The sequence below is a fragment of the Drosophila santomea genome, unplaced genomic scaffold (genome assembly GCF_016746245.2).
Source record: "Drosophila santomea strain STO CAGO 1482 unplaced genomic scaffold, Prin_Dsan_1.1 Segkk69_quiver_pilon_scaf, whole genome shotgun sequence".
NCBI classification, from domain to species: Eukaryota; Metazoa; Arthropoda; class Insecta; order Diptera; family Drosophilidae; genus Drosophila; species Drosophila santomea.
This window is the reverse complement of record NW_025319001.1, coordinates 1531622-1603710: the sequence shown is the minus strand read 5'-3', so window position 1 is coordinate 1603710 and position 72089 is coordinate 1531622. Positions and strand designations below refer to the sequence as shown.

General features: G+C 39.9%; 2 protein-coding genes across 2 annotated transcripts; one reads left to right on the top strand and one right to left on the bottom strand.

Annotated features, from left to right (window-relative positions):
- Nucleotides 1-40264: 40264 nt before the first annotated feature.
- LOC122756615 (mucin-5AC-like) lies at nt 40265-40839 on the bottom strand. The gene has a single exon (XM_044006704.1). The coding sequence runs from the start codon at nt 40745-40747 to the stop codon at nt 40265-40267; it is 483 nt and encodes a 160-aa protein (XP_043862639.1). The 5' UTR covers nt 40748-40839.
- Nucleotides 40840-56851: 16012 nt separating this feature from the next.
- On the top strand, nt 56852-59423 carry LOC122756614. Its single transcript, XM_044006703.1, has 2 exons — nt 56852-57341; nt 59263-59423. The coding sequence occupies exons 1-2, from the start codon at nt 56852-56854 to the stop codon at nt 59421-59423; spliced, it is 651 nt and encodes a 216-aa protein (XP_043862638.1).
- Nucleotides 59424-72089: the final 12666 nt, after the last annotated feature.

The following is a 72089-nucleotide window of genomic DNA, read 5'->3' as shown; positions in this document are numbered from 1 at the left end:
GTTTGGAGAATTGCCGGCATAGGTTGGTGGTGTACGGAGTACCTATTCGTGAAGACTTGGTCATCAATTTCTATTGTTTTGTTGCTGAAATTAATGACAAATGACCCATTAAGCGTTGACGTTGTTCCATTGACTGATATCTCGCCGCTGAATTTATTTAGTAGTATAACTCCGGGTGCAATTTCATCGATGGTAGGGATGTGTTGATTGTTGATTCTAGTGCAGGTGGCAGGGCGACTTTTTAGGAGGTTTGGAAGGCATGAAGAGTTACTAATGTCTATCATATTTTTATGTTTACAAATTGTTATTCCATTGTAGATATTACAATTTGCAATTTTTGCGAATAATTTTTCCTTACACCTAATTACATTTTCGGTTTCTATTTTGTTGACAAATTGACCAATTTTTATTGGTTTAATTAAAATTGTTTTACATAACTTGGTATCGGTTACAGGGATTTTTACAATATAGATTAACATTGTTCCGTTACTTGCTATGTTTACTTCTGCTATGTGCATGGCTTCCTCAAAATTTGTGTAGGGTAATTGGTTCTGTTCTAAAATTTTTTTGACTTAATTGATCCCTTGATCTCCTAGTATTTGGGGATTGCTAATGTCTGCTTTTGCCCACTGTATATCCTGATTAAGATTACGAATTTCCTCTTTTAGCATCTGAATTTGAAACATTAAAGTGGTGCTAGTATCTCTTTGGGCGTCTCCTTCATATTTTAAGCTGTTTATTAGATTTCTATTGGCCAGGGTAATTTTATTTATTTTATCAATGATAAGCCTATTAAGGATAACCTGGTTATTGTTTTCAGTGTTGGAAAAGCTGCAGTCGAATTAGCAGAAGTCGCAATATTTTTGATTTTCACTGCTTCTGCTGCGAGCGATATCAGAAAGCGAACAATTGCTTCTGCTTCTGAAAAATCAGAAGTCGGTGCCTTCGACTGTTTGCTGCTTTTGATTTTCGTTGCTATTGCTGCTGACCAACAGTCGCAGCAGCGTAAGTCGGTGCTTTCGACTGTTTGCTGCTTCTGATTTTTGCTGCCGAGCAGCATAAGGCGACAGACGCATGAGGCGACAAATTCATTCAGTAGCCGCGACTTTTATTTAATTACGAATGACTAAATTTTTTGGAAATTACTTATAGCGTACTTCTTGTACTTTTTTATTTTTTGGACTTTCTTTTTGTATAATGCTTATAAAATAATACAACTAATCAATTTTAAAAAAATTATAGAAACAAAATTAGCAAAAATAAAAACATAATAGTATATGAATTTTGAAAAATGATACATAAATAAATTTTCATTGCTTTCTGTTATAACTATTATTTTACTTATTTTATAAACCACTAAGAGTAAGTTCTTCGTTTTCAAAAAGTGGCAAAGTATCAATGGCCATGTCCAAAAAGGTGGGATTTAATTTGACTAGCAATATGTTCTCAAGAACATCCTGGCTTAATCGATTGTGGTAGCCTCAGAGTGGAGAATGCTCGTTCAATCGCCACCTGTTATAAAATAAGAAACTATCTAAGAAGGTACCTAAATTATTTATGCCATTTTTATTTACCTGAGTTGGCGGTACGGCATAACAAACGTTACTAACTGCGTATAACTCCTGGTCAGTATACTGCTTTCCTTTCCAGTAAGATAGCACGTCTATGTCAAATCTTTGATATGCAAGTTGTAGATTTTCAATTTTTGTGTACACGTCTATTGAACTATTTACTTTTGATTGAACGCCTTGCGATAAATAGGCCTCTAACATTTCGTCTTCCTCGTCATAAAAGAAGTTTTCTATTTGATTGAAGCTTTATTGCGTCGGTTTTTTGTTGCGGAGACAATATATGTTGAAAGCGGGGATCCAAAAACAAGCATGAAACAACAAATTTATTATTTAACAATGTTTTTGTTCGTGTTTCTATTGAATTTAAAATTTTATTTCCAATAGTTTTTGTTAAATTGTGACTTGAATCATTGACTATTTTTTCGGTCAATATTTTTAGTTTAAGCCATTGTGCGTAAAAATTACTATAATGTAGTTGCTCCTCTTGGAATCTTTGTATAGATTTTTGCAAGGGACTAAAAACATTACAATATGTTTCAATAAAATCCCAAAACGAGGCATCTACATCAAAATTCTCTTCATCCGTTCTGTTTTTAAGTGATTCAATTTTACTTAAAATATCTTTCGCTTCCAACAAGTTTTTCAACATTATGTACGTGGATCCCCATCCCCATCTTGTTGGACAGTCTAATTGTGGCACTTTAAATTTTTTAAGCTCAAATATTTCGCGGTATCCATTCGATGGTTTTCTAATATATTTAGTCATATTCCTACAATTAAGTAGGTTGTAGTACTCCAGGTTTTATTTTATAATAATTTAACGTCGGATTGCTTTAATTTTATTTGATTTTTCTTTTCGCTATTTTATTTGCGCGTCGGTCGTTTTTTCTCCAAAATCAAAAGTGACCCTCTTTCTTTATTCTTATAATCTACCTTCATTCTATTTAGATCGATAACACTTTATATCGATATCGTAACATTATACAATTTGGTTACACTAAGGCGCGCGGTTCAAAATGGGATGTTTACATTCGGGCAACCTGACATTTAATCGACCTCGATCATAAACATAATCCTATAGTTTTATTACACACTTGCAACCATGGTTTAAGCCTAGCAGCCTCAAGGATCCCCTTATATGGGAGTTGCGTCAGCTGACAATTGTCTATATCAGTTATTTCATAACGGTCATTAGGAAAAACGCGGTTTACTCTATATGGGCCACGATACTTGGGTGCAAACTTCTTACAATGTCCTGCACTCGCATCAACATTACGAATAGCAACAAAATCATCTAGCTTGTACAACGCCGGTGCCCTATGCTTTAAGCCGTATGCGGTTTCATTTCGGATCTGTGATTGACGAATATTCTCACTTGCTTACCTTACGGTATCTAGACATTGCGGTTTCTCTTGACTAAATTTCTCTTCCAAATACTCGGTAAGCTCATCTACTACTGGACCACGTTGCTCACATCCAAATAACAACATACTAGGGGTCTTTCCGGTACTACACTGCACGGAATTGTTTATAGCGAATTCAACACGGTTAAGCAGCTTATACCAATCGGCTTGATTTAGGGGCTCTGATAGTTTTCCCAACATTGGTGTTAGAACACGGTTCACACGCTCAACTTGCCCATTTGCCTGAGGGGCCGCCGTAGCTACCTTAATATGGTCAATATTTCTGGACTCGAGGAACTCTTGAAACTCAAAGGAAGTGAAACACGTGCCTCTATCGGAAATGATTCTACGAGGCCGACTATAGTATTCGAAATATTTTTCTAATGAACAATTTACCTCCTTAGTACTGGTGGAGTTGACAGGATATAATTTAACAAACTTCGTGAACGCATCAATAATCACCAACAAATGCTTTCTCTTCGAGTTAATAGACGGAGGGGACCTAGGTGGTCAATATGTATCGTATCAAACGGGACCGGAACTTTAGGTATACTATGAAGCGTTCTATTATGAATGCTCTTCGGGACTGAATGTAGAATACACGGTAGACAATTCTTTATAAACAAATCAACCTTACTTCTCATACCGGGAAACCAATATTTTTCTCTCATTTTATTAACACACTTATCTGTCGCAAAATGTCCCAATTTTTCATGAAATTTCCTAATTAAATCTTCCTGCATTCGGCTCGGAACATACATACACATTTTCTCATTATCCTTCGATCTATACACTATTCCATCTATCAACACAAAATTTTCAACTTCACCAATCTCTAACTTCTCTCGCACTCGACGTATTTCGGAATCCCTTATCTGTTCGGTCTGCAACAGTAAATCAATATCATAAGGGGACGCACCTACAATTCCAATAATATTCTCAACTTCCGGGGCAAACCTAACGGATTTAACACGTTTCTTACGATTACAAGGTACATCACATGTCGTAGGTTGAAAAGATCTCTTAGTTCCACGGGGTTCAGAAAGTTCACACGGTTTACAAGGTTCACTAGGTTCACACGGTCTACAAGGTTCGGAATATCCACACGGTTTACAAGGTTCACTAGGCTTACAAGGTTCACTAGGTTCAGAAGATCCATACGGTTTACAAGGTTCAATATCTCTTGACGGAATCGGACACGGATCGGAAATTCCCTCCACCTCTCTTAGCAACTCTGTTTGCCTACTAAGCGCATCTACATGGGCCATGTTTGACCCCGGCCTATGGGCTATAGAATAATTAAAACTTTCCAACTCAAGGGACCAACGGGCGATACGGGGATTTATAGCTTTTTTACTCAAGGTTTGAACTAAGGAACTACAGTCGGTTACTATCAAAAAGGGTTTATGTTCCAGATATATTCGAAAACGGCGCAGGGCATATATGATTGCCAAGGTCTCAAGTTCAAAACTATGATAACGAGATTCGGCTGCAGTGGCCTTTCTTGAGACCTTGGCAATCATATATGCCCTGCGCCGTTTTCGAATATATCTGGAACATAAACCCTTTTTGATAGTAACCGACTGTAGTTCCTTAGTTCAAACCTTGAGTAAAAGAGCTATAAATCCCCGTATCGCCCGTTGGTTCCTTGAGTTGGAAAGTTTTAATTATTCTATAGCCCATAGGCCGGGGTCAAACATGGCCCATGTAGATGCGCTTAGTAGGCAAACAGAGTTGCTAAGAGAGGTGGAGGGAATTTCCGATCCGTGTCCGATTCCGTCAAGAGATATTGAACCTTGTAAACCGTATGGATCTTCTGAACCTAGTGAACCTTGTAAGCCTAGTGAACCTTGTAAACCGTGTGGATATTCCGAACCTTGTAGACCGTGTGAACCTAGTGAACCTTGTAAACCGTGTGAACTTTCTGAACCCCGTGGAACTAAGAGATCTTTTCAACCTACGACATGTGATGTACCTTGTAATCGTAAGAAACGTGTTAAATCCGTTAGGTTTGCCCCGGAAGTTGAGAATATTATTGGAATTGTAGGTGCGTCCCCTTATGATATTGATTTACTGTTGCAGACCGAACAGATAAGGGATTCCGAAATACGTCGAGTGCGAGAGAAGTTAGAGATTGGTGAAGTTGAAAATTTTGTGTTGATAGATGGAATAGTGTATAGATCGAAGGATAATGAGAAAATGTGTATGTATGTTCCGAGCCGAATGCAGGAAGATTTAATTAGGAAATTTCATGAAAAATTGGGACATTTTGCGACAGATAAGTGTGTTAATAAAATGAGAGAAAAATATTGGTTTCCCGGTATGAGAAGTAAGGTTGATTTGTTTATAAAGAATTGTCTACCGTGTATTCTACATTCAGTCCCGAAGAGCATTCATAATAGAACGCTTCATAGTATACCTAAAGTTCCGGTCCCGTTTGATACGATACATATTGACCACCTAGGTCCCCTCCGTCTATTAACTCGAAGAGAAAGCATTTGTTGGTGATTATTGATGCGTTCACGAAGTTTGTTAAATTATATCCTGTCAACTCCACCAGTACTAAGGAGGTAAATTGTTCATTAGAAAAATATTTCGAATACTATAGTCGGCCTCGTAGAATCATTTCCGATAGAGGCACGTGTTTCACTTCCTTTGAGTTTCAAGAGTTCCTCGAGTCCAGAAATATTGACCATATTAAGGTAGCTACGGCGGCCCCTCAGGCAAATGGGCAAGTTGAGCGTGTGAACCGTGTTCTAACACCAATGTTGGGAAAACTATCAGAGCCCCTAAATCAAGCCGATTGGTATAAGCTGCTTAACCGTGTTGAATTCGCTATAAACAATTCCGTGCAGTGTAGTACCGGAAAGACCCCTAGTATGTTGTTATTTGGATGTGAGCAACGTGGTCCAGTAGTAGATGAGCTTACCGAGTATTTGGAAGAGAAATTTAGTCAAGAGAAACCGCAATGTCTAGATACCGTAAGGTAAGCAAGTGAGAATATTCGTCAATCACAGATCCGAAATGAAACCGCATACGGCTTAAAGCATAGGGCACCGGCGTTGTACAAGCTAGATGATTTTGTTGCTATTCGTAATGTTGATGCGAGTGCAGGACATTGTAAGAAGTTTGCACCCAAGTATCGTGGCCCATATAGAGTAAACCGCGTTTTTCCTAATGACCGTTATGAAATAACTGATATAGACAATTGTCAGCTGACGCAACTCCCATATAAGGGGATCCTTGAGGCTGCTAGGCTTAAACCATGGTTGCAAGTGTGTAATAAAACTATAGGATTATGTTTATGATCGAGGTCGATTAAATGTCAGGTTGCCCGAATGTAAACATCCCATTTTGAACCGCGCGCCTTAGTGTAACCAAATTGTATAATGTTACGATATCGATATAAAGTGTTATCGATCTAAATAGAATGAAGGTAGATTATAAGAATAAAGAAAGAGGGTCACTTTTGATTTTGGAGAAAAAACGACCGACGCGCAAATAAAATAGCGAAAAGAAAAATCAAATAAAATAAAAGCAATCCGACGTTAAATTATTATAAAATAAAACCTGGAGTACTACAACCTACTTAATTGTAGGAATATGACTAAATATATTAGAAAACCATCGAATGGATACCGCGAAATATTTGAGCTTAAAAAATTTAAAGTGCCACAATTAGACTGTCCAACAAGATGGGGATGGGGATCCACGTACATAATGTTAAAAAACTTGTTGGAAGCGAAAGATATTTTAAGTAAAATTGAATCACTTAAAAACAGAACGGATGAAGAGAATTTTGATGTAGATGCCTCGTTTTGGGATTTTATTGAAACATATTGTAATGTTTTTAGTCCCTTGCAAAAATCTATACAAAGATTCCAAGAGGAGCAACTACATTATAGTAATTTTTACGCACAATGGCTTAAACTAAAAATATTGACCGAAAAAATAGTCAATGATTCAAGTCACAATTTAACAAAAACTATTGGAAATAAAATTTTAAATTCAATAGAAACACGAACAAAAACATTGTTAAATAATAAATTTGTTGTTTCATGCTTGTTTTTGGATCCCCGCTTTCAACATATATTGTCTCCGCAACAAAAAACCGACGCAATAAAGCTTCAATCAAATAGAAAACTTCTTTTATGACGAGGAAGACGAAATGTTAGAGGCCTATTTATTTAATAGACGTGTACACAAAAATTGAAAATCTACAACTTGCATATCAAAGATTTGACATAGACGTGCTATCTTACTGGAAAGGAAAGCAGTATACTGACCAGGAGTTATACGCAGTTAGTAACGTTTGTTATGCCGTACCGCCAACTCAGGTAAATAAAAATGGCATAAATAATTTAGGTTCCTTCTTAGATAGTTTCTTATTTTATAACAGGTGTCGATTGAACGAGCATTCTCCACTCTGAGGCTGGTGCTTACCGACTACCACAATCGATTAAGCCAGGATGTTCTTGAGAACATATTGCTAGTCAAATTAAATCCCACCTTTTTGGACATGGCCATTGATACTTTGCCACCATCATTTGCAGTATTGTCTTTGGCTTCGGGTTTGCTAGAGTTAAACAAGCCGCTGATTGTAAGGCAAATGTAGTTATTTGTCGTTCACCGAAACAATGAAATAGGAATTGAAAAAATTTAAAATAGGAATTGAAAAATTTAGAATTTGTAAATTTGTGTGTGTGGGTATGATCATGGGGGTTAGTAATGATGTGTCATGACTTCTGGCTTACAGTGGTGGCAATATTCAAGTTTACATTTTTTGACTTAAAATAAGTTTACTTAATTAATTAATTAGTCCGCTTCTTCCTATTCTGACGGAGTAGGGTGTTGATTTCCTTTAGCTGTTGCTCCAGCCGCTCTTGTTGTGGTGCTGGTCTTCCCTCCTTCAGGTCGCAGATGATGACTGCGCGCCTCTACCAGTTATTCCTGAATCCTGTTTAGCTTCTCCTCAAGCACCTTCGGTTAGATGATGAAATCCATTTATTTGTAGGAGTAAAGAAAGAGTTCTTGTTTCCTTTTCGAGAACTGTCGCAATCGACATCCTGTCTAACTGCGGTGTCAGCATTGCACCGAGTTAGACTCGTGTGTGCAATGACTTCTTGGCGGCTTGGCGGGGGGTACCGAATAATATATACCCTGTGTGGTATTTGGTAATTCGCGCCTCTTCTGCCCCTCTGGTTTTTTGGGGGGGCTGTTTGCGGTGTTTGCGTTAACCGCTCGTCCCGGTCCAGGGCTCGCTGACGCTCTCTCGCTGCCTGCCTTGCCATATATTCGGCTGTGGTCAGTGGTGTTGGTCCGTCTTCCGGTCTACCCTCGATGGCCTCCCGCAGACTCGGCTTGTCTGTTTGTGTCGTCGGCTTTGCAGCTTCCCACGTCGAATTATTCATTTGTACTGCGTTTACTCTTCTTTTATATTTTCCTCTGTGTTTTGTTATTGTAATTTATCTAGCGCACATGGTTGTTTGTGCGTACTTGGACGAAGAGCAACTTCGTTCTAAGAGCTGACTACGTTGGTCGCTCATTGTCGAATTTGTGCGGTAATAATTTATATTGTTTTTCTATTACACTTCCACTTTCAATTTCCAATATGTGTTTAGTTTTTGGTCCTAAGGGCTGTGCTCTTTGTCACGGTCGCCATGAGAAGATCGTTTTTAAATAAATCGAATCCGAATAATGATAGCTTTTAAATGAATCAATTCCAACTCTGTTTTAGGTGCAATTGTTATTATATTGGTTTTATAATTGGTTACTTGCGGCTCTTATTATTTTCACCTCCATTTTACACACTCCACTCTACTTACTGTTATTCCTTACATCGCTATTATTAATATTAACTGCATATCCTGGTCGTCACGAAATCCTGTTGCCTCGTTCTTAGGCCTGGAACTACCGACTGCGCCAGTTAACTCCCTTAGTAGGTTCGGGTAGTGGAATGCTGAAGATTTTGCTGTAAGTTGTTTTCCCAAATCAATCGTCCGCTGGAGTTGAGTTCTTAAATTTGAATGAATTCTTTTATTTCTTTCTCGTACTTTAAAATTTGGTTTGATACATTGTGCTTATTCTAATATGCTGATCGGCCGAAAAGTAGAAGTGGAACGGATGCGATTCGGTGTTGCAAGAGGTTCTGTTTGGCCCGATGTTTGTGTTGATTCAGCAATTCCAGTGTTACTCGATACGACGACTCAGTGTTTCAAGTGGGTAGTAACGAAGTATTTCTTGGGCCCTCTAGATCTCCAGTTGTCGAGGCGGCTTTGGCGGGGGACCACCGAGGGTAAATGCTGAGGCGGTAACTCGCGCCTCTTCTAAAATTATTTGGTTTTGGAAGCAGTTCACGGGTTTGTCTGTAGACTCAATCGTGTGTGTAAGCGAAAGTTCACTGTGTACCGTGGCCGCGCACGTCCCTGGTTCCTGGTCTCAAACAACGTTGAGTTGTTGTCTTGAGAGGGCATCTGCAACAAGGTTATTTTTTCCGGGCTTGTAAAAAATTCGTGCGCCGGACTCATCGATGCGCGCTTTCCACCTCTTTATTTTGGCGTTCGGATTGGATTCCGCTACCGCAAATGTTAACGGTTGGTGGTCGGTAAAGATGTTTATCTCATTTACCGCATATAGGTAGTGTCGCAATTTTTGTTTGCGCCGGTATCGATCAAGAATTGTAATTTAGCCCCATCTTTCCACTCGTATTCTAGGTATGGGAAGCTGGAGAGGCCTCGGTCATAAAATTTGGACCCTCAGCTACTATTTCAGCGTTCTCAGTACCGAGCTGATCATAGTAGGGGTCAGTTGGAAGGACCGGGTATGGGCTCCATGTGGTAGAGCTTCGTTGCCCTTTGAAACGGATTCTAATACTCGGACGATATTCTTTTTATGCCAGAATGGTGGGACCGACCGGTTCGTCTCCATTTTAATGGCCGGCCTTGGGCCCTGGAAGCGATTATTGTGTTGTGAGCCTCCATATCCCGAACCTAATGAAGGTCTACCATTTCCCTGATAGGAAGAAGTAAAGCGAGGGCCGCTCGCCCGTCGGTAAAATCGGTTATTCGATGCAAAATTCGCGGGTGGAGGAGACTGGGCAAACGAACGACCCCTCGCAGGAACCGCCTGTAGTTCCTTACAGAAGAAGTAGGCTTCTTGTAAGTCTTTTGGCCTACGCATGATCAACAGTCTGGGGGCGTCGTTACCGACTCCTCGAATGAAGACGTCAAGGGCCTTGTCCCTAGATAACCTCATAGTCATTCAAGATCGCCTGAGTCCGGTTGACACAAGAGCCCTATCTTTCAGGCAGACCCTCGAACGTTTGTAGTTCCTTCACGCAATCGGGAAGCGTGAAAACTTCCCTTAGCTTAGATACGAGCTACATTTTCTGATTCTAAAGTAGTAATCCTATTATTGATCTTTTTCATATTGTCCAAGGTAGGATCCGGAGCTCCGTTTATTTTATTTGTAACTTCTTTGTTTCACTTATCCAACTTGATTGATTCTTTCTGCTAATAACATATTCCACTTAGGCTATGAAGTGCGCCTTCGCTGCCTGGTGAAGCCGGCAGAGAAGCGGCTGTACTATGTATTGCTTATGCTAAGAGAGTTGGAAGAGAATGCTATGTGCGCACATTATGTACACAGCGGCTTTCGGTTAGCGTGGGAATGCTGACCATGCACTTATGCAGTGTGCTCCATAAGTCGGCGATGGGGTAACGACATATGTCCTCGCGACATATCTCATCCGAAATTAAATCGACATACCTCCTAGCGAAGTTTTTTGAGTTCGGAGGAGATATGTCGTTTTCAAAATCTCCGCTAGGAGGTATGTCGTTTTAATTTCGGATGAGATATGTCGCTTTGAAAACGACATATCTCCTCCGATCTCAAAAAACTTCGGGAGGAGATATGTCGTTTTGAAAACGACACAACTCATCCAGCTTTTTATCGGCGGAGATGTGTCGCTTTTGGAGATACATCATCTTAAAAACGACACAGCAGAAAAATTTCAGATAGATTGCGGATGAATAAAACGAATTGCTATTACATTGTTTAAATTTATTTAGTTATATATATACATTTTTATAGCCTCTTCGACTTCCTGTTGGCAGGTCGGGCATTTGGGATTAGTTTCAATTCCATTTTGTTCGTGGTTATCGACAAGTTGGTCCCAGCATGTACTACATATGTTGACATGGTTACAGGGGCGAAGCATTACAGATTTCGGATTCATTAAGCATACATTACAAGGATTTTGTTGTATAAATAACGAATCCGAGAGTTGGCTTAAATTTGATGAACTTGATGACGATGATGTGGAAGAGTTTAGGTCGGAACACATTCCAGAAAAAAGATCTTGTTTTGAAAATGTTTCATTTAGACCGACAGTCCGTGCCAAGAACACCTGAATATCGATTTCGCCTTTCTCGAACATCTCCATACAGTTCATAATTTTTTGAGCACGGTCCTGCATAATAAAAAATTAATGTTATAATATTTTTGTTTAATATTTAATTTATTTCTATATTTACTTACTCGAAGCTGCTTTGGTTGCGTCTGATTGCCTATACCACCGTTTTGAAAAAGCAGAGCGAACTCCCGACTTTTTTCATATTCGGCGTCTATGATGCATTCAACAAATTTAAAAAAGTGCCCTTTTGCTCGTATTTTGTTGCCCAAATTCAAATTGTATGCTTCAACAGAGCCTGTGGTCCGCGTCGAACGTTTAAAAACTGAAATATTTGTAGGTCCTTCCTACAAAAAAAATAAACAAATAATAAATGATGAAAATATATCGAAAAATTAATACAGCAATAATTTTATTGTATGTTAAAATACCTTTATAAGCCACTGTTTTTTATAATATTTTAAAAAGGGCGAAAAGTTCTCCTTGCAGAGCAGCTGCTTGTATTTTGAGAAGATTAAATGCTTCGACAATTTTGGTATCCGCTAATAGCGGCAAGTACAAGAATTTCATAAATAGAAGATAAGCCGGTTTATTGCATTTAAGCATTTTTTCTAGACCATATGTTTTTCTTGCATAAAATAAAAATTCATGGAAGGATGCAAGTTTTTTAAGGCGTTCCGCATCACTGTTTCGTAGTCGGAAATAAATGATGCCCCTTTTAAGCAACAAATATTTGAATCTACATAGGTGAATAAATGCTGATAACAGAGCTCCGTTTTGCGCGTCATTAAGACAAATTAGAATGGGGTGATCTACATAATAATAAAAACAAATTAATTTTGACATTAAATTAAACTGAAGTAAAACACATACCTTCTGCATATGCTTTATGTAAATAATAAGTAGTTGGTTAAAATCTCCAAACGGGCATACTTTGAATGTAGCATCAATTAAAAAATGCCGACTCTGCTCCTCAATATTTGCTTGCATCAAAGTAATGACCTTGCAATATGCAAATGATCCAGACGTGTAAAGTTTTTTAAAATAAACATTCGGAGAACTTCCCTTGGTCATCCCAAAACGACTCATGATGTTTTCATCTTTAAATGCTTCAAGTACGTCCACTGCGGAAGTTGGAGATTTGGGTAGAAAGGGTTGACTCTTTCTTTGCAGAGTGCGTTTGACAGTGTCGTAATTGACTTCGATCTCCGCTTGTCCTTCCGTTTTTCTAATTAGAGAACAAAAAAGGATTTGTATTATGAATGCACTTGTGTATTTCTGTATTGTGTACTTTTCAAGAGTATTTACACACTCAACATAAAAAAATATATATCACAAAAATACCCTCTTGTTCGAAGAACCGTTAAGGCTGTACATGATAACCCAGCAAACAAAGAGCGGAAATAATTCGGATGGATCCGAAAAATGTCCAATAAAGATATTAAAAACGGACGTAGAATCGGAGTTTCCGCCTGATTATCGAAACCTGACCCGAAAACGGGCGCTACCGATCGTCGGCGGAGACTGGTGGCGGTGGCCCGCTTTATATAGGGCTCTGGCTGGCCTAGTGTGCCCGCTTATTTGTCGTTATTTTCGCCGCCTTAGTGTGCCCACTCCCTCGGTGGAACAGTGTGCCCACATCTGCTTGGCTCTGGCGCGCGCGAGTTATGATCCAGGAATGCTTCTCCTGAATACTGTTGGTGGTTCTGCGAGTTAGTTTTAAGGTTCGTCCGAAGTTCCGAGTTTTTGTTTGTTAAGTAAGAAGACGTGTCACTTGTTTGAATGTAAAAATCAATCTGATCTGTATTTGCAGCGGCGGTCACAATGAGACCTCCGCTGAGAAAAGTACATAGGAAATACATAGGGTCTTAAATACTACATGTGTAATGTGTTATAGTTAAATGCTGCGTCGCCCACTCTTAAGTGGGTGAGTCGGGTTGCCGAAAATCTGGAGTGCTGTGTGGCCTATACTTGAGTGGGTCTATTCTTGCTGATGTTGTGCTCCTATTACCCAGTCCGGAGAAGTGGGGGTTTCCTGTGTAAGTGCATTGTAAACATTTCCCCGCTGTTGACGACGGCCGTTAGCTGAACGGTCGTTGGGTGGCCTAATTTAAGCCATTGCTCATACATTGGTTGCTCTGTACCAATTCCAGGGTAAGCCGGGGTGGCTTCGCTGGAGGGTTTGTGTGCCGGTTGGAACCGGTAACTCCTCCCCTCCCGGATTGAAGTGACGGCCACAGCGAAGGAGTTGTCGTCACGAAACTTGGCTCTGGTATTGTAGTAAACTCCACCCTCCTTCTCGCGTAGATAAGGCATGTTGTCGTCGCTGCTCCAACTATTAATAATAATATATATAACGCTCCCAGATTTGTTGTTGTAAAGTTCTTTCAATAAATAATTGAGTTCGAAGCGTGGATAGATCTAAAATTTAACTTTTGCAAATTAATGTCTTCTGTATTCTCGGTGAAATTTATATTCTTTATAATTGGGATATGGACGTCTAACTTCTCCTCATATGATGATAGTTCCTTGTCATAAGGAATCTGGTTTATCAAAACCTTGCAGTTTTCGAACGTTACTAGAGCGGAACCTTTTATGGAAATTCTTGTGGTACAATTAGATTCAATAACTGTGTTTTGTGTATTTAATATTAAAATGTGTGCTGGTTCTATTTCAGTTATTATTTCTTGGCTACTTATATCTTTTGTTTTACAATTTGCCGTCTCCATAGTGAGTATGCCACTGAGGCATTCGGCTTTGACATTATCTTTGATAGACATTGAGTTTTCGCAAATATAATATTTATATATCTTGTTACATACTTCGGAAAAATAATAGACCTCCTTAGCATTAAAGTAAGCCATATAATTGGGTACAACCAAAAACTTGGATTCATTGATGGGTAGTGGAATAATGTGTGTGAACTTATAAAAGTGTTGCTTAAAAGTAGGTATTCTTATCCTAAAGTGAATCTTAATTCCAATCATGAAAGTGTCTAATTCTAACATTTGAAATATATATTCATCAGATAATTCCCGCAACTCCGGGTCGTTTAATTCTTTTCGGATTATTTCTACTTCCTCCGCAGATACAATAAAAGTGGGTACGATTTTTAGTTTGGCTAATAATAAGCTGTCTTCAATATTCTTTAAATGGTCTGATAAAATCTCCAAATTCATATTTATTCTAGAGGCATATTGCATTGTATGTAAAAGATGGTGTTCAGCGTTAACAGTTTTAAACATGTTATCTTTATAGGAATTCAAAAAATTATTAATTATCTGTTGCTCCCTATTGATGTGTTCCGTTATGTTGTCGAATCTATTCAGAATGTCGTTGTTGATCACCTCCTGTCTGTTTACGTTTACTGTGAGGTCTTTCTGATTCTCCGAGATTGTCTTTAAACTATCTTGAATTCTGCGTCCATCTGAGTCATCTAGATTCCCTGTTACGATCTTAATCACATTTCCCAAACCATTAATTAATCCCCTCTTCTGTCTCCGATTCGGTAGCAATTTTTCCACCCTAGCCTGCAATTGTCCCACTTTTGTTGACAAACTTTCAATTGCATACTCTGATTGTATGTTAATAGCACGCTGGAAGTTGACCGTACCATCGATAAATTCCTGGAGATTAATTTTATGGATAAGGAATTTATGGGACTGAACGACTCTTGCTTGTCCCAGGTTAATTTTTAGTAGGGGTGTATCATTCCCTAAATTCTGTCCCTACAGTGTCTAATTAGGGCCTCTTTAATATCGTCCCAAATTAGACTTGCTCCCGCTGCGATCACTGCCTCATTAGCCTTGCCTTCGATCTTCTGTCTAATTGCTCTTAGTAACATTTGGCCATAAGGGGTTTGGTCGGTACCTCTAATCATCAAGATTACCTCCTCCACATTGTTGATGAACTCATTCAATGTCAACGGATCCCCGGAATAAGTCGGTAAGAACCGGATTATATCCGGAATCCTCATTGAAGCCACCAATTCAACAGGATTTATGGCCATATTGGCGGTCAGGGGCGGCGATGAGGTAGTACTCGAATCCATATTTGAACTAGCGGACGGAACTCTAGGTCTTAAGGCCAATGAACTAGCCTGTACTTCCTTCTCGCTAACAACCTTCTTTTTACTGACTGCTCTAGTGGTAATTTGGGTGGGCTTAATTAGATCTTTAACTTTACTTATGTTAGGCATTAAGTCAACTTTTATTATATCTTTAAAGAAGGTCACGCTCAATTGTGAATAACTCTGAATAACTTTCTCAATTGTGAATAATTTTTAACAAGTGTACTTATTATACTTAGGTACTATGATGTGTAGAATTTGTATATTTAGTAATGTAAGGTCGTGGTTGAAGCTCTCAAGTGTTGTGTTCTTGATTTTTACCTGTGAAGGTATAAAATTCGTAATCGTAAATATTTAAGGCCAAGCTAGCATATATTTGTATTTTCTAGGGCTCTTCTCCTTTTTTTTTTTTTGTATTTAAAAGCAAGTATAATGAGCAAAACTCATTAAAAAAAATAATCAGTCTAATTTTATACTGTTGGAAGTTCCTTCCTCTTAGGCTACGACATGGGAGTGCACGGCCCTCTTTACAAGTACCCCTCACGCTTTGAGCAGCCCTCTGCAGAACACGCGATGGGACTTGCAGGAGCTGACTCAATGTGTTTATCTTTGATCTCTCTTATATTCCTTTATTTTCCTTCTTTTAATTCATCAGTTACATGAAAAGAAAATATTGTAATAATCTACAGAACACACGATGGGACTGCAGAGTTATTTTACCAATATATTTAAATTTTCTCTATATATTCCTTTATTTTCCTTCTTTTTTTTTTGTCAATTACATGAAAAGAAAATATTGTAAATAATCTACAGAACACACGATGGGACTGTAGAGTTATTTTATCAACAAAATTTTCTCTTTTTAACTTTTCTTTCTATATTTTCTTTCTTTTTCTTTCTAATTACTTCATCAATAAAACGTACATTACAGCGCTCTGCAGAACAACACGATGGGACTGCAGAAGCTATTCCTGACCTATCTCTATTTTCTTTTGTGACACAAAAAACAAATTGGCCGCATTCTGCAGAACCGCAATGGGACTGAAGAAGTACTTCCACTTAATTTTCCGGGTCAGCGAAAATAAAAACACAAACAAAAATTATTTTCTGACTCAGGCTAAGTGTCGCATGCACTGTGGATATAAAAAAAAATCATTTGGCCAATATAAAATTATTTCATATTCTTTACAGTCTCTATTATTTATTATTGTTCATTCTTTTTTTTTTGTTCGATTATATTATAACAAAATTCGTTCTTTGTTAAGCCAAATAATTTTTTTTACGTCTGCACACTTATCACTTCTAATCACAACACCACAACGACACTTTCCTTGCTTTCTTTCTCTTTTTCTTTTTGCTTCCCATGTCGCACCTTGTTTTCTTTAGTATTACTTCATATTCAGATATTTTAATTTAAAACGAAAATTTTACTACTCACAGATAACCATCAATTTGTGTGTGTGTAAGCTTACAATAACATCATTATGAAGCGACCCATCTCGGTTCGTAGTCGTCGGCTGCGCCAGTTATGATCCAGGAATGCTTCTCCTGAATACTGTTGGTGGTTCTGCGAGTTGGTTTTAAGGTTCGTCCGAAGTTCCGAGTTTTTGTTTGTTAAGTAAGAAGACGTGTCACTTGTTTGAATGTAAAAATCAATCTGATCTGTATTTGCAGCGGCGGTCACAATGAGACCTCCGCTGAGAAAAGTACATAGGAAATACATAGGGTCTTAAATACTACATGTGTAATGTGTTATAGTTAAATGCTGCGTCGCCCACTCTTAAGTGGGTGAGTCGGGTTGCCGAAAATCTGGAGTGCTGTGTGGCCTATACTTGAGTGGGTCTATTCTTGCTGATGTTGTGCTCCTATTACCCAGTCCGGAGAAGTGGGGGTTTCCTGTGTAAGTGCATTGTAAACATTTCCCCGCTGTTGACGACGGCCGTTAGCTGAACGGTCGTTGGGTGGCCTAATTTAAGCCATTGCTCATACATTGGTTGCTCTGTACCAATTCCAGGGTAAGCCGGGGTGGCTTCGCTGGAGGGTTTGTGTGCCGGTTGGAACCGGTAACTCGCGCGCGTATTGTTTAAATTTGAAGTTTATTTTATGGTTATGTTTGAAGTTCAGTTTATTTCATTACTTTAATTTACTTCAATATGTATTCATTTTACTCCATCATTTTACTTTTATATAAATTATATATTATTATTATTATTATTAGTAACTATAATAAAAATAAATAATAACAATTTAAAGTAAAATAAATCATTGTTTTTTATATATATGTAAAAAAAGAAATGAAATTATTATTATTATCTGAAACGAATTTATTCGAACACTTTTATAATATTATAAAAGTATCTCAAAAGATACCAAATACGTCCCGTGAATAATATTAAAAAAATATCGCGAATGATACAAATCCGTTTCGTAAATAATATTATAAAAGTATCGCGAATGATATCGAAATCGGCCCGGTTTTGATACCGCAAAAGGTGTTTGTTGTCACGCAAGAAAATTTTCGTGTACGCTGCAGTAGAAATTTTTTTATATCCTTATTTCCGGATTCAGCATCTTCCTCTGACAACTCACCGATCGATACGAGAGCATTTTCAATTACGGCAGGCCCGTGTATTAAAGTTTTATGAATGGTGGATGGTAGGTAATACCAGGAATAAGTGGTTGTTAGTACCTTGGCTATGTTTAGTGCGAAAGACTTAAGGGGGGGGTAGGGTTTTGAGGGTTCAAAAAAAGTGATTTTTTTTAATTGCATATTATGAAAGTATAGTAACTCAAGATTGTTGTCTGTAAATAGGAAGTCAATCGGTGCAAAACTCACAAAGATATAGCTTTGGAAGTAGGCGGGTCTCGAACGACAACCTGAGTAATCCCTCAGCAGGGAAGACAGCAACAAAAACTTTAAACACGTTTTTCTCAAATCGATGTTTTTTGAGTCGGTGCACTCTGTATCTCAAAATCTATTCAACCGATCGTTCTCAAATTTTTTACAGTATTTCCTTACATAATTTATGAGGTAACCCTGTCGAGATTTTTTCGTTTTTGATTTTAATTTTTTTATTATTAACAACAATAGTCATGAACTTTGGCCAAAAATCGGTATTTTCACTTTCAAGTTTTGTAAAAAGTTCAAAAATTATAATAAATGGAAAAACTCGACAGGGATACCTAGAGGGACATAAAAATTGATGGAAAAACGTTGGGTATTTCATATCAGATTATCCAGTGCTGAGGTATGACGTGCACCGCAAAATGTATTTTTTCTGAGGCGCCTACGAAGAATTGCTGCCATTCGGTCAATTTTCAATATTTTTCAACCAATATTTCACAGAATATAGTTCAAATACTACTCTTTAATGTACAATAATCAGAAATAAATTTACTTTTACCGTACGCCCAAAAAAAAATCTGTAAAAACCTGTTTTTTTCTCCCTTTAAAACCCTACCCCCCCCTTAAATTTTTCAGCATTAATACTGTAGCCTGAAGAGAGCGCCTGGAGTAAAGTAATTTCCTATCAATGATTTCTTTATCGAATCCAGTTATTTCAGCTGATAAGACTGCATTGTTTAAAAATTCTCTAGCAGTATTTCCATCATTAGATGTACCACTTCCACCAACCTTTGGCTTGTCAACTATTATGCCCATTTTTGACCGAAACTCTTTTTGAATTCTACTTTTTCTTTCCATCACTTGGGCTTTTCCGTCGAGGGATCTAATTTGTCAAACTTTAAAATCAAGCCTATATGCGATGTGTACAAAATATTCAAAAAATCGTATGTACGCATGAAGAGGTGATAATCCGAATTCAAACGAATCCTTTTGAACTTCTCTCTGCAAGCATTCTTCAATATTGTTCATCCGTTTCGCGTTGCATATATAGCACTTTGAAGACGTGGTCCCAGTTAGGGCATTACAAACTTTTCCGTCGACCATAGTGAGTTGTAAAACATGATTAATACATAATTTTCTATTATCAACAGTTTTTTCTTCTTAAAATAATTTCCCTCAGAGAGGCTCAGTGCAGTTGATTCTTTTTATACCCGTTACTCGTAGTAAACCCGTTACCGTTACCCGTTATAAAGTATATATATATTCTTGATCAGGGTCAATAGCCAAGTCGATCTGGCCATGTCCGTCCGTATGAACTCTGAGATCCCAGGAACTACAAAAGCTAGAAAGTTGAGATTAGGCATACAGACTCCAGAGGCATAGAAGCAGCGCAAGTTTGGTTTATCAGAACTCCTCTCGGAGAGGAGAGGAGATATGACGCTTTCAAAACGACATATCTCCTCCGAAATAAAAGCGACATAGCTCCTACACGAAAATGTACTGGGAGGAGATATGTCGCGAGGACATACATATGTCGCTATGCCGTCGGCGATCATATAACACTTCCACTTGAACATTATTGTTTATGCTAGCACTGCCAATGTATATATGTAATTATAATACTGATTTGTGCAAGTATTCTGAGTACAGTGTATTCTCGATATGTACGCATACCACACCGTAATAGTTACGAAATGAACATAAGCTTTCAAAACCTATATAGTTTATAAGCATAGATCAAAATGAGCTGAAAAGCAATGGCGTGGACATCACTGTTCTGTACGCAATTACGATCTTCCCAGTACTCACAATCTGTCCCTTTCTAACGCATTGATAAAAAAAAGAGCTGAAAAGCAATGGCGTAGACATCCCTGCTCTTTACGCCATTACGAACTCCCCAGTACTCACAATCTGTCCCTTTCTTACGCATTCATAACGAAACACACACACACATACATACAGAAAACCTGCAATGGCGCAGTGTGCAAATTAAACCAAATACGTTTGTATTGAATGGTTCTTTTTATTAGAGCCAACTGCTCTGAATTCTGGTATCTTACGAACTAAATGCAAATCAAATTTATTAAGGCCGCCAAGTCTTCGGTTGGAGGCAGCGGTCCCAGCAGAGCGCATAGTCAGCGCCTCGTGCCGTCTGGAGTTCCGTGCCTTCGACGGTCACCCAGCGCGCACATGCCCGCCTCGCATTACGCTGACCCTTGCACATCGCTTTCGCTAAAGCGAAATGCGTTACTGGGCTGGCTCAGCGTCGCCGATGTTATTGTTGGTCCATCCGGTCTTGGATGGCATTTCGGCGGGTCGTCGCACCCCTCTGACTTGCTCGTGTTAACTCCTCCTTGTCTTAAGATGAAGTCGTCCCCGGATTCAATGGTCTTAGATGGTTGTTGACGTTTGGCTTTCAGACGGTAGATAAGAAAGATGATGACCAGGGTTATTGAGGCTGTGGAGGAGACAGAGCAAAAGATCCAGGTGTTGCCTGATGGCAGTCGGGATTGGAGGTGGTTGATGTGCTGCAGATTTTTAACGCTCATTCCGTGAATTGATGACAGACTAAGGCGCTCTAGGTGCCTCAGAACGTTTACTTGAGCCATGGCTGAAACTGCGGCTTTCTTCTTTGATGTTCCGATATTGTTGACGTAAAGGGTGCCGTTTATTTTAATTTTTTCGGTATATGATACCAGGTAAGTTCCTGATATCATCCGGCTTATTCCCTTTTCGTCGGTGATATTTATCGTTACATCGTTGGTGATGAGCATTCCCTCGTCGATCATGGTGACTGGGTCCAAGTGTCCAGGCTGGGTGTTGCAATGGGCGACCATGCCAGAGATGAGTTGTTGTGCGCAAGTTGGCGCTTTCGATCTCCTGCAGAAGGTGGTGCCCGCTGATACATTGCAGTCCTTGACCGCGAAGGTTTCCGTACCGCAATCCGCGACCGTGCTACCGTCCTCGAAATCTAAGATTCTATTTTCATGCTGTACTGGGAATATTCTTATTTTTCTACAAGTTAACAAAGGCTTCGGAAATTTTATTAAAAAGTACAATAGGTCTCGATTTTGAAAAGTTTTTATGCTAGCTACCTCTAAAATATCTGACACGCTAACGTTTGTGGGATGTTTACTTTCAATCTCCTTTACGTCAACGTCATTCAGGATTATTGGACTTATTACGTTTAATTTGGAAAGGGTGATTGCAAGTATTAAATTTTCAAGTTCTTGAATTACAACACGGTTTTTTGCCAAAATTGTCTCGTACAAATGTTCTGTGTCTAAGTTGTCCGATTTTAAAATAGAGTTCATGGATGAGGTCAGTGTGTTTAATTGCAATTGTATTTTGTCGTTTATTTCTATCTGTTCATTTACCGAGTCCGTTAGCTGTCCCTGTCTAAGCCTCACCTGGTCCCAGTCGTCAGAGTCAGGTGTCCCCGCTATTGCTTTCAAAGCAGTCCCTATGAAATTAAGACTACGGGCATGTCGGTGACGTACCTTTAGTGTGTCCAGAAGAGTCTCTATTCGTTCCAAGTCCGTTTCAAGTACCCGTCTCATGTGCTCCTTCACGAAGAAGTCCATTGCGTGTTTCGTCTCGTCTGCATAAGTCTCGTACGATGTAACGTTCGTTGTATGTCCCATGTAACCGTACTCGTCCCATAAAGTAATATCTCCGTCCATTATTGGTATGTGGTTAGCGTGTGAGTATTCGTTTAGTTTTATGATCCAAGAGGGAGTTGTCAGTAGGACTAACGGGAGTAGCAAGTTTCCTAACCTAAGTGCGAAAAATATAAAATATAGAGAGTAACAAACGTCACTAAAGTATAAAAAAGTGATAGTATAAAAAAAAATTTTAAATTAAATTGGGCACCCTCTTAACGAAGGTTGTCCTTATGGACCACCCTCCCTTTAATATGCACTGTCGTGCCCAGATCAGCCTCAATGACCTCTTCTGAGCAGAGTGGCGTTAATTTGGTACCCAGGCGTCTGTTGGTTTTTAACCAGACTTTTTCGCCTACTTGGTACTGTTTATTGTCTTTGTGTTCATTTGAGTACCTAAGTGTTTTCTCTTGAGCCTCTTTGATCTTGTCTCTTATTGTGCCCGCAAAATCTGGTGGAATAGCGTGAACTATTTCATGAGGCTTTTTATTTGTAACCGAGTGGACAGTTCTGTTATATTCTATTGTTGCAAATAGAATGAGGTCGGTCGTCTCGGTTATGTTTTGATCTATCTTGATGCACCGTGCGATTTCTGCTAGGGTGCTATGAAATCTCTCAACTTGGCCATTAGACGTGCTGTGCAAGGGGGGCGCATTTGAGACCTGTATACCATACCTATTTTCTAGGATGGTTCGTATGGTTTGTGAGTTGATAGACCTTTCATTGTCGCAGTAAACTGTTTTTATTTTAGGGAACAGGTTTATTAGTTGTAGTATCGGAGTTTTGATATCTACGATTGCTCTTGAATCGATTGGTTGGACTATAGCGAATTTTGAAAATTTGTCGATACAAGTTAGAAAATGCTTTTGATCAGTTGAAAATAATTTCCCCAGTATAACCGGGAATTGGTGTTTCCGCTATGGTTTGTTGCACTGGGTGACGATTGTATTTTGCTTTGGAACATGTTCTGCAATTTGCGGTGATTTCTGCCGCTAGCTGGCCCATTTTGGGAAAAAAGTAGTCACGAAGGACCTGTTTTACGTTTTCCTGTCCTGCTCTATGGGCCCTATTGTGTTCCGTGGTCATAATTTCCCTTTGCTCGGTACTGTTTGTTATATCGGTGACCAAGCTCTTACAATGTCTAAATGTCGTCGAGGGAAAAGCGACGATTAAATCGTGCTGAATGAAGGCGAGTATAGGTAGCTCGCAGTGGATTGCATTGACGACATCTATTTTTACTAAATCTTCTAGTGAGCGAAGCAGTGTTGTGCGGTCTGTAAATCGCACAATGTGACGCGTTTTTGATTTAAAAAGGATGATTGACTTTATAGACGGGAAATCTGCCTGTTCGATCACTATTTGGTTCCTGAAACAGTTTACAGGTTTTTCCGTTGACTCTATAGTGTAGGTCAACGACTCCTCGCTGTGGATAGTAGCGATGTCGGAGTGTGTATCGTTATCTAAAGCATTTACGTTTTGCCGCGACAAGGCGTCGGCTACGTGGTTTTCTTTACCCGGCTTGTAACGGGTGTTTTTTTTAGAGGTATAGAACTTTAAGTTGGCATTACTGTTCAAGATGGCGACCGATTTAACAGCTGTCAAGTGATTTATTCTCAGTTTGGTTTGGCAATTCGTCATGCGTGCTTACAAAATCCAACTCGTGCAAGAATTGAAACCAAACGATCATCAAGCAAGGCGTAGATTCGTCGAATGGGCCCAAAACGAGATTGCTGTTGTTCCCGATTTTTCATAAGCCTCCAAGATCTTGTGATTTAACACCGCTAGACTACTTTTTGTGGGGCTATGTAAAGTCATTGGTCTATGCGGATAAGCCACAAACGCTAAACCATTTGGAAGACAACATTCGCCGTGTTATTGCCGATATACGGCCAAATATTGGAAAAAGTCATTGCAAATTGGACGTCCAGATTGGACTACATCCGAGCCAGCCGTGGCGGTCATATGCCAGAAATCATATTTAAAATGTAATGCCACAAGATTATCTTTCATGTCAATAAAATTCATGTCAATCGAATAATCCATCGTTGTTTTATTGCAATTTAAAGTTCTATACCTCTAAAAAAAACACCCTATAGAACACTTGTGCGTTATGTTCATCAACAAACGCTTTCCACCTTTTGAGCCTGGGATTCGGATTTTTATCCGACATTGAACCGGTCAGTGGTTGATGGTCGGTGAAGATGTTTAACTTCTTTACGCCATATAAATAGCTTCTGAGATTTTGGAGTGCCCATACTATTGCTAGTAGTTCTCGTTCATTTGTTGCCATTGAAATCTCGGTTCCGCGTAACGTACGAGAGATCATGGTGATTGGACGACCTTTCTGTGAAAGAACAGCCCCTAGGCCGCTTCCAGAGGCGTCAGTGGTCAAGTCAAATGGCTGAGTGAAATCTGGGTATGCCAACATGACATCCTCAGACTCCAGGATGTTTCTAAGTTTTTCAAATGATTTTCGCTGCTCGTTGGTCAGCTCTAGTTTGACTTTCTTTGAGTGGTTTGCACAAATTTTTCCATTGTCACCTTTTAGAATATTCGTCAGAGGTCTTGCGATGCTATCAAACCCCTTTATGAAACATCTATAATAACTGGCCAGTCACAGAAATGACCTGAGACTGAACAGTGTTGATGGAGGTTGAAATTCTTTTATAGCCTTAACCTTTTCAGGCGAAGTTTTAATTCCCCCTCGGGACACTATGAATCCCAAATATTCTACGTTCTCCTTAAAGAACATAGATTTTTCTACAGACACTCTCATGCCTGCATCGCACAAAGTTTTTAGGACCGTGTTTATATCGTTGACATGACTCTCCATTGTTTGGGAGAAAATGATTACGTCATCGACGTAGACATAGCAAGTTTTACCGATGTGATCTCTCAGAACATCATCTATGGCCCGTTGGAAAATACTAGGGGCATTTTTTAAACCAAAGGGAAGTCTGCAGAATTCATACTTCCCGTTGTTGACCGAAAAAGCTGTCTTTTCTCGATCGCGCTCCGCGAGCTCAATTTGATGGAAGCCCGACTTCAGATCAAGAGTCGTGAAGTACTGGGCTTTTCCAATTTTCGACAGTATGGTCGATATGGATGGTATAGGATACTTGTCATCAATTGTTTTCTGATTCAGTTTTCTGAAGTCAATAACGAGACGTTTCTTCCTATGACCTTCTTCGTCAAAACCCTTCTTATCAACAACCCAAATTGGGTTATTGTAAGGCGACCGGGATGGTCTTATTATTCCGTCTGCTAGAAGTTGTTTAACTTCCGAATTGACGAAATCGGCTACACCCATCGGATATGGGTAAAGTTTTGAATATACAGGTTCCCCGTCAGTGCGGATCGTGGCGACCGTATTTATATTAAAGGGGAGGGACTCGTTTGGGTCCGCAAAGGCTTTTGATCTGTTTTTGATCATCTTTTTAAAATCTTCGTTGACGGCGTTTGGCACGTCCACGTCATTGATGTTAATAAAGTTTACATTTCTGCATTTTGAGTAAAAAATCTGCTCTGTACCATGATCATGCTCAATGATGTTTTTTGTTAAATCAATTTTTGCATTGACCCTTTTTAGTACATCTAGTCCAACAATTCCGTCATATCCGTTCAGGTTGTTTAACAAGAAAAAGTATGACTTAACATTGAATAGATGGATCAGACACTTTTGTTTTATTTTTGTGTGCCCATGGATTGATGTAACTTCAAATGGTGTTTCCACCGGTTTGAAGTGTTTTAATTCAGATAAAGGTTTTATGTAATTTTTGGAGGCTCCTGTATCTAACAGTAACCTGATTTCCCGCCCCGCTATCGTACGAATTATGTACGGGAGCAGGGACGTTCCCCTAAAAAATTACATGATTCGGAATCGGACGTGTTATCTGCCTCGATTTCCGCTGCTTCGTAGGATGACTTTACCCTATACTCCTGGTCATTTGACTGCTCTTGGGTCGTATGGTTCAACCATTGACGACTGCGAGCTGTCTGCTCGCCCCTAAATTTAGAACGTGATGTGGGATCAACGTCCATTGGTTCAGGACCTAGATTTTGAGAATAGCTTTTACGAGAATTATTTGATTCACTGTTCTGTTGCGTTTGGCCTTTATGTCCTTGGTTTTTAGAAAATTGAGAGCCTCTAGTTTGGTTACTAGTGCCCGGTGCATTATTGTTTTGATTTCTCTGGAAAACACCCTGGGAGTTGTTGTGGTTATTACCTTGTGGGGTGTTATGAAAACGGTTACCCTGGCGACGGTTTTCTGAATTGTAAGATTTGTCCTCTAAATTTTTATTAAAGCTTGCAACGAACCAGGCTCGTTCATTGCAAGACTCTGCCCGTTGAGCCACAGCCAATGCTGATGGCAAATCTTTGGGCGCAGCTGAGAGAACTACATGTCGGACTGATTTTTTTAACCCGGTCACAAAAGCGGTCAAAGCGTCCTGCCGTGATCTATTATTTAAGATAGCGGCAGTATTTGTGTCATAAGACAACAAAGTCTTACTAATAATAAGAGTTAGCTTTCTCTCAATCTCATTATAAAAAGTCATTAGGGGAAGTTCTCCCTGACGCATAGTAACCATTTGTTGTTGCGTTACCTCGATTGCAGTTTGTTCTGCATAAGCGCAGTCCATTCTAGCTATTATAGCATAAAAATTTAGTACTGTATTATGTGACGTAAGCATTACTCCCGCGGGGCCTATTACCTTGTTACGTATGATTCCTACGGCCTGGTAGGTTCTAGAGCTACCCAAATATGGTTTGTAGATTTCGTAGGCGTTAACTGCTGCGGTTCGCCATGCCACATACTCATCTTGTTTTCCGTCAAAACTTGGTATGGACTTTACTAAGTCAAGCGGTTCATTACAAGAGATAGCTGAGTTATGTGGTATTTGCTCGTATACCACTAGGGGTCCACCCTCATTTACTCTCTGCCTATTCTCAACCTCTTTAAGCTTTTCTGAAAATATTTTTTGTTGATGCTCTAGTGCGCCATTTACGGCCGCTTCCATGAGTCTAATTACATCTTTATTACTAATGGTACCTGAGGTTTTCGCCTGTTCTTGTGTTGCTGTTGCCTCTTGTTGAAGGTCCTGATGTTGATTTAGAAATTCCTGGTCGTTAACCATTTTTACTTCTGTAAAGCCGTCAATTAAGTTACTTAATTCTATATCTTCGTCGGTCTCAGTACCGTCAATGTAACCCCCTTGATGGCTATTATTTCTTATGTCTTTATAGCTCTGTATTAAGTCTTCGTCACTGTCATTGTTTTCGTTACTGTTTCTATACATCGGACAATGATACTTTTTAAATTTTTTTTTTTTTATAATTTGTACGAGAAAGAGCTTAATTTTCCTTCTTCATCATTTGTTTTTTTTTTAAAAAAATTTGTAAATGAAAATCGCTATACCTGAACTTTTAATTGCAATCACTCTTTTTTTTGTTTTATTTCGTTACTTATTATGTGTTTTTTTTTCAAAAATTGGCACACATGTCTGGTTGACGTTAAAAGAGGTAAATTGAAAATAAAGATCTCACTTACATGTTATATTGGTATACTGGTATAATAAAAATGCATCGAAGACGGTAGCTGGTTGATCCGTTTATCCTCTGGCTGTCGTTGATTTAGCTGATTACTGTTGATATGCAGCGGTTTTCACTGTTGCTTGTGCAGCGTTGTTTTGTTTTTGTATTAGATAATTTTGTTTGTTTGTTGCTGTTCACTATTATTGTGCAGCGCGCGAGTCCGAAGTGTTTTCAAAGAAAACCCGATTACGAGACCTTGATTTCTAGATCTTTTTACTACGGATTTTACGGTTTTACGACACTTAAGCGCGTTGGGCGTCAATTAAACCAAATACGTTTGTATTGAATGGTTCTTTTTATTAGAGCCAACTGCTCTGAATTCTGGTATCTTACGAACTAAATGCAAATCAAATTTATTAAGGCCGCCAAGTCTTCGGTTGGAGGCAGCGGTCCCAGCAGAGCGCATAGTCAGCGCCTCGTGCCGTCTGGAGTTCCGTGCCTTCGACGGTCACCCAGCGCGCACATGCCCGCCTCGCATTACGCTGACCCTTGCACATCGCTTTCGCTAAAGCGAAATGCGTTACTGGGCTGGCTCAGCGTCGCCGATGTTATTGTTGGTCCATCCGGTCTTGGATGGCATTTCGGCGGGTCGTCGCACCCCTCTGACTTGCTCGTGTTAACTTGCATACTGGGGCGGCCATCTCTTTTATTGTGTGTTGCAGCCCTCTCTATTGCCATCTCGTTTGTACACATTACTGACAGACTATTTTTGATCACCATTTTATTAAGACTGGATATATACATATACACACACTAAACCAAAATTAATGTGAAATGTGAATGTGAAATTTATTGGAAGTGGAATTAATATTGCCATTTCGTAGTTAGAATTTAGATGAGAATTTTGATACTGAAAATTATTTTGTTTTGGTAATTGAGTGTGTTCATTTTTAACCGATTATAAATGTGTTGCTCGGATTTTATTGTGTAGTTTTGGGTTTTAAAAATTTGTTTGATTTTGGTTATTTCTGTCTTATCTAAAATGAGTTTTGGAACAACATTCATTTTTGCAATCTATAATGTCGCTTAGGTGACTAAGTAATAAATCTATATTATAGTTAAGCCAATTCATATATTGTAGTTTCTTTATTTCTTCTTCATTGTTATATATTTTTGTGTAGATTGTATTTTAAGTGTTTTCGAAGAAGTTTTTAATCAAGTTCTGTTCATTGCTAATGTGTCTTGTTAAGTTTTTGAAACGTATTTGAACTTCATAATTGAACGAGTTCTGTATTTCAAAGTTATCTGAGATGGTAGTATTTTAAGTGGTTAATTTCTGTTTCTATATTCTTTCCATCATTGGCGTTCATGTTGCCAGTGACGACTTTGACTCAACTACCTAACCCGTTAATAAGACCTCTTTTGTGGCGTGAAAAGGGTGTTAGTTTAGCATTTAGTATTGATATAGAGTCGGTGAGTGTTTCATCGTGTCTTAGGGTAGCGATAGTGTGGTATAATTTTTTTTTTTTTTTGCTTTTTTATTATTTATTGAATCTTCCCTTTGTGTTAAGAGACTAACAATAAGTGTTCAAATCTTAATCTAACTTAATTAACTTTCACTTAGTGATAGTTTTTTCATTAATGCCCTAATAAGTTTATTGCTGGGCTGGGAGGTCGTTGCGGTGCAGCCGGCTTTGACTGCATACTCGGATTAGTTTTCTTGCGAGGGGATTTGTATGGGTGGTCAGCTTTTCTTTTCCTGGCTTTGGAATCATTACTATGGTCGACTTTTTCCATTTTTGAGGGAAGTATCCAAGCTTGGCGATTGCGTTGAACAACAGGCAGATGTGAAGAATAGCACACTTTGGGAGTTCAATGAGCATTCTTGGAGTTATTAGGTCGTAGCCAGGCGATTTTCTTGGGTTCAGTTGCTCTTTGATAACCTTTGCTAGTTCACATGGTCGGAATTCAAAGGGTTCTTGAGGATCTAGATTGGCTGCTATTAAAGGAGGGAGAATAAATGTGTTGGTAGAGGGATTTGGTCGGAATACATTTTGTAAATGGTCAGCGAAAGCACTGGCTCTTTCTTCATCACTTCGAAACCAGGTGCCAGAGGGACTTCGTAGTGGCATAATTGGCGCTATTGGAGTCTTTAGGTTTCTGTGAGCTCTCCAAAGAGGGTACTTAGTGCTGGTGGAGAGAGTTGCTCGATATATGAACGTTGGCTGTTTTTTTCCTCTTGTTTGAGAGCATTGGTAAGCCTGCGTGTGGCTATCTTAAGCATGTGCTTTGTAATTGGTGATCTATTAGACTGCCAATCCCTTCGTAGGCGTCGTTTATCTAATACCAGCCGCTCGATTTCGCGATTAGTTTTGATGTAGTTTGGTTTTGCATACGTCACTGGCGGGGTTGAAGCCTTTGCAGCCGAAACTAAAATGTTTCCAAGAGTTTCCGTTGACTTGTCTATATCCTCCTTTGTAGATAATGCCGTCGTTAGTTCTATGTGTGAACAGACATACTTTTGATACCTTGGCCAGTTTGTTCTAAAATTTGTGAGTCTATACGGTGGGTCGACGATGTGGGGGCGAGTTAGAATATTTAGAAAAACAGGTGAGTGATCTGATGATAAATCTGCTAGTGCTTCGGCGGTGACCATGTTGCGGGGGACATGTTTAGTAATTGCAAAATCGATCAGGTCTGGGATTTTTCTTGGGTCTGCTGGCCAGTATGTAGGCTTACCCGGGGATACATAGTCTAGCTTGTTTTCTGGCTTCGTAAGCGCATTGTACAATTGCTTACCCTTTGGCGTCACAAGTCGAGATCCCCAATGGGTGTGCTTGGCGTTATAGCCACCCGCTGCGATGAACCTGTCACCTAGTGTGTTAAAGAATTCCATGAATTGATCCTCAGAGATTGGAAAGCGCGGTGGGCAGTAGACTGCGGCTAGAGTCGTTGAACCATTGTTGAGTTGTAAGGCTATGGACGTAGATTGTAAGTAGTTTTTGTCAAAATTGTTTAAGTGGTGGTGTTTTATGCGATTTCTGATGAGTATTCCAGTGCCTCCATGAGCTTTACCATCTGGATGATTTGTACCATAGAACAAGTATCCTGGTATATGAAAATTGTTTTTATTTGTGAGGTGCGTTTCTGATAGTAGCATTACGTCGATGTTTTTTTCGTAAATGAACTGTGTGAGCTCTTGTGTATGCCGTGAAACGCCATTTGCGTTCCACAGAGATATCCGTAGGGAAGCCAATATGGGGATTTTGAAGATACAAGAAGTTGAATCAGGATATTTTGGTTTTTCATGAGCTCTTGCAAAGTATTTTGCATGAACGTCATAAAGTCTTTCATGCTTTGCTGTAGGGATAGCATCATAGCTTCGATGCCACTTTGTTGTGTTTGTTGGATGTTTGTCGGTGTATGTTCGGAATGAGCAGTTCTTGTCGGTGGGGCGGGCACTTCTAGTCCGGATTTTAGGGCGCTAGCGAAAGAAATTGTTGGAGTAGTGCTTGGGACAGTTAGGGGTGGTTGAAAAATCGGTTGCGGAGAGTAGAAATTGACTTTGTTGTATGTATGTGCTGTGGCAATACGTTTGTTTAGGCGGCTCTTCAATTCTTTGTACACCACACAGCCTCTGTAGTTTGCAGTATGTTTTTCCCCGCAGTTACTGCATTTCTTCACAGACTTATCGTCCTTGTTTTTGGGGCAGTTTGCGGTAGTATGAGGTTCGCTACAGACAACACATACGGACTTAAGGGTGCAGTATGCCTTGGTGTGGCCGTATTCTTGGCAATTAGTACATTGAACTGGATTGATACGTTTGTGCGGCTCCTCCACGGTGATCCTCCGATGTAGCAAGTACTGTAAATTGTATATTGGGTGCACTTCGTTTTTCTTTAGTGCCTGGAGCTCTGGTTCGAGTTCTATTTTGAATAGTGGCTGCGGAACTTTGTCTTTGCTTAAAATATTAATAGCTGTCTTTGCAGAAAAGTTGTTGGCCTTCAGAGCCTCAATTATCTCAGCTGGTGTCACTGTTGCTTCAATGCCCTTAAGTACTACCTGTATCCCTTTGCAACTTTTTAATTGGTATGTGTAGTAGTTTTTACCAGCATCATTTAGGTATTTAGTCACTATACGGTGGTCTGCTTCTGTTTGGATCTGTAGTTTTATTTCATGAATATTTCCTTTTTTAAGTGGGATAATGTGGAATTTGCTGTCACCAATCAAAGCAACGAGTTTATTTACAAGTGCATTTGTACTTTGTTCTCGTAAGAAAATTGGTGGAGGCCTGGTCTTTTTTGGTTCCCCTACCGTTTTTTTCGTTGGGTTGTTCGGTCGCAGAATCAGCCAAGATAGCATATCGGTTTGAATTATTTACTGCAGAGTTTTCATTGCCGTTCCTGGTTCGATTGATTTTGGGTTGATTACCTGCCTTATTGTTTTGAGGGCTGAGCTTTCTCTTGATTTGGATGTAGCGATCCATGCCAGTCTGCACAGTCGAAATCGACTTCTGCTTTTGTTTTGATTCTTCTTTGCGTGAATTAACGAGTGAAGCCTTCCAGTGTCTTCCTTCTGTGGTCCTTTGTGTTTCTTTTCCCTCTATTGTTTCTTCCCGATTTTAATTAAAAAGGTATTTCCCTTTAAGGTTGTGATTTTATTTAGATCTCACTCTCATCGAGTGTAGCTTAAGACTAACTTATTACAAAGGAGAATCAAGTATTATGTATGGCTCTGTGTTGTCGCGAATCTGCTGACCCAGCGGATTTGGGGAATGCCTCCGTTTTGCTGAGCTGTTTCCGCCTACACTGTTGCAACATGAGGGGACAACGAACTAGCGGCTCAGCGTGGAGGTTTAGGGGGGTGGGGAAGTAGTGGCGTGGACTGCTGATGTGGTCAGATGTGGGCCAACGAACTAATGGTTCTGGCGTGGAGGTTTAGGGGGTGGGGAAGTAGATGTAGATGTGGTAACTCCTCCCCCCCTTGAATAAAGTGACGGCCATAACGAAGGAATAGACGGAACGTAGTTGACTGAGGTAACAGGGTTGGGCAGGTAAGTAGTGTTCTTCTTTACTGCTAAAGCATACAGTATAAAGATGACCAGGATGATACTTGATGCGTAGGTTAGGAATCGAAGGTTAATCGTAGATTCCTTGACTTGGAATATTTTAGCTTTATTCTCTTGAAGATGCAGTACTATTTTGCTTAGGCTTAAATCCTCCGATGTTGCATTTATAGATATGTTCTTCGTTACTGGTAGTGATAATTTAATCCTTTCTTCGTAGCACAATTCGCTGTCATCGTATTTGGTACCGTCTATAAATATGGAACAGTTTATGTGATTGATAATCGTCGTTCCCTCAATAGTGAACGGTTCAGCACAACTTGGTTCAGCCCTTAGTTGATTCTTGCTGATAATGACAATCCACTGTTGTTCCGGTTCTACTACTGCCTCGTCTGTGTTGATATTTTTGGCCTCGCAAATAGGGTTCATTCCTTGTAGTATTTGTTTCACGCACTCTTTGTTGTTCATGTTATTTTCCGCAGTTCCGGGGTCGCAGATGTAAGTGCCATGTATTTTTGAACATTTTTCTTGAAAACTTAACATATAATTAAATTTATCATCGTACAATATATATTTGGGTAGAGTGAGAAAATTTGTGCCATTGATTGGTAACTTAATTAGGTGAGAAAGTGTGTAAGTGTACTTATCAAATATTGGAATCTTTATATGAAATATTATTTTTGTTTTTTCGGATTCTATCTCTATGTTGAGTAGTCTGTAAATATGCTCTTCTGAATTAATAGAAAAATTTTGAAGTTTAAAAATCTGTGCAATATCTTTCAATTCTTGTATAGGTAAAATAAAATTGGGAATTATTTTGAATTTAGCCAATAGTATACTTTCAGCTATATCATGTATGTGGTTTTGGAGAATATCTATATTATTATTTATTATATTCAATATTTGTAAAATTCTAATTCTCTTATCTTCTACTATTAATTCCTTAGAAATGCCATTTTTAAAGTTATTAATGTACTTCTCAATTTTCTCCTGTTCTTTATAAAAATGATCAGACATATTATTAAAATTTACGATTATGTCGTTGTTATAAGAAATTTGTTGCCCGAGGTTCTTGTTAATGTTTTCTTCATTTTCAAATACTTGCTTAAATTTTGTCTCGATTTTAGCTGCGTCCTCTGCGTCCATGTTCCCAGTTACTTTCTTTATAACATTACCTAGACCGTCTATTAAGCCTCTCTTTTCTCTTCGGTTTGGGGTCAAGGAATAGATCTTTTCTCTTGCTTGGTCTATCTTTCTTTGTATGGGTGTTATTGAATCATTAGAGTCTTCATCTTGTAAATTTTGTAGACTTGATTCTAATTTATTCAAATTATTTTTTAACTCCGTTAGTTCTATTACATGGGCCACTGAACTATATGTTTTAATGGTCCTTGCTTCTCCCAGTTTGATCTCTGCTAGGGGGGTATTTTCCTTAACATGTTGAACATGGAGCAGTTGAGCTGCTATCATGTATAACCTGAAATGATATTATTATATATTTATCTACTATTTTGTCTGATTCTTTTTTTAATTTTTGATTTATGTATTTTCTGTCTTTTGTTCGTTGTAAAGGTTACCCCGTTATCATCAGCTACTTTGTGTTGGGTAAATCTGGGTGTTAGCTTATTTCTCCTATTTTCCTTTCTAAAAACAGTATCTCCTTCCTGTACCGCTATTGGTAATACTCTGTCCTCATTTAGTTTTAGAATTTTGTTGAGTTTTTGTCTTTCAAATTCTTCCTTTACTTCTACATATAAGTTGTTCTTATAACTTTCCAGTTCCCTCATGTAGTCTTGTTGACTGACTGCCTTATAATTTTGTTCGAAAATGTGGGTTCGTCCTGTAAAAACTTCATATGGAGTCAATTTTGTAGACGAGTGTATGGCGTTGTTGTACGTTATAAATGTTTCTGTTAGGATACAATCATGGTCTAGGTTGAGTTTTAATGCCTTTTTCTTTTCGAAAATTATCCTATAAATTTCCGTCAACGATGAATGTAATCTTTCAACTGGGGCATTACTACTTGATTGTTGAAAAGATGTTACATGTAAAGTTATATTGTATTGATTACACAATTCTTTGAAAATAATTCCTGCAAATTCGGGGCCTTGATCGCAAACTATTGTTTTGGGAATACCATGGGTCTTGAAGAAGAACATCATATGTTTAGTGATGTTAATGGAATCTCGAGATGGAATAGTGTAACCTTCTGCAAATTTTGAAAATTTGTCTATTATTGTTAAAATGGTTTTATTGTTAATTGAGTATAGATCTATGTGTACAATGTCTAGTGGTTTATTAGGTGTTTCTGTTAGCTGAAATATTGGTTTCTGAGGTTGTCTATCATATTTGAGGGTTTGACAAATGTCGCATTTGTTTATCAGTTGGGAAACCCTCTCTTTTAAACAGGGGAAATAAATCTGTCGTTTAATATGACTAACGGTTTCGTCAATGCCCCTATGGTTGTTCTTGATATGGTAGTCAGATATGTATTCGACCTGTTCTTCTGGTGTTCGGAGTTCATCTAAATATGTTGTACACCTTATAATTTTATATGATTTACTTGGAGCGAAAAATTCTGCATAAATTTCTTGCACTGATTCGAAAATTGTATCAGTGGTATAAATTGCATGCGTCTTATTTGATCTTAGTGCCGTTTTTAATACGTCTATCATTGTCTGATCGTCGAACAGAGGTCTGGAAATAATTCGTCTGAGTTTATTTTTAAAAGGTGTTTCCAATAAGTCGTTTGCACAATCTGCAATCTTTAATATGATCTGAATTGCAAATTCATTTATTGGTCTGTTAGAGGTTAAAATTTCTGTATCTGAGGTTATTGGTCTGGCTTCATTAGTGTTGAGTTCGACAACAATTCTGCTTAATGCATCTGCCACCACGTTTTGAGAACCTTTTTTATAAATGACTTCACAGTCATATTCTAAGAGTTGGAGTTTCCATCTCACTCACATGGAATTAGGCTCTTTTAGGTTTTTTAACCAAACTAAAGGCTTGTGATCAGTGACCAGTAGAAATTTGTTTCCAAATAAGTATGGTCGAAAATATTTCACTGCCCACACTATTGCCAGTAATTCTTTTTTTATGGTGGCATAATGCGTTTCGGACTCCGATAGTGTCCTACTTGCATATGCTATAGGTCTATCATTTCCTACAGTTCCTTGGGACAACACTGCTCCTATTGCTACATTACTAGCATCTGTTGTTAAAATAAACGGTTTAGTGAAGTCGGGATACTGTAGTATGGGGTCATTACATAAGAGTGTTTTACAAAATTCAAATGTTTTAATATAGTTATCGTCGATGGTCACGTCTGACTTTCCTTTAAGTTGCTGAGTTAGGGGTTTAGTGATTTTGGCAAAATCTCTGATAAATCTTCTATAGTAACCCAGCAACCCCAGGAATGACTTAATTTCTTTTCTGGTTTTAGGCATAGGGAAGGCTTTAATAGTTTCAATTTTCTTTGGGTTCGGCTTAACGCCTTTTTCGGTCACTATATGGCCAAGATATTCTAATTCCTTCTTGAGGAATTCCGATTTATCTGGTTGAAGTTTTAAATTTGCCAGAGTGAGTTTTTTGAAGATCGAGCTTAGGTGGTTGATATGTTCTTCTAAGGACGTCGAGAATACTATTATATCGTCGAGATAAATCAAACAAAATTTGCCATTGAATTCTGCCAAGACATTATCCATCACCCTTTGGAAGGTTGCGGGTGCATTGGATAAGCCGAATGGCATTCGGATAAATTCGAAATGACCACCTACTGAGGAAAAGGCTGTTTTCGATCTATCTTTAGGCTCCACTTCAATTTGGTGGTAACCACTTGCTAGATCTAGGGCCGAAAAATACTGAGCTCTCCCTAGTTTGTCTAGAATTTCATTGATGTTGGGCATTGGGTATCTATCTTTGATCGTCTTGTCATTTAATTGTCTGAAATCTACAACCAGTCTCCATTTCTTCTTATTTGAAGCGTCCAATTTCTTTGGGACCAGAAAAACTGGAGCACTCCAAGGTGAATGGCTGTGCCTAATTATGTCCTGCTCTAGGAGTTTGTTAATTTGGTCGGTTATTTCTGTTTTTTCTGCAGGACTGTATCTGAAAGGTCTTTTGTGTACTGGTATTTCGTCAGTGGTTTTAATGCTATGTTTGACTCTATTAGTGAATGTTAATTTGTCTCCTTCTTTGTAGAATATATTAGGAAATTGTTTGCATAATTTTTTGAACGCCGTTGTTTCTTCTGAATTTAAATGTTCTAATCTTAGGGTACTGAACTTTTCTTTTTCCTTTTCGGAGTTTATCGTACCATAGTCTTTAATATCATTTACTATATAGAATTCGTCCGTGTTAAAGTGATTTACCTCTATTGGTGTTTCTAGGTATAATTTTTCTTGCTTCTTGGAATAGTTTACCACCTCCATACAACTGTAATAGTTGTGGGCCGTGTACAGGCCTCCGGTAATAAACAAATTCCCTGAAACCTTTTGGTCTTCCAATAAAAATGTACCCTCCTTAATTGTGACGGGCAGCATTACCAATATCTTGGATGCTTCTTCTATGTTAAATAATTCAGCTTTTTGTTTTACTTGCTGCAGTAATTCAAAATTGAATTTGGGTGTTGATAAGATTTTACTTGGTATATCTATTACTCCTAAAATTTTATTCAACGTGTTCATGCCTATAAGACCGTCAAAATAATTATGAAATTTGAAGAGAAGTAACGGAAAGGTATCGTTACAGTTGTGTTTAGTAAATAATTTTATTTTGGCTATCTTGTTTACTTTATGAGAGCCTAGTGCTGTTGTGATTAAGATTGGTGTATTTAGGGTTTGTTGGTTATGTTCCTCAATAAGTTCTGGATTAATGAAGGAAGAAGTGGCACCTGTGTCCACTAGAAATTTTAGTGGACTGGTTGGACCGAAGTTAATTAAAATGTACAATAAGGAACCTCCAACTTTAAATTTTTCTAAGTATCCCGTCTGTCCGACGAGGCTTTTAATTGAAAATTTTCATCATCAATATTATGTAATTCCTGTACACCTGCTGTCTCAATATTGTTAAGGGTCTGTCTTTGCTGTCCCGGATTTCCGTGATTTCGTGAGTAATTATTGTCTCTGTCATAGCGTTTTCTGTCCTCTTCTTTTGGCATAATAGCCCTCATTTTGTTAAAATTTCTGTCGTTGTCTCTGGGCTTTGAATAACTTCCTCTTTGATCCCTAGATCTGATGTTTCGGTCGAACTCCGATTTCTTATTATATTTCTCAACCCGATGTTCGTCATTTCTACGATAATCTCTCCCATTATAATTGTAATTGTTTGATCTCGAACTCTGTGTTTGTCTAGACCAATTTTCTCTCATAAAAATATCCCTTTCCTTAATTGCCACATCATAGGCTTCTTGGAGACTCCTAGGTCTAAATGCTCTGACAGTAGACCCCAATGGGCCTTTAATGCCGTGTATAAACGTATACAAGCATGTTTTTTCAAAAGATTCCTTTTTAAGATTTAGTGCTGCTGTTTCTATTCCCATGTTTTCCATGGTTCTACCGTAAGTTGCTTGGATGTCTAAAATTCGTTCGTAAAATTCCTGCAGTGGCAATCTCTTGTGAACAAGTCCGTGAAGTTCAAAGTTTAGAGTTTCTTCGCTTCTTTTGTCAGCGAATTTCCCTATTAATGCTTCTTTGATGTCATCCCAGTTTAAGCCTATGCCTAATGATATTAATAACGCCTTTGCTTTACCTTCTATCTTGTTTTTTATTGCTCTTAACAAGAACTGACCATACGGAGTTTTATCCGTGCCTCTAATGAGAAGAAGAATTTCCTCGATATTATTTATAAATTCGTTTAGGGTAGTTGGATCTCCATCATAGGGAGTAAGGTCGCGAATGCCATCCGGAATTTTTAGGGATAGGCAAATGTCCTGAGGGGAAATTGGAGGGGGTGGGGAAGAAAAGTTACTTGTCTCTGACGAACTAGTCATTGTGCTTGGTGCACTACTCGAAGAAGGTCTAATTCTGGGTGGTAGGGCAACCTGGTCTTCCCTAACGTCTGATAAGCTCGCACTCAAACGAGTTCTACTTCTAGTCGCCGGAATAAGCTTCTTTACTTTAGCAAGTTTAGACATTTACTCTTTTAGAGAAATCCTTTAATTCTTAATTCTGTGTAATTGTGTAAAAAAAAAATTAAGTGTATGTATTTAATTAATAGTGTATATCTGTGTACCTGAACTTAATTAATTGTGTGTTTTTATGTATACTTAATTAATTGTGTGTTGAATATTTTTGTTTGCAGATGATGAACGATGGATTCGTGTTGAATCTGTAATTACAGATGCATTAGTATGTGTTTATAATTTCATATTTATATCAATATTTATTGAGAGAGAGAGAAGAAAAATATATTCTTGTATTATTATTTTTGTCTTAATTTGTTGGATTGTTTGCCTAAACCAGGCCGTAGGTGTTTTTATCTCATACAGGTTTGATGGATCGTTTTGTTGCCGCATTGGATATTCGCCCTGAATACCAATGTCGATTGAATCAGTCTAATAATTGAGGGTCAACCACGTCACGAATGCCGTCGAACCAATTGTTTCTTATGAACAACTAGTGCAACCTCTTCGAACATCAGTCCAACAACTAGACACGCCAGTGTATCGTCACTGCTGAACTGTCTTCGAAGTGCAATCGACAACTAGCGCAACTTGTTCGAGTTTCAACCCAACCGCTAGACACGCCAGTGTATCGTCGCCGTTGAGCTGTCTCGACATGTATTGACAACTAGCGCAACTTGTTCGAACATCAACCCAACCGCTAGACACGCCAGTGTATCGTCGCTGTTGAGTTGCCTTCGAATTTGAATTAAACTGTCAGCGATCTGTTCAAACATCAACCCAACCGCTGAGGCCAACTTTCACACAAGTTTGACGCGGTCCACTAACTACGCTCCAACATACGAGCCTCAATCACTCACTTGTATATTTTGATTCACAACATAAATATATTTTTAATATTTTCTGATTTGTCTAAATCATTTTACCAAGATTTTTATATTTTGTTTAATCACTATAATTGTTCTATTTGAACTTTTACATGATTAGATATTTAATTTCTTCTTTTATAAAAAATTTCTTTAGTTATGTAATTTTCATTAAATATGATTGCATCTTTTTAACTCGCTTATTTATTTGTTGTGTATTTTGTGTGTTGTGGCAATTCATTTTGTGTATTGGCATTTTATTATTTTTTATTCTCTCACTCTACTCACTTAAGTACAATTGTGATGAAAAAGAGCTGCATCAGGTCCAGTTTCCGACTGCGCCAATTAACGAGTGAAGCCTTCCAGTGTCTTCCTTCTGTGGTCCTTTGTGTTTCTTTTCCCTCTATTGTTTCTTCCCGATTTTAATTAAAAAGGTATTTCCCTTTAAGGTTGTGATTTTATTTAGATCTCACTCTCATCGAGTGTAGCTTAAGACTAACTTATTACAAAGGAGAATCAAGTATTATGTATGGCTCTGTGTTGTCGCGAATCTGCTGACCCAGCGGATTTGGGGAATGCCTCCGTTTTGCTGAGCTGTTTCCGCCTACACTGTTGCAACATGAGGGGACAACGAACTAGCGGCTCAGCGTGGAGGTTTAGGGGGGTGGGGAAGTAGTGGCGTGGACTGCTGATGTGGTCAGATGTGGGCCAACGAACTAATGGTTCTGGCGTGGAGGTTTAGGGGGTGGGGAAGTAGATGTAGATGTGGTAACTCGTGCATTATTGTTGTTGCAAACGGTCAGTGCTGCTGAATTATTTACAGCTGGCACAGCGATAATTAGTTGGGCCGCTGACGAAGTTGTTGTTGTGGTAGCAGTGACAGTTGCCAGTGAGGTCACTGCACTCGTTATTGCAGTGTTACAGTTACCCGGGACGGTCGTTTGGTGCTGCGAGAGGAGCGGGGTAGGAGAGGCGGTCTCTTCGCTCCACGACTTGTGAGCCGAAGCAGGCAGAGAGGGAGAGCAAGAACGCGGTCTGTCGTTCTCTGAGGGCAAAAGTTTCGAGTTAGTTGAAGGTGAGGGTGCTCGATCACCGATTTGCGGTGAGACGAAAGAAAAGTATGCATTGTTGCGTTGTAAAGAGAGCCGGCGCTCGTCTTGTTCACATTGTCGCTGAGAACGTATGTCGTTTTGATTCATTGTTCTAAGTCCACATATAACAATTACCAGAACAATATGGAATAATTATTTATTTTAGTAAATAATTACTATAGTCAATAATTGTTAGTTGTGCAAACTGCACTTTACACTTCGTGTTTAACTTTCACTATACTGTTGTAGTTTTTAGAACTTGCTATTCGTAGCTTGAAAGAAACACGTATAATTTTTTAATACAGTTGGTGTACTCGGACCTAATTTTTGATTTGTAATTTTTTGATTTTGTGGTTATTAGAGTTTTTCCATTGTCTTTTGCTGTTCTGTGTAAGGAAAACGGTGGTGTTAATTTATTTCTCATGTTTTCTTTTCTGAAAATTGTGCTGTTAGGTTGTACTGTTGTTGGATCTACTCTGCTTGTGTTTAGCTTTTCTGTCCTTTGTTGGGCGTTTGTGGACAATTTTTCTTTTATTTCGGAGTATAGTTTGTCTTGGAACGTATTTAGTTTATTTAAATAGTCATACTCATTATTGGGTATTATTGTTTTGTCAAATAAATGGGTCCTACCATTAAAAAGTTCAAAAGGGGTGTGTTTAGTGGTGCAGTGGATTGCGTTATTATATGTTATTACAGTTTCTGACATTATTTCTTCGTGGTCTGTGTTTTTTTCGTGTGTCTAGTATTATTCTGTAAATCTTGTAGCGAACTACGATTATAACTTCCCCGAGCAGATGGTAAATTCCAGTTGGGCGATCATGCACGCGCTGGTTCCGGTTACCAATTCTCGGTAGAGTAAAGGGGGGAATATTTGGCATCGCGACTCTCGTATCACACTCTTATTTATATCGCGGGCTCAGGAATTGATCTCCACAAAAAAAACTAAAGGACTAACGGACGACAGGACTAAGGACGAGCAAGGACATAGCACACTCGTACGATAGCAACTGTTAAGCTGTCGACGCCCCCCCAACCTTGACCACCACTAACCGGGCAATTGGGCAACAACACAAAAATATAACTGCATTGTTAGATAAGACTGCATTGCTAGGGTAAACCTTTACCCCTCACTCCGCGCGCAGCCTCACAGGAGGGGCAATAAGCAACGCGCTTATCAGAAAAAAAAATAAACCGGACTAATAACTTTAGTAGTAAGGCGATTGATTATGAAAAAATGCGACAAGTAGCTGGTGTAACTATTATTTCCCATCATCCTTAGATCCAGTGAATAGTCATATGTACTTTCAGGAGTTTTTTTTTTATTTTTATTTTTATTTTATTTATTAAGGCATACGGGGGCCGGCTAGCTATCGTTAGCTTTTTCTATTTTACAATCATTTTACTTACATAACAATCACAGATAACAAATAGGATTTAAGATAAGCGTCAGCTTCTGCTGACCCTCGTCACAGGAGATCGGGAAATGAGATTCCTCGGTTGTCTTCTATTCAGCCTTTTGAATCTGATATCGAGTTTCCCACAAATACACCATTCTTCTATTTCCTGATTAGAGTTTGGTTATCTACCGAACTTACGGTAATTTGCCTGATAACCTCACAACGAGATGGTATGGTTATCTCAGTGTTATCAATATTATGAAAAAATTGGTATTTGTATTGATTGTTTAATATTATTTGGTTTTAGAATGAAAAAAATCACTTTTTGTAGTAAAATCGAATTGACAATTGAATGTTTTTTTGAAGTCGAATCCAACTATTCCGTCACCAGGGATCGGAAAATTGTCGTCCACAACATGAAAATTGTGCGGCACTTTATAGTTACTGGTTCTCATCAGTGTTAAACCTATTGAATTTACTAGAAATGTAAGTATCCTACCTGTGTGTTCATTTTGTACTTTAATGAAAATATTTAGATTGAGATTGATGGTATGAACCTTTTGTTTTATTGTTCTTGATTTCCTAAGGGAGCCTGCTGGTTTTCCGACGTGCCTTGTGCATGCCTGACATTACCATTTTGGCTATAATTTGAGAAATTGCGGTTTTGGTTGTTATAGTTACCACCACCTCTGATCTGGTAGTTATTTCCTCTATATCCTCCTCGTCCTCTGCCATTCCCATTGTTATAATTATTATAGTTGTTGTATTGGCCATTGTTGTGGTTATAATTATTTCTATAATTACCACCTCGACCATTTCCTCGTTCTCGGTAGTCACCTCTGTTGTAACTTCCTTGTCCTCTCTTGTAAAACAAAACGGAACTTGCACTTCCTGTCATCTCAGTGCTGCAATGGATGTATTTACTTATAGCTTCGTCCATTGTCTTAAATGTTCCTGCCCCTAGGATTGTTTTTAGTTTTCCGTGATCGCAATTCTTTGTCATTGTATTGATTGCTTCTTTTGTGCTAAATTTATCAAATGTTCTGCATGTTCTGGTTGCAATTATTCATCTATATATGAAGATTCAAGAGACTTGCGTAGGTTTTTGAATTTCATTTGTAAATTGTGTGGCTGTTTTACCTTTTCGGTAAACATTTGCCATTTTTGCTCTTACTACGTCCGTTGTTTCTCCTACGACCACTTCTTCTAATTTCCTGATAATGGCATCAATTGTAACTTCATTCTGTACTCTATAGAGTGTTGTTCCGATTATTTTCGATTTAATCACTTCAATGGCAATAGCTTCATGTTGTCCCTTAGTCAGGTTAACCAGCTTTATTGCCGTAATAAATGTACGCAAATTGATCTTTTTTTTGTCTTTTATGTATGTATGCCCTCTGGGCAGTTGATGACACCCATGATGACAGATTTTGTTTCTATGTCGTCTATGTCTGACTCAGCCATTTCTTGCTCCGTCAATTCAGCTTGCGTTAATATAGCTGGAATTGTTAAGTTCTTCTTCTTCTATTTTTGTTTCTGACTTGTAAGAATCTTTTGTTAAATCTGTTTCAGGTTGTTCGTCTGATTCTATTCTTTTTGCTGAATTTAAAATGGTTGGTATTGATATATCCAAACCAAGTTTCAATTTTATAGATATCAAGTTCGATCTAAGTTTTATGAGAACTTTCCTAAGACCAATGATCTGGATTTAGTCTTTCCTTGTTATCGTACACTAGTATTCGTTCTTCATTGAAGGAATTCACCAGAAAAGTCACATGTTTCTTTATTGTCGCTCCCTGAATAGGTCTGTTTTGTGACAAACATTTATGCTATTTATCAAATTCATTTCTTATTTTCGTTATGTTTTTACATAACTCGTTCCATTCCATACCATTTTATATAAATTATATCCGTTAGTATATATTTATGCACGCATTCTTTATATTAAAAGTTCTGTTCCTTATCTGTCACTCAGATTTTTTTTTCATGATAATATATATTTTTTGTTGTTTGTATAGCTAATTTTTTTTTTTTTGGTTTAAACCCTGTCTAGATTGTTCGCCCTACTCATATATCTTCTTTTTAATATTTTGTTATGTTTTACGTATAACGTCAGAAGGAACTGGGCTACACTGGTAATTGTCAAAATTAGGAGCAAAACCCACAGTGCTTGAATATCTTTTGTGTGATCTACAATTTTTACGTTGTTCACGACACTAGCCGACTACCGTCAGATCCAAACCAACCCATTTTTGTATATATTTAATTACAATATAATTATACCCGTTACTCGTAGAGTAAAAGGGTATACTAGATTCGTTGAAAAGTATGTAACAGGCAGACGGAAGCGCTTCCGACCATATAAATGTGGGAGAGATATTTCCACATATTCGAATATGAACATTGACGACGCTCTGGACAACGAAAACGCAAAGACAATAATTCAAGGAAAACAGAAGTTGAAGTCGACGATCAACATAATTCAAGGAAAATAGAGTTCAACGTCGACGATCGCAATACGCGGAAAAAGAGAAGTTGAACCAAAAGGAAACTACGACGTATATCAACGATTCTCAGAAGGAAGCGACTGATCCCAATATAAGCGGCGAGAACGCAGACGACGGGGGCAGTTTGTGACGAGAGCCGAGAGAAGACGGAAGTATTCGACGAGAGAAGACTTAAACGACGTGAAGACTATTATCTAATATTAAAATAGATGTTATTAATTAAAACTATGCTTATCATAATAATAAAACATCAATATTAATAAATAAAACCCCACATTTTGGGGGCTCGTCCGGGAAATAACCAAAAAACAGTGAAAACGTGTAGAAAAGTGAACGACGAAAAAATATAAAATTTTGTTTATAAATTCAACGAAAAATGGCGTGTTTAAAAGACTTAATAGCTAATAATATAAAAAACGCTTCGAAAGCAGCTATTTGCACATTACATAAGTTCGTTTTCGAAGAAGAGGGAGACAGGAATAATCGCAAGCGTCTGCGAGAATTTACTGGTTTCAAATACGACGAAAATGCCGCAGCCTACATACGCAAATGCACGTACATTGATGAACATTTAAACGAGAGGGATCTTACATCAATATGCGTAGTTCTCGGAATAAGTCATGATGTAGAAAACGCACCAGAACACATATTTCGGAATTTGCAATACGGCAACCTTCTCGCCTACGACGAAAATGGACAAAACGATGAATCAGACGAGGAGAGCGAGAACGACGAAGACAACAAATCAGAAGAAGAAAACCAAATCGACGAAGGAAACAGTGCTCATGGGATAGGCAGAGACCGGAGGAATACACAAGATGAGACACCCCGTTTTGCCATTAGTTTTCGGGACATAGAGGAATCAATAAAACAATTCGATGGCGGTGATGAAACTCCAATAGAGGTGTGGATAAGCGACTTTGAAGATCAAGCCTTGCTTATGGGATGGAACGAACTCCAAAAATTAATTTTTGCTAAAAAGTCGTTAAAGGGTGTCGCAAAACTCTTTGTTTTAAGTGAGAAACGGCTAAATTCGTGGAATGCGTTGAAAAAGTCCCTTTTGAGTGAATTCAAGTCGACAGTGAGCAGCAAGCAGATACACAAACAACTCGGAGAAAGCAAGCGACGTGCGAACGAGAACGCACAAGAATATTTGTACCGGATGAAAGACATTGCATCACGAGGAAAAGTCGAAGAAGAAGCACTTATTCAATACGTGATCGACGGTATTGACGACCTTTCTCTAAACAAATCCGTTTTGTATGGTGCAAGAAATTTATCTGACTTTAAAAGAAAGCTAAAAGATTACCAAATAATAAATATCAAATCAAAATTCTCCGACGGAAGTGTGAAAGGGAAGAAATGGCAGCCAATGTTCAGTGATGCAAAGAGTGACAAAAAAGAGATTGCTTGTTACAACTGCGGTGAAAAGGGACATCTTGCTAATAGCTGTAACAATAAAGAGAAAGGAAGAAAGTGTTTCAAGTGCCACAAATTTGGACATATTTCGAAGAATTGTTCACAAGACGAAAAAAGTGTCAAAGAACATGAACCAAACACTCGAGTTTTGAAAGAAAACAGTGGTTTAACGAGCAAGATCGTTTCGATTAAAAACCAACATTGCATCGCGTTGTTTGATACTGGCAGCAAATTTAATATTTTGCGGGAAGACTTATTCAACAAATTGTGTTTACCAAAGTTAGAGGAGTGCAGTATTTATTTGATTGGATTTGGAAAAGATCGCGATTCGAATAAAATCAAGCCGATCGATAACAATGATTACGATTTAAATTTTCTTATAGTTCCACTCTACTGTATGGACACGCAATTGATTATCGGGGAGCAATTATGCTTGCATGCTGAAATTTCTTTTGGACCGAACGGGTTGCGCGTACGAAAACTGTGCAGTTTTGAGGATGAACAGCCGGAAACAAATTTGATGAAAATTGACGCAGTAATCAACAACGATGAATTTGACATTAATGAATCAGCCAGTGAGGATGCAAAAAACGAAGTGCGTGAACTTTTAATAAATTATATTCCACGAAAATCGCAATCAACAAACATTGAAATGAATATAATTCTGAAAGACGAATCGCCAATATTTTCGCGTCCGCGAAGATTCGCTTTCGCTGAAACTCGTGTTATTGAAGAACAAATCGAACAGTGGCTAACGAGTGGAATAATTGAAGAATCAGACTCCGAATTTACAAGCCCTGTTGTGCTCGCGAAGAAAAGTGACGGTTCGCAACGACTCTGCGTAGACTTCAGGCGTATAAATAAGGTAATAATAAAAGACCATTTTCCACTGCCGCTAATCGATGACCAGCTCGATCGCCTGCAAGAAGCTATGGTATTTAGCACGATTGACCTGAAGAACGGCTTTTTCCATGTGCCAGTAGCCGAAGCCAGCAAGAAATATACATCATTTGTAACACAAAGTGGCCAGTACCAATTCCGTAGAGTTCCTTTTGGTCTGTCCAACTCGCCTGGAGTGTTTCAAAGACACATAAATGCTATTTTCCGAGCTCTGACCCGAAGAGGAATCGCTCTTCCTTATGTTGACGACATAATTATACCGGCAAAGGACGAGCGCGAGGCTGTATTAAATCTCAAAGAGGTTATAGGAATTTGCAGCGAATATGGACTTGAGCTTAATATGAAGAAATGTCATTTCTTGCAGACCCGTATTCAGTTTCTCGGGCATATAATCGAGAATGGAACCATATCACCAACGCCTCAGAAGATAGAAGCTGTAGCCAAATTTAAGATTCCTAACAACTTAAAACAGCTCGAAAGTTTCCTAGGTCTGACAGGATACTTCAGAAAATTTGTATTTAATTATGCTCTAATTTCTAAACCCTTAACTGATCTCACAAAAAACGACGCTAAATTCATAATTGGCCCCAAAGAAGAAAACGCAATCGACGCATTAAAAAAGTACTTGACGTCGACCCCAGTTTTGGCTATTTATAATCCGAATTATGAAACTGAGGTACACACCGACGCCTCTATAGATGGGTTTGGAGCCGTGCTCCTACAAAAATCACCAGATGACGGCCAATTCCACCCGGTTTACTACATGAGCAGAAAAACCACAGACGCGCAGCGTAAATATTCTAGCTATGAGTTAGAGGTGCTTGCCATTATCGAAGCCATAACCAAGTTTCGAGTTTATCTCCTTGGAATTTCATTCAAAATTGTTACAGATTGCGACGCGTTTACTAAAACATTAGACAAGCAAAGCCTATGCACCAGAGTGGCACGATGGGTACTTTTGCTGCAGGAGTACGACTACAAGGTAGAGCACCGTTCAGGCTCACGCATGAAACACGTCGATGCTTTATCTAGATACCCAATCATGACAATAGTTGATGACTCAATCGCTGTTAGTTTTCGACAAGCTCAATCCAAAGACGAACATTTGAAGGCGATCCGCAAAATCATCGAGGACTCGAAGGTTGCATACCAGGACTATTTTTTGAAAGCTGGAGTTCTTTACAAATTAGTCAAAGACTTAGAGTTAATCGTCGTGCCCAAAGACATGCAGAGGCAGATAATTAGTAGAGCTCACGACAGAGGCCATTTTGCTGTCAAGAAAACAAAGGAGCTGATAAATAAGGAATATTTTATCGACAACATTGACGAAAAAATTCAAAAATATATTGACTGCTGCATACCGTGCATTTTAAGCAACCGCAAACAAGGCAAGCAGGAGGGCTTACTACATCCATTACAAAAAGAAGATTTTCCATTGCACACTTACCATATTGACTTTTTAGGCCCATTAGAATCGACAAACAATAATTACAAGCACATTCTAGCTGTTGTAGATGCTTTTACGAAGTTCTGCTGGCTTTACCCAACAAAGTCAACAACTGCTACTGAAGTCATAGCAAAATTACGAGGACAAAGTAACGTTTTTGGCAACCCCGTCTGTATAATTTCAGACAGAGGATCAGCATTTACATCCCAAGATTTTTTACAATACTGCGAGGAAGAAGACATAAAAGTAGTAAAATCAACGACAGGTTTACCGCGTGTAAACGGACAGGTGGAAAGGATTAACGCAATTATTATACCAGTTCTTTCCAAGTTAAGTGTAGATGATCCAACGAAATGGTATAGACACGTTGATCGAGTTCAACAAGCCATTAACTCAACTTTCGCGAGAAGTATCAACACAACACCCTTTGAACTTCTTATCGGTGTAAAAATGAGAAGCAAAGATGATAAGCAACTTCACGACTTAATCAGCAAGGAATCAATAAGCCTGTTTATCGACAATCGCAACGACCTTCGCCTTAAAGCTAAAACACAGATTTTGAAATTGCAAGCCGAAAACAAAAAGACGTATAACTTACGACGTAAACCTGCACGAATGTACAACGTTGGCGACCTAGTAGCCATTAAACGTACACAGTTTGGCGGCGGACTCAAATTAAAACCAAAATATCTGGGCCCGTATGAAATCACCAAAGTAAAGCACAACAATGCGTACGATGTTCAAAAAATTGGAAATTCGGACGGCCCAAAAAATTCATCAACTTGTGCTGAATATATGAAGTCATGGCCCATTCATGATGTAAATGATGAAAACGAGTCCGAAACGATGTAAAAACTCGACGAGAACGACATAACGAATAAAGATGGCGAAACGACAAGAAAATACGGCGAATATGAGAATGAAATAACGAATAAAGACGAAAGATGTAAAGACGGTGAAAAAGAGGATAAAATCACCAAAAAAAAAAAGACGAAAAATAAAGACGAAACGATGTATAGATGAGGGCAAACAAATTAACGACGATTGGCAGAGCCCTGTGCCGAAAAATAAAGACGATAAAGATGTGAAAACGACGACGAATAAGATGACGACGAAACATTCGAGACGAATGTTTGTCAGGATGGCCGAATGTGGGAGAGATATTTCCACATATTCGAATATGAACATTGACGACGCTCTGGACAACGAAAACGCAAAGACAATAATTCAAGGAAAACAGAAGTTGAAGTCGACGATCAACATAATTCAAGGAAAATAGAAGTCAACGTCGACGATCGCAATACGCGGAAAAAGAGAAGTTGAACCAAAAGGAAACTACGACGTATATCAACGATTCTCAGAAGGAAGCGACTGATCCCAATATAAGCGGCGAGAACGCAGACGACGGGGGCAGTTTGTGACGAGAGCCGAGAGAAGACGGAAGTATTCGACGAGAGAAGACTTAAACGACGTGAAGACTATTATCTAATATTAAAATAGATGTTATTAATTAAAACTATACTTATCATAATAATAAAACATCAATATTAATAAATAAAACCCCACATAAAGTATATATATTTTTGATCAGGATCAATAGCCGAGTCGATCTGGCCATGTCCGTCTGTCCGTCCGTATGAACGTCGAGATCTCAGGAACTACAAAAGCTAGAAAGTTGAGATTAAGCATACAGACTCCCAAGACATAGAAGCAGCGCAAGTTTGTCGATTCATGTTGCCACGCCCACTCTAACGCCCACAAACCGCCCAAAACTGCCACGCGCACACTTTTGAAAAATGTTTTGATGGCCAGATCGACTCGGCTATTGATCCTGATCAAGAATATATATACTTTTTATGGTCGGAAACGCTTCCTTCTGCCTGTTACATACTTTTCAAGGAATCTAGTATACCCTTTTACTCTACGAGTAACGGGTATAAATATTAGCCACGACAGCACTCCGACGAAAAATATCTCACGATCAGACTCAATAAAATTCACAAGAATAAGACTTGGACACACCAATCTAACCCACAGCCACATACTCATTAAAAGTCCACCACCAATCTGCACAACCTGCAACACCAACATAACATTACAACATATATTACTCGACTGCCCTGACCTTCAGCAAAACAGATCGAACCTCTTGAAACAAACAATTAGAGAAATCACCTCATTTGAAAACATTCACCAAACAATACAATTCTTAAAAAATACAAAACTTTACCATACAATATAAGCAAAAATAAAAATAAAAAATCATATCCATAAATATCAACACTACACATTAACCGTAAAATAAGAACCTCACCAAACCCAAAAAAAAATGTATATAACTTAGCTTAGGGCCCTCAGCTGCTATAGCTAATCCAAAATTCCGCATAATTTTAATTATGCGTTAATTTCTCAATAATAATAATAATAATAATAATAATGCGCGATGCATTATGTAGCAGCAATCAGCTATTGATCGTTGCTAATATATGTTTAGCTCGGTAGTACGAAATTTAAATTGTGAATTTTGGGGTTTAATAGTTTAATTGTTCACATTTTTTAATGCTCGATCATTAAAGTCAGTCATCAGCGATTGATGGTCGTTTTAATATAGGGTGTTTTTTTTAGAGGTATAGAACTTTAAATTGCAATAAAACAACGATGGATTATTCGATTGACATGAATTTTATTGACATGAAAGATAATCTTGTGGCATTACATTTTAAATATGATTTCTGGCATATGACCGCCACGGCTGGCTCGGATGTAGTCCAATCTGGACGTCCAATTTGCAATGACTTTTTCCAACATATTTGGCCGTATATCGGCAATAACACGGCGAATGTTGTCTTCCAAATGGTTTAGCGTTTGTGGCTTATCCGCATAGACCAATGACTTTACATAGCCCCACAAAAAGTAGTCTAGCGGTGTTAAATCACAAGATCTTGGAGGCTTATGAAAAATCGGGAACAACAGCAATCTCGTTTTGGGCCCATTCGACGAATCTACGCCTTGCTTGATGATCGTTTGGTTTCAATTCTTGCACGAGTTGGATTTTGTAAGCACGCATGACGAATTGCCAAACCAAACTGAGAATAAATCACTTGACAGCTGTTAAATCGGTCGCCATCTTGAACAGTAATGCCAACTTAAAGTTCTATACCTCTAAAAAAAACACCCGTTATATATTTGTTAATATGCCTTTAGATTTGCATGTGTAATGCACAATTGTTAATGCCGTTTATTTTGCTTCCGCACACCGTAATTTGCTGATTTTGCATATTTGTTCTTGTGTATAAAGGTATTTATGTATGTTTGGAGTCGGTTCTTTTTCTTTTAAGCGCACGAAATTTACAATTCGTTTCCGACCATATAAAGTATATATATATTCTTGATCAGGATCAGTAGCCGAGTCGATTTGGCCATGTCCGTCTGTCCGTCCGTATGAACGTCGAGATCTCAGGAACTACTAAATATTCTTGATCAGGATCAGTAGCCGAGTCGATTTGGCCATGTCCGTCTGTCCGTCCGTATGAACGTCGAGATCTCAGGAACTACAAAAGCTAGAAAGTTGAGATTAAGCATACAGACTCCAGAGACATAGAAGCAGCGCAAGTTTGTCGATTCATGTTGCCACGCCCACTCTAACGCCCACAAACCGCCAAAAACTATCAGTGTTGAAATTTCTTCTTCGCACATCCACTAGCTAAGTAACGGGTATCAGATAGTCGGGGAACTCGACTATAGCGTTCTCTCTTGTTTTTTTTAAATTACTTTATGCTTCTATTTTTAATTTTCTTAGAAGAAGACACATTTTTTTTTTCTTTTTATTTCTTTTTATATATCTAAGTTATGGCAGTCCGAAGGACTACCTTAACGAGAACTGCATTTCAAAACAAGAGAGAACGCTATAGTCGAGTTCCCCGACTATCTGATACCCGTTACTCAGCTAGTAGAAGTGCAGGTTTGTGGGCGTTAGAGTGGGCGTGGCAAAAAGTTTTTTGGCAAATCGATAGAAATTTAGACGACTAATACAAAAATGAAAAAATATCTAAACATTTTTCAAAAGTGTGGGCGTGGCAGCTTTGGGCGGTTTGTGGGCGTTAGAGTGGGCGTGGCAAAACGGTTTTTGGCAAATTGATAGAAATTTACAAGACCAATACAAAAATGAAAAAATATCAAAACATTTTTCAAAAGTGTGGGCGTGGCAGTATTGGGCGGTTTGTGGGCGTTAGAGTGGGCGTGGCAACATGAATCGACAAACTTGCGCTGCGTCTATGTCTCTGGAGTCTGTATGCCCAATCTAAACTTTCTAGCTTTTGTAGTTCCTGAGATCTCAGCGTTCATACGGACGGACAGACAGACAGACGGACAGACGGACAGACGGACAGACGGACAGACGGACAGACGGACAGACAGACGGACGGACAGACGGACATGGCCAGATCGACTCGACTATTGATCCTGATCAAGAATATATATACTTTATATGGTCGGAAACGCTTCCTTCTGCCTGTTACATACTTTTCAACGAATCTAGTATACCCTTTTACTCTACGAGTAACGGGTATAATAAAAGAAGTTGAATTGATTTTAATATTTATTCAAGGTTTAGGTTGATAGAATGATCAAGAACTCTTCGTAGTCGGATCGCAGTCCACCGGCTTATCTACCCGGCTTGAGAAGCTGCGTCAGCCTTCCAGCCGCAGCGGACGTTGGGACAACAGCGTCGGCCAATGTTTAGCCAGCGCAGCATTGTCGGGAGCTGACGCTGTGGTTTTTGGGTCCCACAGCGGCGACGCGTGTGCGGCGTCAGCGGTGTCAGCGTTTTGGTCGCAACGGATATTGCGACACTTGCGCTAGTCGATATTTGACCAGCGCAGCGTTGTTGTTGGCCGAACGAGTTATTGAGGGGGACGGGGAGGAGGCTCGTTGTGGCCTGTGTTAACTCCTCCCCACCACATGATCTGAGTCCCGCAGATCACTTGAGCTCGCTTTTGACGCTGGTGACCTGTGATTCCAATACTGAAGCGAAGTCGCCCGTATTTGGGATGCCTTTCGTTGACGTGATCTTCCTCCACATGAGATAACTGCTTACAAGGATGATCATTACCAATATGATTTCCAGAGAACAGGAGTATACCAGTCTGCTTGATGTTGCGGATAACCTTTTCATGTTTTCCAGGCTAAAGTCGTGAACGTATTCTAAGGAAAGTTCGTACCTCGTCGCAGTTATTTTCGAGAGTACTACAGGAATTGCCATCAGATGTGTTGTAGTGTGGCTGCTGTAATTCCTGCCCTTGACAGCGATGGTTTCGTTGGAGCATTGTATTATGTAAGATCCCTTCAAGTTGTACTCCTTTGTGGGGCCGCTTATTGAACCATTAAAGTTTGTTAAGAAGATAGTGCCGTCGTCGACTGGCATGATGGTTTCTGCGTTGCTCCTCCTCCCTTAAGCAGTCTGGGAATGCAAGTGTCCTCCTTTAGTTTACGCAGGTCTTTTTCCTGGCATACCGTTGTATTGCCTATGGAGAGGCATTTGCCGAGGACGATGTACGTTTCTTCGGCGGTCGTTGCCAATTTGTTGGCTTCCAATATTACTTGTTTTCCGTCAATCACCGTTTGGTACAAGTATATCATACGATATTTCTGCTCCGTTACCTTTGGCATGGCCACAATGTAAAGTAGGGCCGTCCCATTAGTTAGTATCGTAGGCCGAGAGAACTCTACTGCTTCCACTGCGTTCTGATAAGGAAGGTCTCTTACTTCCGACAGTATCATCGCCATTTCCTCGTGGTCCAACAGGTTTGTGTTGACCACGCCAGTTTTAGCTAATTGACAAGCTCGCGTGATCTCCGCTACCTGTGTGGCTAAGATCATAGCCTTGTGAAGTATAGCGGTGAAGAGATGAAAATCCCCATCTATGGCGTTTACCTTCCCAATAACGTCGTTTAGCTGCTGGAGCGACTGGTGTGTTGCGTCGAATAGCCTAGTGTTGATCCGTATTTGCTGATCGTTGTTCCTGGCTATATTATCCTGAGAGTTCAAAATAGCGTCCTAATCTGCTGCATCTGGCGAGCCTGCTATCCATTTCCAGGCGGAGCCCAACCCAAATTAATGGTTCGACGGTTCCGATGCGATGAGCCGGTCAGCCGGACGAGACCCTCTGTTGCTTCCAGCAGATAGTGAGTCGTTATGGCGGTTATTCGTTGGTCGTTGATCATAGCCGCTACTCCTTGAGTGGCCTCGACGATTTGTCGCATCCTTTCCAAATCGATGAAATGCACCAACTTGAAGACTCCGGTTACTCTCCATACGTTGCCTCTTTGTAGCGGGACGACAGGTGAATCGTACTTGATTATGTCGATTGCTCCCACCATGTGGATGAAGAGCAAACTTAGTTTTCGGATTATTAAGATATTGTGGTATGATACAAGAAGGTTTTTTTTCTTTTTTTTTTACGTTTAGCTTCAGATTTTACGTTAACCTCCCGTCGCAGGGTGAATAAATGGTGTATTTTGAATTAAAATTTTAACTTAACAATTTGTGTGTGGACATTATGACAGTTAGAAGTGGAATTCTAGTATTATTAATTTATAAGTGTATGATTAAAAGTGACACGCTCTCTCTCTTTTTGTTATTAATTCCTAAGATATGATTTGTGAAAAGTTTTACCGGATCTAGTCTTGACAGTTACTCTTCTATCTTCTTTTACTACCTCTGGCTTGTAGCGTTGTTTCTCTTTTGTTTTGATTTGCCTATTGGCTACGAAAATCTTGTCTCCCTGGTTTTAGGAAAGGGGTTTTGTTCTAAGCGTATTTTTATAGAAATTAGTTGACTCTTGATTGAATGCGATGAGACCTTTAACATCTTCCAAGGTTTGTTGTTTGAAATCAACCAACCCCTGGTAATTTATACGAGATGTTCTGTTGAAAAAAATGTCAACTGTTATGGGTACCAATTCTGTGTCCTTAAACGTCGGATATTCGGTTTTTAGACACCTATAGATTTCTAAAAAGGTGGAGTGGAATCTTTCTACCTGACCATTGACTTCGCTCTTCTGGGTTGGGGTGTTGTACAACTTAATTCCGAGCGTTTGTAAATAATTCAGTACAGTTGGACATAGCAATCCCCTCTCATTGTCTGACACAATAGTGAAGTACTTCCACCAACTTTTCCCGCAGATGAACCGAAGATTTTGACTCCAATGGAAAAAGTTTCGCGAATTTCGTAAACTTATCTATGCAGCTCAGATATATTTTCTTTTGTAAAGTAAAGATATCAATGTGAAGGATTTCGCAGGGATACTCTGGTATTGGTGTTGGGTGCAAGAGTGGCTTATTCGGGTGCCTGTCGTATTTAAACAACTTGCAACATTCGCATGAAGGCAGCTGAACACGGATCGTACTAGCCATTTTTGGAAAATAAAACTTTTCAAGAATTTGAAGACGAACCTCCTTGGGTGCCTGATGAGCCCTCCGATGTTTTGTCTTTCCCTTGGTCGTCCTGTGACAAAACCGCCCCAATAGCGTAATTGGACGCGTCTGTTGTCAGGTGAAATGGTATGTTAAAATTGGGGAAAGCTAGTACTTCTGATAAAGACAGAAAGGTTTTCAAATTTGTAAAGGCTTGTAAGGCTTCTTCATCCAACTCAATTAGAACCTTTGTTGATTGAGATGCCTTGATTCTAGCATATTTTCCTCTAGTAAGATTAGTTAAGGGTTTCGACACCTTGGCGTAATCCTGAATAAACTTCCTGTAGTAGGAAGTCATACCCAAGAACCTTTTTAATTCCCTACACTCAGGGAAAAATTAACGCTTTTCGATATCAAATCAAGAACGAACCGCATCGAAAGTACGGTAAACTCGAATTTTTTTGATTCAAGGACAACGTGGTTGTGCTGAACAGTGTTAGCGGCAAATCTGCAAAAACAAACGGTGGACTTGTGCCATAGTTCTGCGCGTAACCTAGGCGTGCTGAATGACCGCGTGTGCAGGTGGTTAGCAAAATATATAAGTTTGCAATTTTTGCAGCTGATAAAACAGCTGACAGCGCTGCCAACTTATCTCGGAGGGCGATCATGAGCGAGTGGCGTTGCCACATCAACTGTAAGACCAGTGCTGAGGTGCGAACGTTGGGCGCGTAATTTCAAAATTAAATTCAAAATTTGATTTAATTTAATTTAAACAAACAAGTGCCACGCACAACAAGCTCGAAAAAATGAGCAGCGATCAAAAGAATGAGCGTAGAAGCTCCGTCAACCCAAGAAATGCTTGCTACTCCTATTTCTCAACTAGAGATATAGATCAACATCAGAAGGCGACAAGAGCAACTCGACTCTACTGACCGTCGACAGCAAGAGAGCCAGCTCTTGCTCACCTTCTCTGCTCACCCCAACTCCCGCATCATGGAGTTACCAATGCCAAACCCCATCACCGCCGGCTTCGCTGAATGAAGCTCCAACAACAAGCAGTGCTAAAATTTCTGCAGCAAACTCACCACCAATAATTAAACCAACTACCAATACTGCGAGTTCGGAATAAAATGGCAACAAAAACAGTTAGCCTCGATAAGCGACAAGCGGTCCCGGCTATACAGACCGGCATGGACCGCTACATCCAGATTAAGCGCAAGCTTAGTCCACCCAACACGGTTGGCAATAAACCCAAGATCAATCGAACCAACAAAAGCACCGATCAAACGAGGAGCTCCAATGAAAACCGATTCTCCATCTTAGCAGAGGCGGACAACAACCAACCAGAGTTGGAGCAGGAAACCCAAAGGAAACCTAAGCCCCCCCCTATTTACGTAAGGGAAAAAAGTTCAAGCACCCTGGTCAACAAAATTGTTGCGCTGGTCGGGGACGAGAATTTCTATGTTGTTCCGCTTATTAAAGGGAACATTCACGAAACAAAGGTTCAAACGAAGTCTGAAGAACACTTCCGAGCTGTGTATAAGTACCTGGAAGACACAAAAAAGAACTTTTACACCTATCAACTAAAAAACAGCAAGGGACTGCAAGTTGTGCTAAAAGGTATAGAACCTGACGTCACCCCCTCTGAAATTCAAGAAGCCCTTAAGGCCAGGGGTTTCTGTGCCAAAAATGTTAGCAATATTGTTAACAGAAACAAAAAACCGCAACCACTTTTCAAGGTCGAGCTCGAACCAGATAGCAAAGCCTTAAAGAAAAACGAAGTGCACCCGATCTACAAGCTGCAGCTCTTACTGCATCGAAGAATCACAGTGGAAGAACCCCACAAACGCAACGGCCCTGTTCAATGCACAAACTGCCAAGAGTATGGACACACCAGGACATACTGCACACTTCGGACGGTCTGCGTAGTCTGCGGAGACTTCCACAACTCCGTAAACTGCCCCGCAAACAAAGAAGACCCCCAAATGAAAAAATGTGGCAACTGTGGAGGAAACCATACGGCAAACTACAGAGGCTGTGCGGTCTACAAGGAGCTGAAGAGTCGTATGCGACGAGCGACAGCTACGCACCAACAACATTTCGCCAAGGCAGCCAGATCATCTTTTGGGCAGCTAGATACAACCAAGGGAATCTCCTACGCCGAAGCACTAAGAACAGGCATGGAAAATCCGCCCCAGCCTCACTCAGAAAATGCTCAGCAGGTTCCAGTGCAACCGCAAAGCAAATTGGAATCTATGATGTTCACCATGCAACAAAGTATGATGGAACTTATGTCATTCATGAAAACAACCATGCAAACCCTTGTTCAGAACCAGAACATGGTAATTCAGTTGCTTGTAGCACAACAGTCCAACGGCATTTCACGGCATAAACTTGAAATAACTCAATTCCTAAACGTAAATCACATCGACGCCATGCTGCTGGTTGAAACGCACCTCACAGGGAGATATAACTTCCATATAAGAGGTTATACCTTTTACCGCACAGATCATCCGGATGGCAAGGCCCACGGCGGAACGGGCATCTTAATCAGAGAACGCATCAAACACCACTTTCATCAAAGGTTTGCAACAAATTACCTGCAAGCCACGTCCATAAAAGTGATCTCAGGAAACGGCAACCTTTGCATTGCCGCTGTCTACTGCCAACCTCGATTTAATATCTCTGAAGGTCAATTCATGGACTTCTACAACACTCTGGGGGATCGCTTCATAGCCGCAGGAGACTACAACGCCAAACACACGCACTGGGGATCACGCCTCGTGACTCCCAAGGGAAGGCAACTGTATAATGCACTTATAAAGGTGAGCAATAAACTGGACTACGTTTCTCCTGGTATAAAGGTGAGCAATAAACTGGACTAGGTTTCTCCTGGTAGCCCCACATATTGGCCTGCAGACCCAAAAAAGATCCCAGATCTAATTGATTTCGGGGTGACAAAAAACATCCCACGCAATCTAATAAGCTCCATAGCACTACCGGATCTCTCATCTGACCACTCGCCTTTGTTGATAAGCCTTCTTCAAAGCCCAGAAATTGCGGACCACCCCCACAGGCTGACGTCGCACAACACTAACTGGATGAAATACAGAAAGTATGTGAGTTCCCACATCGAGCTAACTCCCCAACTAAATATCGAAGCGGACATCGACTGCTCCACCGCCGCACTGGAAGAGGTACTCGTCACAGCAGCCAGGATCTCAACCCCTAAACGGAAGGATGGGGAATTTAAGAAGTTCAAAACCAACCGGCAAATTGAACAGCTGGTTCTGGAAAAGAGGCGTCTGCGACGAGCTTGGCAAACCAGCAGATCGCCATGCTCAAAGCAAAGACTTACTGAAGCCACCCGCAATCTAAGCCGGGCCCTGAAGCAAGAAGCTGAAAATGAACAACTTAAATATATTGGAAAACTCTCGCCAACTAGTACAAAGCATCCATTGTGGAGGGCTTACCCAAATCTAAGCTCTCCAATTCAAACCGTCACCCCTATAAGGAATTCTTCAGGGTGCTGGGCCCGCAGGGACAAAGATAGAGCCGAATCATTTGCCTTACATCTCAGAGGCGTCTTCCAGCCGATCCCCGCAGCAGATGATTATGTTCCTCCGCAAATCCACCTCGAAACTGAATCCACGCCAACTACATTTCAGCCGAACGAGATCACAAAAGTCATCAGGGAGCTAAAACCAAAAAAGGCTCCAGGCGGTGACCTAATAACTACAAAAATGATAATGGAACTTCCGTACTGTGCTATTAAGGTCATCTGTAAACTCTTCAATGGAATCATAAGTCTCGGCTATTATCCAAGGAAATGGAAAAAATCAATTATTATAATGATACCGAAGCCCGGAAAAGATCACACGATTCCGTCATCTTACAGACCAATAAGTTTATTATCATGCCTGTCCAAATTATTCGAAAAATGCCTTCTAACGCGCATAATACCATATATGGGAGCCCACAACATTATCCCAGCCCATCAATTCGGCTTCAGAGAAAAACACGGAACCATAGAGCAAGTAAACAGAATAACATCAGAAATTCGCACAGCCTTCGAACATAGGGAATATTGCAGCGCGATATTTCTCGACGTATCTCAAGCATTCGACCGCGTCTGGCTCAAAGGTCTCATGCATAAAATTAAAACACACTTGCCCGGGTACACTCATAAACTCCTTGAATCCTACCTCTACAATAGAGCCTTCGCAGTAAGATGTAACACAACAATTTCCGACAGCTACACTATCGAAGCTGGGGTCCCACAAGGTAGCGCACTTGGGCCAACTTTATTCGTCCGACTTCTTCCTCCACGATGGATTCCTGCTCTCCGACATCCTTACTCAGACAATGCGCAGTTTTGTTATTTAAAATATCGATTATACAAGTGGGTTCAAAATTGTTTGAGCTTATAGCTAGGTTTTCGCAGAAGAATAGGTTTTGTATTTGTAAACATCTTTTATCGAAGTTCTTAAAATTATTTGGGTCGTGATAAGCTATAAATTTAGGTAGTATTAAGTACTTTGATATATTGACAGGTAAAGGGATAATATGTAAGAATTCATAATGAAGTTTGCTGAAGAGTGGTATTTTTACTTTGAATGTAATCTTTTTGTTCTGTATAAATGTTTCAAGTTCTAATAGTTTTATTATTTTTTCATTATTCATGTTTTGGATCTCGTTGTCTTGTATTTCTTTCTTTATTAGTTCAATTTCTTGTGTTGATAAAATGAATTTAGGTATAATTCTTAGTTTAGATAAAAGAATACTTTCTTCTATATTATTTAAAAAGTTTGATAGAATATCAATGTTAATACTTATTCTAGTTACGTATTGTAGGAGGTGTATTTGTTTAAATTCTGTATTTATTGTCTTAAAAATCATGTTTTTATATTTATTTATGAAAGTATTAATGTTTTCTTGCTCTTCATTTATGTGTTTAGTGATATTTTCAAATCTTTCAATTACTTTGTTATTAAATGTCATTTGTTTATTTGAATTGGCTACTAGCTCTCTTTCGTTTTCTCTAATAATTTTGAAATTCTCTTTGATTCGCTGAACATCTGACTCATCTAAATTTCCTGTTACTGTCTTTATGAACCGTTTATTAATCCTCTTCTCTGTCTACTTTTGGGTATTAGAATATTTACTCTATCCTTTAATTGATTTATTTTTAGGAACAGACTACCTACTATCTCTCTAGAATAGGAAATTTCTTTTAAATCATACATGGCTCTATCGAATTTGTCTATTGTGTGTGCAAGTTCTTGTATATCGATTTGATGATTTAAGTAGGTGTATGATTGAATTTATTTTGCTTGTCCCACCTTTATTTTGACCAAAGAGTTAGTTCCGTCCAATTGAATTAGATTAATTTGGTGTGCGTAGATAGTAAAGAACCTGAAAAATGGATTTATTATTATTTTTTACGAATTAAGCGCTTTATTTTGGATTTGTGTAATTTCTGTAGTCTAGTCAATATAAGTGTGATATTATTATCTTTTGCGATTTTGTGTTTGGAAAACCTAGGAGTGATTTTGTTTCGCCTATTTTCTTTTCGAAAAATTATATCCCCTGGTTTTACTGTCATTGGTGTCTTTCTGCCTTTGTTTAATTTATTGATATTTTGGTTCATTTTGTCCTCCATTTCTTTTTGTACTACTGGATATATGGTTTTTTGGAATTCATTTAATTTTTGTAAGTAATCGTTTTGGTTATTAAAGTTTGTTTGTCTCAAAAACATGTGTGTTCTCCCTGTAAATAGTTCGTAGGGTGTATGTTTGGTTGATGAATGAATAGCATTATTATACGTAATAAGTGTTTCAAAAAGAATGTCTTCGTGTAAACATTCCAATTTTTCGGATTTTTTTGTTTCCAATATAATTCTGTAAATTTCTGTTAACGAAGAGTGAAGTCTTCCTACTGGGGAATTACTTGAAGATTGTGAAAAAGACGTGACATGGATTTTTATATTAAATTGTTTACAAAAATCGAGGAACACTTGTCCAGAAAATTCCGTACCTTGATCGCAAACAAGTTTCTGGGGAATCCCGTGGATACTGAAAAAATGTTTAAGAGATTTTACTACGCTTATACAATTTCTAGAGATAATTGTATATGCGCTAGCAAATTTTGAAAATTTATCAATTATAGTCAAGATTATTTTTCCGTTAATTGTATAAATGTCAATATGTATTATCTGTAGGGGGGTATTAGGAATTTCTGTCTTTTGAAAGAGTGGTCTAGTCGGTTGTCTATCGTATTTTAGTGTTTGGCATGTGTCGCATTTTTTAATAATTTGCGCGATTTTTGGTCTCATGTGTGGAAAATAAACGGTACGTTTTAAATGATTAAGCGTTTCGTCGATACCCCGATGGTTACTTTTGGTATGATAATTAAGAATGACTGAATTTTGGTCGTCTGTTGTTGTAATATCGATTAATATAAGTTTGCATCTGATTAAAGTATAAGTATTTAGATTTTTAAAATATTTGTCATACGCTTCCTGTATAACTTTAAAGATCTCGTCAGAAGTTAGGATAGCATACGTTTTATGGGGCTGTAAAAAGTTGTTTAATATTTTAGTAACGTTATCCAAATTGAAATTTTGTTCGGAAATCGTTCTTCTAATCCTGTTTTTGAATAGAATTGCTACTGTAGTTTTACTCTGGTTTCCCAATTCAAATATATATTGTAGTTTGAATTCGTTAATAGGCCTGTCTGAAGTGATAATAGTCTTGGGAAGTTGTCGCCTACACGTTAGTGTTTACTGTGATACGACTTAAAGCGTCTGCCACTACATTTTGTGGTCCTTTCTTGTATACAACGTCGTAGTCATATTCTAACAGTTGGAGTTTCCAACGTACTAATTTGGAGTTTTGTTCTTTAAAGTTCATCAGCCATTTTAGTGGTTTGTGATCCGTTACAATTTGGAACTTATTACCGAATATATAGGGGCGGAAATATTTGGTTGCCCAGATAATGGGTAACATCTCTTTTTCTACCGTTGAATAATTTTACTCTCTATCTGATAATGTTCTGCTGGCAAATGCCACCGGTCTATCAGATCCTACGGTACCTTGTGATAGCACCGCGCCGATTGCTACGTTACTAGCATCAGTGGTTAATATGAATGGTTTCTTAAAATCCGGGTATTTTAATATTGGGTCATTGCAGAGTAGGTTTTGACATAATTCGAAAGTGTTTTTGTATTCATCGTCTATTTCCACTACTTTTTTTCCTCTTAGTTGTTGGGTCATAATAGCTGGGTACCTATTTGTGGAACCGTTGTTGTTATTTTTAGTTGTAAAATCCCTTCTGTCATATCTATTTTAAGAACGATTGTAGCCTTGATTTTGGTATTGGCTGTTCTTATACCTATCTACTTGCCTGTCTTGAAACCTGTTTTGGCTTGGCTTGTTTGCGTTTTCCGTAAAATAGGTATTTCGTTCTTTTAGTGCCAAATCGAATGCCTCTTCTAAATTTTCCGGTTTCATAGCTCTGACTGTACTACCTAGTGGTCTCCCAATTCCGGTGAGAAAGGACTTTAAACAGGCCTGCGAAATTAACCTCTTCTTAACCCTGATCGCTATTAACTCTGTTTCCTCTGAGTCTACCAGCCTAAATAATGTGAGTTTAATCTTAGTTATCTGATCATATAGTTTTTGCAAAGGTAATCTTTTCTGAGGTAGATTAAACAATTCTGCCATTAAAGTAACCTCATCCCTTCTATCCCGACAATGTACGATGAAGGCTTCCTTAATTTCATCCCAGTTTAGAGATGCTCCAGAAGCTATCACTGCCTCATTAGCCTTGCCTTCGATTTTCTGACGAATTGCCCTGAGTAACATTTGTCCATATGGGGTTTGATCTGTGCCCCTAATAAGTAAAATGATCTCTTCCACGCTTGTAATGAAATCGTTTAACGTGTAGGAATCTCCCCCATACGGTGGTAAGAAGCGGATTACATCCGGAATGCGCATAGAATTAAATAAATCAGATGGATTCACGCTCGGAATTTGAGAATGGGGGGTGAACCCGTATTAGTACTCATGGTAGATGTGGTTGGCGTATTTGGTCGTAAAGAGATAAGATTAGTAGGTTCTTCGTTAATATCCGGAAGATTACCGGTGCTACTACTCCTGGTGGTAATTCTTGAGCCAGGCAAATATTTTTTTACTTTTTGAATTTTCGACATTAATTAACAATTGAATTGGATGATTTTTCTTTTATATATTTTTTGTATATGTAAATTATGATAAGGGTTGGCCGGCGGTTAACGCGCGCGACTTTTACTAATCAGGTGTCAGGCGGAGCCGTGACAATGAAAGATTAGGAGTTACTTTTTATGCTTTATTACACCGAGCCAAGCGGAGCTGTAGCGTCGGAGACAAAATCAGAACTGAATATAAAATACAAGAATTCAAACTTAGGAGCTAGCATGAAAACGAAACACATTGTTGCGATCTCATATTCGTAGCGGCCACGCAAATCTGCAGTGTCTGCCGGCTACGTATCGACATCCGGCATAATGCTTACGTTGCTGTATGCGGATGTTGTCGTATTTCATGCGCCCGTGGGAGCGACGTTTGCTTTAGTTAACTACTCTGGATTTTTGTATTGATTTCTATCTGCCTATTGTTCGCGTCTATCAATCGCGCCTCTACGACCCTACTGTTTTGCAAATCGCTGGCATCAGGTGTACCGGCTACAACCTTTAGTATGGAGCCCAGGAAGTCCAAGCTTCTGGCCACTCGATGGTGCGCGCCCAGCGCATCCAGCAAGTCCCGGAAGTGTGCTGAATCTACATTCAGCAAATTTCTCATGTGTGACTGCGGGAAGTGGCTATGCAGACCGACCGTCTCCTCTACTACACGTGCGTACTCCGAAAGATTCGCGGAGTGCCTCACGTAGGCGAAATTCTCCCACACCAAGATCTGGCCATCGACTATGGGAATGTATTTGGCGCGCGAATAATCGGTGATGTGAGCCGATGCCAATGATAGAGACACGAGAAGGATAAGATTGGTCCTGTGGGTGAAAGTTTAAATGGTTGATTTTTTTTATTTTGTAGACAAGGGGAACCCAACACCAATAATAATAAAAATGCTTAAGAATATAATGTGCGCGGATGGCGCTACGCTTAGATCTATTAAAATTACGCCAAGTGGCTAGAAAAAATTTTAAATTAAGCGAAACACTGACCTCGCTGCTGAGCGCGTCATTTTAAATTGTCCTTGTGGACCACCCTCCCCTCAATAAGGACCGTGGTCCCCATGTCCGCTTCTACAGCTCTTTCTTCGCACAACGGCGTGAGCTTGTTGCCGAGTCTTCGGTTGGATTTTACCAACACTTTCTCGCCAACATCGAATGTCCTATTCTGCCGCGAGGCGTTTTTTCTGGCCCTCAGCGCGGTCTGAGCCTTCTGGATCCTATTGCGGATCTCTAGCTGCGGCTCATCGGGGTGTGTTAGGACGATGTCAGCCGGTCTCCTGTCGATGACCGAGTGAATCGACTTATTATACTGGGTAGTGGCCAACATTATTATTTCGACCGTATCACTCAAGCCCTTGTCTATCTTTATGCATCTGGCTAGCTCCAGCAACGTGCTATGGAAACGCTCCACCTGCCCGTTGGAGGTGCTGTGCAGTGGTGGTGCGTTTGTAACGCTTACCCCAAAGTTGTTACACAGCATGGACACGATCGTGTGTGACTTCAACGACGGTTCGTTGTCGCAATAAATGGTCTTTGCCCTTGGGAAAAAGTTCATGAGCTGAAGCAGCGCCGGCTTCAGGTCTTCAATAGTTCTCGAGGCGATTGGTTGTACGACGGCAAATTTAGAAAACTTGTCGACGCAAGTGAGGAAAAACTTTTTGTCGGTAGAGAAAATGTCGATGTGCAACATTTCCCCTGTGTGTGACGGTATTGGCGTTTCACCGAGTTCTTGTTTTCTCGGGTGCCTGTCATACTTTGCCCTTGCACAAGTCCTGCAATTCTGCACGATCTCGTTGGCCAGCTTGGCCATTTTGGGGAAATAGTATTCCGACAATACCTGCTTTACATTTTCTTGCGCTGCTCTGTGCGCCCTATTATGTTCAGCAGTTAAGATTTCCCTTCTTTCTTCGATTCTGAGTACGTCCACGACACGGTTCCTGCAATGCCAGAACTTTGTGGCTGGGAACCTCCGGACTATCTCATCTTGTGTGCAAATCGCAATGGAAGGCGTTTACGGCCCTTGGAACGATTATGTCTGCCAGTTCGTCTAGTAAAGACCCCCTGCAGACGAAGTTAACCGTGTGGCGCCTTTTATTCCCGAATAAAATAAAGGTATTTTTAGACGGGAAACGTGCTTCTTCCAGTATTATCTGGTTCTGGAAGCAGTTCAATGGCTTGTCTGTTGACTCGATTGTGTGGGTGAGAGACACCTCACTGTGAATCGTTGCTGCGCAAGATTCGGGCTCTTCTTGTTCCAGCACATTAAGCTGTTGTCTGGACAAGGCGTCCGCTACCAGGTTCTCTTTACCGGGCTTGTAAAATAGACGAGCATTGAACTCGTCTATGCGGGCCTTCCACCTCTTAATTTTTGCGTTCGGGTTTGATTCCGACACAGAAAATGTTAACGGCTGATGGTCAGTGAAGATATTTATATCTTTCACTCCATACAAGTAATGCCGCAGTTTAGCCAGGGCCCAAACGATGGCCAATAACTCACGCTCGTTAGTCGCGTAGTTGGCTTCACTGTCTTTAAGAGTTCTTGAAATCATTGTTATAGAGCGGCCCTCTTGATACAACACCGCACCTATACCATGGGCTGAAGCATCTGTCGTTAGATCAAATGGCTTCTTATAGTCCGGGTAGCTGAGCATGACATCTTCTGATGCCAATATATTGCGCAGCTTTTGGAACGCCTCTCGCTGGGACTCAGAGAAATGCACCTGAATGTTCCTCGATCTATGCCTACTAACTGTTCCATTTTCGCCCTTTAATATGTTTGAAATGGGCCTTGCTATAGCAGCGAAGTCTGTGATGAAGCACCTATAGCAGCTCGCGGGGCCCAAAAACGATCTGACTTCGAATACCGTCTTAGGCTCTGGAAATTCTTTTATGGCCTTTACCTTTTCTGGGTCCGTTGTTGCACCGTTACTGGTGACAATGAACCCGAGAAAGCTCACGCTTTTCTTAAAAAAACGCGATTTCTCGATCGATACTCTCATGTTAGCTTCTTCTAAGCTCTTTAACACCCACTCTACATGTTTGATGTGAGCCTCCTCGTCTTGCGAGAAGATGATCACATCGTCAACATAAACATAGCAAAACAAGAGAGAACGCTATAGTCGAGTTCCCCGACTATCTGATACCCGTTACTCAGCTAGTGGAAGGGAGAAGGAGAGTCTTAAACACAGTTTTTGGCGGTTTGTAGGCGTTATAGTGGGCGTGGCAGAAAGTTTTTTGGCAAATCGGTAGAAATTTACAAGACTAATACAAAAATGAAAAAATATCAAAACATTTTTCAAAAGTGTGGGCGTAGCAGCTTTGGGCGGTTTGTGGGCGTTTTAGTGGGCGTGGCAGAAAGTTTTTTGGCAAATCGATAGAAATTTAGAAGACTAATACAAAAATGAAAAAATATCAAAACATTTTTCAAAAGTGTGGGCGTGGCAGTTTTGGGCGGTTTGTGGGCGTTAGAGTGGGCGTGGCAACATGAATCGACAAACTTGCGCTGCTTCTATGTCTCTGGAGTCTGTATGCTTAATCTCAACTTTCTAGCTTTTGTAGTTCCTGAGATCACAGCGTTCATACGGACGGACAGACAGACGGACAGACGGACAGACGGACAGACGGACAGACGGACAGACGGACAGACGGACAGACGGACATGGTCATATCGACTCGGCTATTGGTCCTGATCAAGAATATATATACTTTATATGGTCGGAAACGCTTCCTTCTGCCTGTTACATACTTTTCAACGAATCTAGTATACCCTTTTACTCTACGAGTAACGGGTATAATTAGCCTATTTGCTCCCGTAGGATGTCATCGATCGTTCTTTGGAAGATGCCGGCGGCGTTCCTGAGGCCGAATGGCAATCTCTTAAACTCATACTTTCCTCCGTTTACCGAGAAAGAAGTTTTTTCACGATCGCGCTCCGCTAGTACGACTTGATGGTATCCTGATTTAAGATCCAGTGTCGAAAAATAGCGTGCTTTGCCCAAATTGCCTAATATCATTGATATATTTGGCATGGGGTATTTATCGGGAATGGTGTGCTCGTTAAGCTTGCGAAAGTCTATCACCAAGCGCTTCTTGCGGTTTCCCGCATCATCGGTGCCCTTTTTATCAACTACCCATATGGGGTTGTTGTAGGGGGATGCCGATTTCTGAATTATATCGTTTCTTAGAAGATCTTGGATCTCCTTATTAACGAAGTCAGCTACGCCCATGGGATATGGGTACAGCTTGGCATAGATGGGCTCTTCGCTCACCGTTCTGATGGTGGCAACCACCGAAGTATTATATGGCAGAGCCTCGTTTGGGTCTGCAAAGGCCTTTTTTCTGGCCTTTAATAATTTCCGAAAAGTCTCCCGCACTGAAGCGGGTGCATCTGAGCAATCCACATCGGTGAAATTGACATCAGTGCATTTGTGGAAGGAGATTTTCTCAACTTCCGTACCCCATTTGAGCTGACCGGAGGCCAAACAGAGTGACGCCCCAGCCTAAGCTAACAAATCGAGACCGATTATCCCATCGAAGGTTGACAAGTCTGGTAAAATGAAAAATGTTGCTTTCACGTTGAACAACGCAACAAAGCATTTTTGTGTGACGGTGGTTGAGCCATGGATGGAATGCAAGGTGAATTGCGAGTTAACCGGACGGACGCCACGCAACCCCTTGTGTGGTCTGATGTAATTCTTGGACGTGCCGGTATCAATAAGGAAGCTCATATCCTGCCCTGCTACTCTTCGTCTAATGACGGGTAGCAGGGATTTTCCCCTAAAAAATTGAGGGCGTCAGAATCACTTTCGGCATCGTCCTCGATCCGCTTGGTGACGCCAGCGGAGGCCTGGGTGGGCTGTCCAAATTTTGACAGCGAAGGGTCTACCTCCATTGGTTCTGGAGCACTGGCGCGAGTTTGCTGCTCGGCATTTCGCTGGCCGTATTGGCCTTGCTGCTTGTTCTGCCTACTAAAATGTGGGTTCTTTGACCCGCTTGCCTGTGTTTCTTGTTGGGGTGGCTTGACCCGCTGTTGGGTACTTGCCTTGTGTTCTTTTTCCTCAATGCTTCTCGCGAAGTTGGCAGCGAACGCATATCTTTCATGGTTCGATTCCACCTCTTGCGCGAGCGCCAGAGCTGACGGCAAGTCCCTTGGCTTTGCTGAGAACAGCACATCTGTGAGACTACGCTTGAGTCCCGAAACAAACACACGTAGTGCATCTTCGCGGAACTTTTCGCAGAGGCCCTTTGCTAGGACCGGCTCGTATGACATGTTGACTTTATTAGTCAACAATGTAAGCTTTTTGCCGACCTCATCATAGTATTGCAGCAGAGACATGTTGCCTTGTCTCAGCGTGGCCAGCTCTTGCTCAATTACGTGAACTGGACGTTTGTCGCTGTACGTGAAGTCGAGGCGACTTATAATCGCGTCGAAGTTAAGAACTGTGCCGAAAGAGGCTAGAACAACGTCCGCGGCCCCCCTGATTTTGTTTCTTATAATTATGACCGCCTGATAATGGCGTGAACTGCCTTCGTACGGCCTAAAAATACGATAGGCTGCGAGAGCCGCCTGTCTCCATGAAACATACGATTCTTGTGCGCCTGCAAACTCGGGCAAGCATTTGACGGCATCTAATGGCTCGTCGCAGCGGATATCATTTCTTATCTCTATGGGTGAATAAGCTTGCACCTCTGGTGGCGTAATATGCGCTGCGGCCAGCTGCTGGGACATTGCGTTGACTTTGTCAAGCAAGACCTTATTTGCAGCGGCTTGCTCAGCTAAGGCAGCGGTGACGGCTGCCTGTATTACGAATTTCAACTGGTCTGGGTCCATGACGCTGTCTGTAGGACGAGGTGAGGGTGGGGGTGAGGGTGTGCGTCTTGGCACTGAACAGCGAATGCGATGGTCGTCGCAATCAGAGTCAGAATCACTACACTTTCGGCGAGTGGTTCTATAGAAAAGGAAGGGTGAAGTCATATGCTTCTAATGTAAACAACGAAAACTCGAACACAACGCTTGAGGACGGAGGCAACAAAGTTGCGAAATTCCACGGATCGTATTACGTTGAACGACCAAACAAAACGAACAAGATGAAGGCAGACGGGAAAAAAAAATTTGTGCGCGCATGCATTTGATGCGCCGCTTTTAGTAATTATTCAACAAATGTTTATATATTTTTGCTGCCAATAGTTTTCCGTCAACCTAATCCTTTACTAGTTTCACGTATGTTAAAACTTTTTATTATTTAATTTCATTTAAGAAAAGACACTCGCAAAAATGTGTTTATATGCTTATTTTTTGTTTCGCAGGTTTAAGTGCAGTTTTAAAAAAAAGGTGCCCACTTACATTTTTTTTGGTGTTGTGTTGTGTTCTAAACTGAAGTTGGTTTCTGTTTTTGTACACTGCTTGTCTCTGCCTCCCGCGCTGCCGTCTCCGCTGTCCAGATAGCTTGCGCGCTAATCTGGCGATAAGTCGCTGCCCGAAGAGCACCCGCGGCTTCGGTGTGACGTGAAATTAAGTTTGCGCTATAGCGCACCTCAGCCAACTGCACTCAAGAGGCGAGGTTAATGGCGTTGTAGCTGTGCTACCTGTGGTGACGTAGGTCAGCAGCAGCCACTTGTTAAATAGTTCTGTTGTAAACAACAGTGGTCACAAGCACTTGTTTTGTTGCTACAGCCCTGTTAATGTGGCTGAGTCTGATTAACTTGTAGTTAGGTTTTAGATTTTTAGAATTTATTTTAGTTTGTTTTGCACTTTTTTTGTGTTCGTGGGTAATGACTAACGCACTGTCAAATACCACTGGTTGGGCGCCAATTATGATAAGGGTTGGCCGGCGGTTAACGCGCGCGACTTTTACTAATCAGGTGTCAGGCGGAGCCGTGACAATGAAAGATTAGGAGTTACTTTTTATGCTTTATTACACCGAGCCAAGCGGAGCTGTAGCGTCGGAGACAAAATCAGAACTGAATATAAAATAAAAGAATTCAAACTTAGGAGCTAGCATGAAAACGAAACACATTGTTGCGATCTCATATTCGTAGCGGCCACGCAAATCTGCAGTGGCAAATCTGCAGACATCCGGCATAATGCTTATGTTGCAGTATGCCGATGTTGTCGTATTTCATGCGCCCGTGGGAGCGACGTTTGCTTTAGTTAACTTGTACATCCGGATCTCTCCGCCGCGACGAACCTTCAGGCGGAACCTCTGGCCGCCCAGCACGAACAACTTTGCCCAGCGGTCCTTGTGCCGTCTGCCCGTCTGCAGCTCGGTCTCTTCGACCACCCGGGTTGGCCACTCCTTACGCTGCAGCTCCCTCCAAGGCTTCTCGTTCAACGACTTCTGCCTCCGGATCCTCCTCAACCGGGGATGGGAACCGCGGCACCAGGGGTGACGCCAGAAGCTGGAGATAGGAATCGGAATCCCTACTCCATATCGCTTTGGGCTGTTCTTTAGTGCCGGTCTCCCGCACCTCCCGGTTGGTACTCGCTGCTCGCGTAGTGTCCATTCTGCCGACTAGATTTTGAAAGACGGTTTTTCTTCTGCTCCTTTCTGCCGTTATTCCGCGGGGCCTGTACCGGTAACGAGATTCTCCTCCATGTATCTGCATCCCACGGAATTCGCAACTGTTTGTTTCCCCCTCTATACGAGATTTCAAAATCGTATTGTTGGAGCTCCAGTGCCTGTTATCACTTTGAAATGGTAGCCTTCCAGGTATGGTCTTAATTTCCTATATTTGTTTGTTCGTCCCACCAAATTTATGATTTGTGTGATTGCCCGACCTAAAAGAAGAAAGGGTTTCTGATTTAAACCACTTTTATTCAGTGACGCTTGATAAAGAGAATCCTGTGATCCTCGCCTTCGGATGCGCATCCTCGCTCCTTCGTCGTCCTTCTTCGCTGGTCCCGCGTCGCTCTCGACGGCGTATCCGTGCCGGCTCGACTGGGGCTTAGGATGTTATGGGGAAAGGGTGTATCGTCCGTGAGATAAGATAGCGCTCCTCCCCGAACCACCTTTGCGACCAAAGACCTTTCTGACCTGTTGTGTTGTGTTGGCTTGTCCTTCGCTTCTCCTTGCTTGCGAAGATCCTCTTCGGATGCCCGCTTCGATGCTCACTTGTACTTTCACTTGTTCCGGGTCTTGT

Bases quoted from the DNA above. Each gene is read 5' to 3' on its own strand.
- LOC122756615 (XM_044006704.1), bottom strand. From the start codon at position 40,747: ATGAATCAAAACGACATACGTTCTCAGCGACAATGTGAACAAGACGAG.
- LOC122756614 (XM_044006703.1), top strand. From the start codon at position 56,852: ATGGCAACAAAAACAGTTAGCCTCGATAAGCGACAAGCGGTCCCGGCT. The intron at 57,342-59,262 runs GTATAGAACCTG...CTGGGCCCGCAG, and splicing joins ACTGCAAGTTGTGCTAAAAG to GGACAAAGATAGAGCCGAAT.